Source organism: Callithrix jacchus, chromosome 11 (genome assembly GCF_049354715.1).
Source record: "Callithrix jacchus isolate 240 chromosome 11, calJac240_pri, whole genome shotgun sequence".
Taxonomy (NCBI): domain Eukaryota; kingdom Metazoa; phylum Chordata; class Mammalia; order Primates; family Cebidae; genus Callithrix; species Callithrix jacchus.
The window spans coordinates 39,242,106-39,314,194 of NC_133512.1; the positions used below are offsets into that span (position 1 = coordinate 39,242,106).

The 72,089-nt window shown below is 37.7% G+C and overlaps 2 protein-coding genes and 1 long non-coding RNA gene across 5 annotated transcripts; 2 read left to right on the top strand and 1 right to left on the bottom strand.

The window, feature by feature from the left end:
* Nucleotides 1–27,523: 27,523 nt before the first annotated feature.
* Nucleotides 27,524–35,457, bottom strand: LOC118143669 (uncharacterized). Its single transcript, XR_004727957.3, has 2 exons — nucleotides 35,298–35,457; nucleotides 27,524–33,698 (listed from the first exon to the last, which is right to left on the bottom strand). It is a non-coding gene; the product is annotated as an uncharacterized LOC118143669 (long non-coding RNA).
* Nucleotides 33,888–37,481, top strand: FERD3L (Fer3 like bHLH transcription factor). Its single transcript, XM_017975269.4, has one exon. The coding sequence runs from the start codon at nucleotides 34,402–34,404 to the stop codon at nucleotides 34,888–34,890; it is 489 nt and encodes a 162-aa protein (XP_017830758.1). The 5' UTR covers nucleotides 33,888–34,401; the 3' UTR covers nucleotides 34,891–37,481.
* Nucleotides 37,482–65,130: 27,649 nt separating this feature from the next.
* On the top strand, nucleotides 65,131–67,096 carry TWIST1 (twist family bHLH transcription factor 1). Of its 3 annotated transcripts, XR_004727959.3 has the most exons (3): nucleotides 65,131–65,897; nucleotides 66,007–66,178; nucleotides 66,434–67,096. XR_004727959.3 is itself a non-coding variant. In XM_009002309.5 (2 exons), exon 1 carries the CDS (start codon nucleotides 65,244–65,246, stop codon nucleotides 65,853–65,855), a length of 612 nt encoding a protein of 203 aa, XP_009000557.2. In that variant the 5' UTR covers nucleotides 65,131–65,243; the 3' UTR covers nucleotides 65,856–65,897; nucleotides 66,434–67,096. The 3 variants fall into 3 exon arrangements, 1 of the variants encoding a protein (XP_009000557.2); XR_013523716.1 differs by having other exon boundaries at nucleotides 65,131–66,178; XM_009002309.5 differs by lacking the exon at nucleotides 66,007–66,178.
* Nucleotides 67,097–72,089: the final 4,993 nt, after the last annotated feature.

Consider the following 72,089-nt stretch of genomic DNA (forward strand, 5'->3'; position numbering starts at 1 on the left):
TTTTACATTGTTGTCTCAATATTCACTAACATCAAAATGTTTTGCAAGATCTGTATGACAAATAGCAATGGGGAAGGAGTAGGGTTCTGCTGGAACTTTTGCAATGCTGAAGTTTGCTTAAAAATGGACAAAGTGTGAACTTAACCATTTTCTAAATAATCTCTCTTGCTGCTACTTTTCTTTGCCTATTATCATTTAAATGGGCATAATAGTAATATTAGTAATAGTAATAACTTTGAGAACTGAGTGTCTGCTAGACATTCTTCTGAGTTTTTCATGCCATCTCTCAAGTGTTCTTCACAATAAAGACTTATGAATTGGTTGCAGTCATTATCTTCATTGATAGATTAAAATACTGAAGGTCAGTGATCTAGGTTGTTTGCTGGATATCACAGGTATAGTTAAGTACAGATCCAAGACTCAAAGATAGGACATGGAAATTATACAAATATGCAGAGATAATTTTTCACATACTCTGATAATATACACACAGTTCCAGATAGATAGAAGCGTAGATTCAACTACAAAAATTTCCCAAGTCTGTATGGTCCTTCAGAGAAATGCTAAATGTTCTCTGGGGGTGATGAAAGAGTTCTGGGAAAAAAATACCTTTAGCATTATAACAGTCTCTCATTACTCTTAATCACTTTTGGACTAATTAGCATTATCCTCAGTTGTAAACATATGTGTCTCTTTTTCCTTCTGGTCTTCTTTGGCCAATAGATCACTGCAGTAACAAGTTTCAAACTCGGTTTAATCTTTAAACATTCGGAAATCACGCACTATTTCCTGTTTCCTGCTTTTCACATCAGTATCACAGATAGAAATAAATTGTTAGTAAAAAAGGTCACATGGCCCCATTAATACATTTTATTTTTGCATAATTACCATAACATCTTATAATCCTTGGCAACAATGTGGAGATGAAGTGTCCCTGTCATAAAATGCTTCATATCAATCACCCCAAAACTTAATGGCATAAAACAACAGTTCATTATCTCACATCATTCTGTGGGTCAACTGAGCTCAGCTGAGTGGTTCTTGTTTGGGGTCTCTCATTTGATTATAGTGAGATAGTGGCTGGATCTAGAGTCATGTGAAGTCTTTTTTACCCACACATCAGATGCCTGTACTGAAATGGTTGGAAGAGCAAGGGGTTTACTAGACTTCTCTTTCTCCAAGTGGCTATCCATGTGACTGGCTTGGGCTTTTCCATAACATGGCCCTCCCAGAATACGCAGATTTCTTACATAAAAGCTGGCTGCCCTCAAAATGAGCATTTCAATAGATTAGAATTGGAAACCAACTGCCGCTAATTATTAAAACATGGGCTTGGAAACACACACAATGTCATACTATCATATTCTATTGACCAAAGAAATCATAAACTCACTCAGATTTAAGAGGTAAGGCATAGACCCTACCTCTCCATGGGAAGAATGTTAAGTAATTTGTGGCCACCTCTAACTGACTATATATAGCTCTCAGCTGGAAAAAAAGCAATCTTAAATTTTATTTTGAAAAACAATTTTTTTAACATTCAAAATGTCTAAAAGCAATAAAGCAAAAAAGTGGTGCCATTCAATATGCTTAATCATTGTTCATAAGGGAAAAGTAATTTATATTCTGCTAGAAATTTAAATTTTAGCTAGGTTACAACTAGTACATAATGTTGACCAGTATCCAAGTATACTAGTTATTCATGTTAGCCATGAGACTGAAAATTTGATAGATGGTATTATTTATGATCCATAACTTCAACTCAGCTGAGATGAATTGTCAAAGGTGCCAAGATTCATGATTATAGGGCAGAAAATGGTAAAATTCTTTCATAGTATTTACCAGTATTTTTTTAAGTAAGAAGTTATGACAGATTACATAGCAAATAATATGCTACTTCCAAACGAGTTTGTAACGATAGCTACAATTTTCACATACTTGCCTGGGAGAATATTTCTTTCCATAAGTACTTTTTAATGACTATTTAAACAGTACTCAATATTCACAGAGAATTTAAAACATGCCATAATGGCTTGTTACACTTCATTAGTAAATCTGTGGGAAAATCAGTGGCCCTTTAATTTGGGATTAAAAGGTTTCTTCCTATGGCTTTTAATTTAAATTACAAGGAGAGACAAAGAACACAAGTCTTAAAAGTTACATATATGAATGTAGGCTATCTCAAAACAGCATTTATTCCTGTTTCATGTGGAATAAAATCCATGACCCTATCTACAAGGGAAGTGGTAAAAGGATAGTTTGTGATGGTGAGAAGCTGGCAGTCTGTGAGTTCACCACTGGGGAAGGAAATGGATAAAATGTGTATTTGCGCACTATAAACTACTTGCAGAAACAGGGAAAATATTGTATGCCTATAAAAATAGTAACATACATATATCTTAAAAACATAATGCTAAGTAGAGAAACACAACAAACAACTAGATCTGTACAAAATAGATGTTTTATAAAATTAATCAAAGACCAGGAAAAAGTACAAATGATAATGGAACCAAAATCCATGGACCTGTCAAATATTAAATTTTTCATATTTGTTTCAGATTTGTAAATTAAAACCTAAAGCTAAGGTGAAGTTCTATGTACTTCTCTTCTACTCCTTTCTTCCTCTTTATTTCCTCAAAGAAAAGCTATGGTAAAATCATAAATTTGGTGTGCATCTAATCAACGTTTTAAGTAAATTGAGTAGATAAAGATATACAGATATTGTTGAAGGTTCGGTCCTATGAAGGCAGATGTTGAGAAAGAATATGGGATGTAAAACATTTTTTTAAGGACCAACATCTATTAAGGGAGGGGATAGAAAATAGGGTTGGGCAGAGGAAGAAGTCACTGAGGTGCAGGATCAACAAAGACTAGGTCAACCTGGCAGGGAGTTCTGGACAGAATATTGGCCAAAAGAATATCCTCCACTGGGCTAAAATAACCTGGCCCTCCCTGTTCAGTCACCAGGTGTGGGCTGCTCCAGAAAGAGCATGACCTCAGGCAAAATGGGACAGGTGGAAAATTCTAAAGCAGGGGTCCCTAAGCCCCGGGCCATGGGCTAGTACTGACCATGACCTGTTAGGAACCAGGTCGCCAAGCAGGTGAGCACTCAGTGAGCGAGTAAAGCTTCATCTGTATTGATAGCCATTTGTCATCACCTGCATTACCTGAACTCTGCCTCCTGTCAGACTGGGGGCAGCGTTAGATTTTTATAAAAGCACAAACCCTATTGTGAACTGTGCATGCAAAGGATTGCGTAGTCCTTATGAGAATCTAATCCCTGATGATTTGTCATTGTCTCCCATTGCCCCCAGATTAGACCATCTGGTTGCAGAAAAACAAGATCAGGGCTCTCAGTGATTCTGCATTATGGTGAGTTGTATAATTATTTCATTATATATGATGATATAATAATCATAGAAGCAGAATAGAATAGAATCTAATACAGAAATTTTATATTATAATATATGTTAGAAATAATGTGCACAATAAATGTGATGTGCTTGAATCATCCCAAAACCATCCCTCCTATCCCTGGTCCATTGAAAAACTGTGTTCCATGAAACTGGTCCCTGGTACCAAAAAGGTTGGAGACCACTGCTCTAAAGAATCTAACAACTGGAGGGTCTCTGCTGATATTCCTTGCAGTTGGGCAGCAAAATATCCTTAAAGTAGAATCTGGGTGGTGCCCCTTTGTGTCTATTGCATATAGAGAGATATAGATATAAATATAAATATAGACATTGACATGGACATGGATATACATATACATATAGATATATATAGATATATACAGTTGCCCATATAATTACTACATGAGGGTATATGTCACAAAATGATATATAGCATTCTGTTTTGGTTATTTACTATTGCTTAAAAATTTCATTAAAGTTTGGTGGATTAAAAAAAACTCAATTGTTTGCTCATGAGTTTGTAATTTGGGCAGATCTCAGAGAAGACAACTTGCCTCCACTCCATGGGGCATCAGCTGGGGTGTCTTCACTAAGGTTGGAGTATTTACTTTAACATAACAAACAAATTGGTGCCAACCATCTCCTGGGACACTAGCTGGACTCGATTACACTCTAATTATGTATTTTGGTGTAACTGCATGGGCTTGCGCACAGCATTGAATCTGAATTCTAAGAAGGAAAAATAAGCTCTCAGAGCTTTTATATTCCTGGGCTTTGCAATCTAGACCATCACTTCCTCCACATTACAATGGAATTATATCCCAACCCAATTTCAATGTGAAGAGAACTTAAGTGCCACCTCTTAATGGGAAGAGAGGCATGCACATCCAGGGAGAAAAATAATTATTTGTGATCGTCTCTGAAGACTAACTACCACAGCCCAGCCACTGGCCACAGAAACTCACATCCTTCCATGTACAAAACAATTTCATCCATTTCAAGGCCCCTAACAGCCTCATTTCATTATTGCATCAATTAAAAGTTGAGAATTTTATCTACATCAAGTCCAAGCCGAGATGAGTCCAGGCACAGTTCCTCAGAAGTAGTTCCTTGAGAATTATTCTCCTCAGTTTGAGGAAGAAAATCATCTGTTCACATACAATGGTGAAAAGAGACAGGAAAACTTCAATGGATGCTCCAATTCAAAAAGGGAGGAAGAGGAAAGGAAGGTTCATAGTAGCCACAAACACTACAAAGCTAAACACATGTCTGCAGTTACTTGATTAAAGCCAAATGAGTTGCCTGTGAGTGGCTTACCATGACACATGGCTCTGTCTTTATCTGTGTACAGAGGTAAATAACTTGGTCTGCTTCATATCTATAGAAGGTGAAGCAGACAAATACATCTTGTCATTATAAAATTTCTTTGTTCCTTAAATTCAAGCTAATATAATTTATTTAAAATTCTGATGGGTTTCTTGTTTATCAAATTGTAAGCCATATTAAATGGCATACAAATAAGCTAAATTTGAACCTCCAAAAAAAAGGAAAAACTTATTTGTGACTTAGCTAAACAGATATGAGACTTCATGTTAAAATTCAAATTATAATCAATTATAATACTTGTATTCATTTTTCTAAAATGGATCTAAACACAAAACTTTAATTGCATTTGACAGCATTATGTAAACTGACTGAAAAACTCCAAGAAATTTTGGAGAACACTTTATTGATATTGATAAATTCATAGTTAATTTTGAATTTATCAATTTCAATTTGCCAAACCCTTTTAATTTTAATGTTAATAATATGAATTTATTGAAGATTTAGTGAATTTATTTAACTTGGACAGATAGCATCTTGCAATTAATACGATTTTGTTTTAAAGTTCTATCAATTCCTCTAATAAGTGAATCTGTTTTATTAATATGTATTTGAATGTTAATAAAAATGATTTAGGGGTTCTCAATTAGGTTATTGGAAAACTTGTAAATAAATTTGATATAATTTGAGTATAGGAATCTACTTTTTCAACTATAAATTTTAATGAAAATTAAATACACATCAAATATATGCAATGAAAATTTGTGTCCATATTATATTGTAAGTATAAAACATACATTGAATTTTGAATACTTAGTATTAAAAAAGTAAAATATCTCATTAACAATTTTATATTGGTTAAATTCTGAAATAATGTGTTGTTAAATTGCATTCAATATTTTATTTATTTCATCAGAGTTTCTCTAATATGTCTGTGTGTTCATTATCAATTTATTGCCTCTGAGTCCCAAGATCATCCTTAAGTACTTGCTCTGTGATAATGAAGTGGATTCTTAAAGCATTTCTTCTTTATAAGCAGTATGATTTCAAGCATTGTCAGTTGCAGGTGCTAGAGGGACATTGCAGGATGAAAAAGACTTCTCTTCCTGGTTCTAACTGCTGAGCTTTGGGGTTCTATCTTGTTCCTAATGAACAATTACTCAGTATGTGGGTATTTGAGAACATTTATTTGTTGGTGCTCAGCCCTAACGATATACCCAGGGTGGACAGTTCCTCATTGCCCTCCCACAACCCTTCTGATACAGACACCACACCCACAAGAGTGCCCAACTCTCTCTGAATACCTGCCTACTAACCTCAGCTTGCCACAATCACACCCTCCTTGCTGCTCAGCAACTGTAGACCATCACTATTGCTCAGGCAATCTAGCAAATTGTCTGCTGTCCAGTGAGCTGAAATCACACTTTTTTTCCAGGGACCACGGACCTCAGCCTCAAAGAAGGACCCCACTTTCAACCACTTTTCTACCATGATTCAAATATTTTTTTTTGGAAAACATCTGAAAGTCTACCTGAGAAGTTAGCTCTCTTGTTCCACTGAAAGATAGCTTAAGTGCCAAACCACAGCAATAGAAAAGAATGGAGAGGAAGAGATAGATGACAAAAACAAAAGCAAACAAAAGTTGGGAGTAAAATTGGCAAGCTAGTCCTTAGACAAAATGGATATGTTTGGCAAAGGCCAATGTGATGTTATAGATAACACCAACGTGCACAATGTAGTCATTATCAAAATATTAATATCTAAACCAAAAGTTTGTTCTTAACAAACTGCTAATCTAGATCTTCAGTAGCATGAACAAGTACAAGCTAACCTAAAAAATGGAAGCATATTTTAACCTTATCATTTAAATTTAGGTAAGCAATGTTATTCAATTAAAAAATCACCTGCTCAGAAATCTGTAAAAAAGATTTTAAAAGGGCCTTAAAAGGGGTCTTTTTAACAAGGGCTAATAATTATAGACTCTTAAGAATTGCTCCACCAAACTATTAAAAGTTAGCTAGAATCTCATTATTGATTGTTAAGAAGGTAAGGCCTAATACTGTCTATGTGAGCAAGGTTATAATAATATTGATTTAATGTTTGACGTGAAATAAATATATTGTTACTTTTTAATTTAAAAATTCTAATTAATTTTGTTCTATTTGGCTTAAATACAACTATTTATATATTCTATGTAACAACTGAATAATCTTTATAACATTGGGAAAACTAAAGCCATCAACTTACTACAAGCCATATCCACTGAACCGCAAAGGAAGAGAATTTTACGCAGTGTAAATTCCAGTACTTCAGCAATAATTTTAGTCATGCAATGACCAGAATATGAAGCCATCAGAAAAAACAATTCATGGGAAAACTGCTGATTCCGTCTTTTGGAGTGAATATAGCCCTAAAAAGTTTCAAAAAGTTTTAGTATTATATAACTCCTTGGGTTATGTGGTTTTCATATTTTTTAGTCTATTTACTAAAACCATTGGCCTTACATTTAATTGTTCACCACAGATACTTTCCATGGTTCCAAAATAATAGAATTAGATTAAGTACCATCAACATTTAGGATGAGAATTTAGGTTTCATATTGATAATAAGTGTAATCAAGATGTAACATGTTCAGTATGTGTAATTCAGTATAAAACTTTATTTAACATTATTATATGAAAGCGTTTTTCAGAGTTACTAAAATCAATTAAGGCAAGTACAAACTGGATTCCACCAAGTTCTATCTGCATTAGATGTTATAAACATAATCTAAACAACAGTGTCCAAAGCAATCTTACTGAATTGCAGGTGACATAAAACTAGACAATTTAAGAAATGCATAATTAGATCATGGGTCAGATTACTAAACTGATAACAGCTTATCAGGTTTTGAGAATTTCCAGGTTTATACTTCAAGAACCCAGATCCATTCTCATCAACAAAAGTCACATTCTCCAAATCTTTCAGTTAGCAACTATTAATCTTAGCAGTGCCCCACACATTCTGCTAAGTAATTGCATGTCTTATCAACTCAGGAGAGCTACAGAAGTAGCTTAAGGGAAGCTTTGCCTATTAGACACATTCTTTTCCTTTCAAAGATAAAACAGCTTTATTGAGGTATAACTGGCATATAAAAAACTACACATATTTAAATACAATTTGTTAAGTTTTGATATATGTATACACCGATGAAACCATCACACAATCACAATAATAAGAACATCCTTTGCCATCAAAAGTTTCCTCATCTCCCTTAGGAATTCCTCTCAGTAAAGCACATACCCCTAGTTCGCTGGCCACTAACGTGCTTTCAGTTACTACAGATTACTTTGCCCTTACCAGAACTTTACACAAACGGAATCATAGAAGATGCACTTTTATCTATCTTCTTTCAGCATATTTAAGATGAATTTGTTTTTAAAACATATACTAATAATTCATTCCTCTTTACTGCTGAGTAGTACTCCATTTTTTCAAAAGTACCATAGTTTGTCCATTCATTTGCTGATGAACATTTGCATGGTGTACAACATAATTATAAGAAATGTTGGGCTATTACAGGCAAATCTGCTATAAACATTTGTGTGCTACATGTACACTTTTATTTCTCTTGGAAAAATAACTAAGAGTAAACAGCTAGATCATAGGGCAGATATATTTTTAACTTATTTTAAAACTGATAAATTGTTTGCTATGCAGTCATACCAGTCATACCATTTTACATTCCAACTAGCAATGTGTAAGAAGTTCAATTTCTCCACATATTTGCCAATACTTAGTATAATTAGTCTCTTTAATTTACCCATTTTTGATAGGTGCATAATGATATCTCCTTGTGGTTTTATAGTTCCCTGTTGACTATAGTTCCCTATAGACTAACAATGTTGAGCCTCTTTTCATGTGCTTTTTACTATAAATATCTTTTCATGGCTGAATTTGTGCAATATTTGTTCAAAATTTTGCACAACTTTTACTGGATAGTTTACTTTCTAATAATTATGTTTTCAAAGTATTTTTAAATATAATTTAAATATATTTCCTGAGTATTTGAATATGCAATTTGAAAACTGTTTCTCCTAGACCGTGGCTTTTCTTAACTGTGCATTGGAAAGCAAAAGTTTTAATTTTGTTGAAGTCCAATTTATGAATTTCGTATTTTTATGGATCATGCATTTGAAGTCATAGCTAAAAACATCTTTGAACAAGTCAAGATCACAAAGGTTTTCTCTTGTATTTTTTTCTAGAAGTTTTGTAGATTTATGTTTATATTTATGGCTTTGATTCATTTTGAGGAGAATTTGATTTGATGTTAATATACATAAAATTAAATGTACTGATATGGCATTACAGAAGAAATGCATAGTGGCTAGTTAAGTGACCAAAAGTTACAACCACAGGTTAGGCAATGGGAAGATTTTTGCAGATTGTTTGAAAACCCTACCACTTGAGAAGTTTTTTATGTATTTTTTTTTCTTCTACTGTCTTTTTTTTTTCAGGTAACAGGGTAAATTCAGTGCCTTTTGCTCCACCTTGCCTAAAAATGGAAGTCTCTTGTTCTTTATTTTATTAAAAGCATACCAACTCTACAATCTCTGTATTTCCCACCTGAAGAACTGAAAATCAGAAGGATGTGGTGGCAGAGGGCAAGGAAAATGTTTCATATGTTAGGTGTCCTTTTAGGTATGGTGGCCTATCCCTGGAATTCAAAAAGGCTAAGCATGTCTAAAGCAAAGAGAAAAACTGAGAGATGAGTATGCAGAAGGTGGCAGTGACCAGATTACCAAAGACTTTGTTAGTTATATGAGGGATTTCTTAATATATCCTAAGAATGATTAAAATCATTTAAAGGTTGTAAGCAGGATGGTGGTGATCAGACTCCACATGTTAAAATAATCATATTTAGCTGTCGAAGGAAATAGTGATACAGCAGGGCAAGATATTCAGAGACCAATTAGGAAATGGGCATTTCGGGCAGAGGAGTGACATAATGCAAGTCAGAGGTGTAGAATGAGAAGAGTAGGGAGTACCAAAGACAAATAATCAGGAATGAGAAAGTGTATTCTTGGGATGGCTAAGACAGATGAAAGAGGGCAGGTGAGGGTAAATGATAAGTAAAAATACAGTGTGAGTCTGACACATTGTGTATATGTGTGTGTATCTATATAACAAAATCAACTATTAAGCAATTGAAGGTTTTGTGTGAAAGCATATCATAGAAGTTCTATATTAATAATATGATGTCACATGAATTAAGAGATAAACTTCAAGAACATTTGAAAATAATTGCAGATAGAAAATCAAAATAATATGGGATTCAAGTAGATTTGAAACAATGGAAATATTAGGGCAGAAATGTATTTACATAGTTCTTAAAGTTTCTATAATTTATTCATACACCACCATTAAACAAAGCTCATTTCTCAAGTCTGCATTAGATGTAGATGATTGTCTCTTATAAACCTAAAATATTATTTAGCTATTAAAATGATTTATGAGTTTTAAGATACCCTAAACATAATATTTTATAATTTGTTTTATAGTATGCAAACTTTTTACTATATTTAGCATTATTTCAACCTACAGAATTTTGATAAGAATTACCATCTTAACCATAAAAACCCTATCTTTCTATAGATTTCTATCCTAATCTACTTAAGTATTTAGTAGAATAATGGCAATAAAATGATTTTAAACTGAAATAAAACAAATTAACATCTTCACAATTATCATTATCAATGAAGGCAATATGATAAAAGATCAATGCATATAGATTTTTCCTTTCCTTTATAATAAATATTCTTAGCAAATTCAACTCTCTGATGAACAAAATATATCCAGTGTGGCATAATTTGAGATTTGGGTTTTAACTATTTGATTCAAACATTGCACTACAGAAACCACTGCTGATTTTTCTGTTCGTTTAAATTACCATTACTGTATTCAAAACAAGAAAGCTAAGTCACATCAATGAAAAGAATGCTCAGATTCACTAAAATCATTATCACCAAAGAATTAAAATTTGTAAATGGCAACTTCAGTAACTATATAGACAAATATACATATTTCAGAACTGTGTGTGTGTGTGTGTGTGTGTGTGTCACATTTGAATCTAGAATCCTTTAGGAAAATATGTCCCATACCTAGGAACCCTGGAAAACCATATAGGAGATCAACTGACACACATAGAACATTAATCTGAGTATTGACTTACGTCTTAGCAATATGATGGTGATTTAAAAACCCAGCAGCAGTTGCAGTATTTGGGACTTCATGTATCAGATTACTATCTAAAGACAGAGGAGGTTTTTATTTTCTTTTTAAATGATACCCTGATTATTAACTTCCAAACCTCAGAGGAGAATTATTGGTATAGTATGCTTAAAAATCTGGGGTTTTTTGTAAACAATTTAAACTTGAATCTACCCGATGATTGTATTTTTAGGCTAATAACTTATTATAATAAAGTCTTCCACACTAATAGCTCAAGACAAATAGTCTACTTCATGTTTGTTATTACTAGTTCCAAATATGTCTCATCTTTCTTCTTGTTGGAATTGTTGACCGTACTGGTTCTATAAGAATCCAGCTTTGATTGGACCATACACTATAGGGCCAGAGAGAAAGCAAAGCAAGTCAAAGATCAGATTACACTATTCAGGTAACACTATTTTCCTAACTCTTGGCTTTCAAATCTCACTGCATATTAGAATTCTTTGGGGAATTCAGCTTAACACTGATTTAATGTCTTAGGAATGTGACTCCACTAGGATATTGACAAAATTGATAGTTTGTCAATTCACAGGAAATTCTAATATGCAGCCAGGATGAAGAATCACTGCTAAACTAAACCTCACTTCTTAGCATACATTACAGTCTCCTAAATAGGCCAATCTCTGTATACCATTAGATATTCTGACTCTTTGTCTTTGAGTTGGGTCCGGGAATCTACCCTTTAGCTAACTGGTCATTCTGAGACAGGTGGTCTGCAGCTCAAATGAGAGTCATCACCTTATGTTCAAAGCTGTGCTTTACATTTTTCTCATCTGTGTTCATTAAGGCTTTTCTAAAGAATACTCCCACTTCCATAGAATAAAAAGACCCAGAGACTCAGAAAGGAGGAAAATAAAATCAGATGACAGGTTGACATGTGAGGACACCAGAAATCTCATTACTTTCATGCAATGGAATAAAGAGCAAGACGAAGAAAGGAAAACCAGTAGGTAGGCAGAAGCTTCACCTTTGCAAGTTCCACCCACTAGGATGATGATCCAATAAAGTGTCCTACAATCTGCATCAGAAATTACTTAACCTCCTTGGAAACGAAGTAAGAGGACTACAGAGAGGACTTGTGCTCTTCCTAAAAGCCAGTGTCCTCTCCATTACTGTTATTTAGAAATATACCTTGTTTGATTTCTTCAGGACTATCACTGTCACATTATGAGCCTTAATTCTCCATAACTTTAAATAAATTAAGATCGTAAAGATATCATTGTTTAAATTATTATATATGTGATAATGTAAAACTTCATCCTACAATCAGACCAATATGCATCAAAGTTACTCTTCTTTTCTTAGAAAACCATGCAATGGAATATTTCTGGCCAATATTTAGCCTAGGTAATGAAACTAATCCACCAAAGCTTTAATCAAGTTACTAACCATAGCCATGCTGGAAAAAGACTAATTCCCTTTGGAGATACACAATAAAGAATTAAACTGATTATTCAAATGCAAGAAAATGTCTTAGTCCTGATGGGATGCATATCATGGTTGAAGACAAGGCAGAATCAGAGGTCAGACTGCACATGCACTGTGCCAAATATATAGTAAGTGCTCAGGAGATTTTTAACATTCTTTTAGTATTATAGTATCAGTCATGGTGGAACCCATAGCCTAGTGGAAAAGGAGAGTATTATGAGATTTGAGGGTCACTGAATGAAAACATGAGGAGAGAAAAATGGGAATAAAGGTGTAATATGAAACCCTAAAAATCCTAAGGCCCCAGGGTTTCTCTCTACTATAATAGTATGTGTGTTTAGGGTGTTTCTTCTCAGATGAGAAAAAGTAAATTGACAATGGCTAACAGCATTATAGTATTTTTTTATGTTGTTAGTTTATTAATTCCAAGGATATTACTGAACCAGCTCACACTCAACTTACACAGTTTTTGCTTTCCATAGAACATCAAGTTCAAACTTGATATTCAAACAAGGTCAAGGTCACCAGATTGTTAGCTAGAGTTAGGACAAAACAAACCTTGCAAGTCTTTACCTATAAAGTAGATGAATTGTCAGAAAAATTTTAAACCATTTAATCATTTTTTTCTCTAATATCTTAAAAACATTTTTAATATCTAATAATCTCTACCATATTTACTTACATCTAACATCTTATAACTTTACTCTGTAATGAACGTAAAAAAATGATCATAGAATCCCTAATGCATGAGAGAGAGAGAGAGAGACACCAAGAGACCAGTTAGTCTATAACAACCATAAGAGTAGAATTATGTAAAGAAGAACCTCAAGAAGAAATTCCTACTGATGACAGCTAATGGTTCCAAGAGCCACTTCAAAGTCATCTAGCCATGGAGGAGGAGAACAGATCAAATCTAGAGTATAATAATCCAAGTGGGAGTATCATCCTAAGTTCTGAAGACTGGGGAGATAGGGAGAAAGGCTGAGGCTGTATACAGAGGTGGGATAAAAAGGGAGTAAAAGACTCCAGAACAGTTCTGTTGATCCAGCAGCCACTGTTGGGTGTGGGCGTGTTGATTCTAAGGGGTCTTTAAGTTAATGCTGTGTAGGGGAGCCAGTGTGGCTCTCAAATAAAGAAAACAGGATAAGCTCAAAATTCAATCTGAATACTGCATGAAATCCCAAGAAAATGTATTGAAAGAGATCTTTTTGAGTCTGTCCTCTAGGAAGAAGATAACAAGAGTATATCAAGTCACTTTGCTAAACAAGATGATTGTTATAACTTTAAGGCTACTCAGATAGAGTGAGGGGAAATTTATTTCAAAATTTTGAATTTTCTCTTGGCACAGAGCAACACTTGTGAGCATGGTCCTGAAGGTCATCATCTTTCAGGACCCACAGGGATCACAAAGTAATAGCTTCCACCAAGTTAATGGTTTTCTCCATCCATGATACTAACCAAAGGGGAGTCTGTAATCCTCAAATGATAGCTATCAGAAGCCACAAAGAAGTTAAAGACAGTGGCAGGATAACCAGAAAACCCTGCCCAAAGTTTGGTGAGTCAAGAAGCAGGAAAATGGTTAGGAAGTCTTCCATTCTGAAGTTGTTAGTTCTGATACAGCCAGCATTTTTAAGCTTAAGTAAATCCTTTACATTTAGAAGAGATGATATAGGACAGAAATAAGTATAAATAATACCCTTGGTATCATTGCTTAAAGTTATTTAATGAAAATATCTAGTGAAATGATTGCAGTATTTATCATTGAAAAAGTGATACTTGGGCACTTACACATTGTAAACTCAATCATTTGGAGAATTGCTTTAAAAATGAGGAAAGGAGAGACCCTTCTACACAGGGTTATGATATGAAATGAGGTAATATAAGCACAGCACTTAACATATAGTAAGTGCTCAGTAACTATATCTCATGACTGGTATGATAACAATTATTATTATCATACCAGTCTTGAGAGAGCTTACAACCTAATGAGAAGGGAGATAATTATCATGTGTAACTCAGATTACAATTTTCAAAATTTACTTATTTAATGCCTATAACTTGGAAAACACTGTTTAAGCACTGGGAATTTAGCTGAGAATTAAAAAGATAATTCTTTCCCTCATACTGAGAGCAGTTAGGAATGCAAGAGGTAAATACGTGTGGTGGGATAAGCGTAAGTGTAATGTCTATGAACTATGAATAGGAAAGATGTGGAATTGGGCAAGAAAGGCTTCAGACTGTCATAATGATATAACATCTGTGAAAAGAAAGAGGGGCGGAAGTAAAACCGGGTAGAAAGAGCACTAGACTGTGCTGCAGATGCAACACTGTCTCAGCCAATACAAGAGACAGCTACAGCACAGAGCTTTTCTATGATAAGAGTCTCATACTGGGCAAAAATGGCCAGGCTTTACTACTATCGCCATGCTCAGTCATTGGCTGGAAAGTCAGTGAGAAAAGAATGTCCTCAGCTTGAAAGCTGCAGCAGATTCTGTAGAAGCTTCAGTTGAAGGCAGTCAACTAAGTGCACTCCTTAGAGCTGAACAATTTCTTCCTAGAATAGATATCTGAGCATCGCACCTCTCCCAATGCCACAGTTCACTCTTTGTGCTATATGATTCACCTCTCTATACATGTGTTGAGTGTTGATCCCTTGAAAGTTCAGTTAGTCTCTCTTCCTGAGCAAAAAATTAGAAGAGAGAGGTTAGTGGAACCATCTATAACACCGGTACTGCAGTTCTAGCAGTTACAATGGATACTCTTTGTCTTCCTTTTCCACTCCATATTCTAAGCTTTCCACACCTCAGGCATCTCTTCTGGTCTTGGGAGCTTATCTTGTGATGTAGCTCAAACTAGCTTTCCTGAGAAGTATGAGTCTGGTGTAACCGTATCCTCCTCATGCATGACTGAGCATGGGTGACAAGAGGCACCAAAGTGGATCATCAGTTTGCTGCATTTTCTTCCTACCTCCTGCCTGCTCATCCCTGGACACCCATATGCCCACCTGACACCCATAGCTTATAATTCAACAGGACCTTTGCTGTCTTAGTGGATCATTCAATCATTTTTGACACTCAACAACTCAAGTCCTAAATTGGGTTTTCAGCTTTTTCTGTTCTCCCACTGCAGGAGATAAGAAACTTGGCCTTCACACCTTTAAAAAATTATTTGTTAACTGATTTCCACTTTTCACTATTTTTTCTTAAGACATCATTGTAATTTATTAACAATTATTCAATCCCATTATCCTTTGTATCCTCCACACTTTAATTACATCTCCCACTATAATCCCCTCCACTGGAACATCCTTTTCAGTCACCCCAATGAAGTTTTTAGCAAATGTACCACTTCTTTGTGCCAGGGACTACCTTTGTTTTACCCACCATCTAGGATGAGGTTCTCAGTGTCAGCCATGTGGGAAGTAACTCAATACCTAAAACCCAAGTTACTACTTACTTAGAGCACTCCCGGTAACAGCTATTTCTATTTGGAGCCTTCATGAGTAAGATATTAAGACCTAAGACCAAGTCAGAAATGCAAGAGATTTGGGGAGGGTGAGAAATAGGATGGTAAATCTTGTGAAATATAAAGGGAAAAGAAACAGAATTGACATGGGTGAAGCTTGAGGCCAGAATATGAATCTATTTATAAAAGGAAAAAGGGAAGGAATCAGGACTAAGCAAGAAGAGTCAGACTATGTTGCAGAACTGAAAAAAGTCTCAGCAAAGACAATGGGGAGATCTGGAGCAAATATTATCTTTGGAGAAGTCCCACATTGGGCAGAAATGATCAAGCCCTAATATTCTTTTTCTGTTGGGCTGTCCAAAAAGAGCATGGTCTAGGCTTGAGTACTGTATTGCCTCTCTAAGACACTGCAATAGAAACATGTTAATTAATTGCAATCCTTGAAGCTGAAAGAAAAATCTGAGCAGCGCAGTTCCATGGTTAACATTTGGCACTCATATTCTAGTGAAGAAAATTAAAACTAACCAAGTAAAGACAAAAATATATATTGTGACCGGTGGTTTGTATGCTACGGAGAAAAATGCAAGGTATGAGAGTTAGGGAGTGCAAGAAAAAGGAGGAAAGTACTAATTTATATAGGGCAGTAAGGGATCAGCCTTTATAATGTAGAGTGCTTCTCTGATAAACTGGTATTATCAAGGGACCTGTTTATTAGAGTGATGGAAGTGATAGAGTGAGATATGTGAATATCTGAGAAAGAGTATTACAGTCAGAGGCAACAGAAATGCAAAGGCACCGAGTCAGATAATATTTGAGAAACGATTGGCTGGGTGCAGTGGCTCGCACCTGTAATACCAACACTTTGGGAAGCTAAGGCAGGAGAACTGCTTGAGTCCAGGAGTTACAGCATTGCTTCAGTCCGGGAGTTTGAGATCAGCCTAGGCAACATGGCAAGACCTTGTCTCTATAAAAAATAAAGCATTAGCTAGACATGGTAGCACGTGCCTATGGTCCCAGCTACTGGAGAGGCTGAATGGGAGGATCACTTGAACACAGGAGGTTGAGGCTGCAGCGAGCCTTGTTCATACCACTTCAGCTTGTTTGATGAGTGAGACACTGCCTAGAAAGAGGAAGAGAGAGAAACAGAAAGGAAACATACATAGCTAAAAAATGAGTGAGGGAGAAGGGAAAAAAATGTGATGTTTTCTCACAGGTATTAGGGTGGAAAAATAGCGTAATATGTAGCGTCCTGTAAGACATGATGATTACTTTTATCCTGAGAGAGACAGAAAGTTACTCAGAGTTTCCACTTGTATGTCAAATAAATATATTAAACTTAAAGTGTTCAAAATCAATCTCCTGCTCTTTGCCATGCCCCAGATCTCCTCTTCCTGGGGTTTTTCTTATGTCAGTTGATCACAACTCTTTCCAGTTACACAAGCCAAAACTTTGAGATCATTCTTGTCTTTTCTTCACACTCTACATACAATTTATCAACACATCTTGCTAAAACTTGTTCAAATTATATCTGGAACACAATCCCTTTATATCACTGCACTCACTACCAATATGGGTTACTGCACAGCCCCTCAACAGGTTTCCCTCTCCCTCCTTGTCTCCCAGAGATTCTAGTCTCAACACGTTTGCCAGGGGGAATCCTTTTAAACTGCAAGTAAATCATCAAAAGTTTTCAATGGATTACATCTTACTCAAAGTAAAAGCCAAGATCATTAAATGGCTAAAGAGGACCTTCATTGTATAATCCTGACTCCTGTTACCAAACTGACCTCATCACCTACTCATAGTGGCCTTTGCGATGTTCCTCCAAAATCCCCAGCATTCTTCTTCCTTATCTTCTTTGAAATGTCAGTTCTTTCTGATTGGAAACTTCTCACCTGATATGCACTTAAATAACTCCTTACAGCCTTTGAGTTTTATTCAAATATCATACTTCTTCTTAATAACCCTATATAAAGTAGCAACTTGCCCCTAACTTCCAGCACTCCTGATCACTTTTATACTGAAAAATTTCTTCATAGTATTTACCACCTTCAACAAAATAAAGAATTTTTTATTCAGATACCTATCTTGTTCACTAATCTATACCAAACTCTTAGATCAATGCTTCGACCAAGCACATCATAAGCATTCGGTAAAATTGCTTTATAAAAAATTGTATATTTGTTAAATTTACTTTGTAATTAATTTACTGTGCAATAGAATAACATTATTCTAATCTATGTTAATGCAAGTAGTATATTAATGTATAATGAAAATTATATTTTTTAAATTTACATTCTCATTAAGTGGGAGTATCTTTTTTTATTATTGCATTTTAGGTTTTGGGGTACATGTGAAGAACTTGCAAGATTGTTGCACAGGTACACAAATGGGAGTGTGATTTGCTGCCTTCCTCCCCATCACCTATATCTAGCATTTCTCCCTATGCTATCTCTCCCCAATTCCCCATCCCCCACTGTCCCTCCCCTATTTCTTCCCACAGACCCCAGTGTGTGATGCTCCCCTCCCTGTATACATGTGTTCTCATTGTTCAACACCCACCTATGAGTGAGAACATGTGGCGTTTGATTTTATGTTCTTGTGTCAGTTTGCTGAGAATGATGGTTTCCAGGTTCGTCCATGTCCCTACAAAGGACACGAACTCATTGTTTTTGATGGCTGCAAAATATTCCATGGTGTATATGTGCCACATTTCCCTGCCCTATCATTGATGGGCATTTGGGTTGGTTTCAGGTCTTTGCTATTGTAAACAGTGCTGCAATGAACATTGGTGTGCATGTGTCCTTACAGTAGAACGATTTATAATCCTCTGGATATATACCCAGTAATGGGATTGCTGGGTCAAATGGAATTTCTATTTCTAGGTCCTTGAGGAATTGCCACACTGTCTTCCACAATGGTTGAACTAATTTACACTCCCACCAACAGTGTAAAAGTGTTCCTATTTCTCCACATCCTCTCCAGCATCTGTTGTCTCCAGATTTTTTAATGATTGCCATTCTAACTGGTGTGAGACAGTATCTCAATGTAGTTTTGATTTGCATTTCTCTAATGACCAGTGATGATGAGCATTTTTTCATATGTGTGTTGGTCTCATGTATGTCTTCTTTTGTAAAGTGTCTGTTCATATCCTTTGCCCATTTTTGAATGGGCTTGTTTGTTTTTTTCCTGTAAATCTGTTTGAGTTCTTTGTAAATTCTGGATATCAGTGCTTTGTCAGATGAGTAAACTACAAAAATTTTTTCCCATTCTGTTGGTTGCTGATTCACTCTAATGACTGTTTCTTTTGCTGTGCAGAAGCTGTGGAGTTTGATTAGATCTTGTTTGTCTATTTTGGCTTTTGTTGCCAATGCTTTTGGTGTTTTGGTCATGTACCTCTTAATATATTGGCTCAATCAAATGAAACTGCCCATTTTTTAGGTTAAAAATGAATCGATTTTTATCAGTTTAATGTGTTTCAACTTACACTTTCATGTGTTAATACTTTCTTCACATCACAAATGAATAGCAGAATAGCAACAACTTTTGAAACAATATTAAAATACAAAATCACACATATAGCATTTAGTCTTCAAATATACAAAGAACTTATAGATTTAAGGATTAATGTAAAACTTATAACATTTGTTAGAAAGAAAAGTCACTATTAAAAATAATATATCAAGATATAGTATAGGAAATGAGAAAAAAATTATTTGAGGATAGCCGTTTATAGCATCCTGGGGGATATTTTTTTCTTTATACATGTCTAATTTTCCAACTTCACAAAAAGAAATAAATAATTTGGAGAGGGTTCAAACAACTCATGTAAGAACTAATATAATTGAAAACTTGAAAGACAGGATTATCCCAAAGGCTAACTGAAATGGAATTATTTCGTAGGAAGAGAAAAAACCTGAGATGAAAAAAGTAATGACTGATTTTAAACAGTTTTTATGAATGATACTTTAAAAATACATGCAAAGAAGCATGTCTATCTGTTTAATCTTTAAGTCATCTTCCAGATTTTTAGGTGCTAGCAGGAAGCATACCACCCACTTTAATAAACGGATATGAGATACACTACAAGTATACTGTTTCCCATCTTTACTCTGTATTTGAAAGCTACAGCTCTGCTCCATAGGTCATATTAACTTCCAGTTTTCTGTTGTTCTGCCATTCCCTAAGGCAGGTGTAAGCAACCTATGACCTTAGAACCAAATTCTGCCTTCCTTCCACTTTTGTAAAGAAAGTTCTTAATAGCTACACCCATTCAGTTATGTATTGTCTAGGGTATTTTCACACTACAATGGCAGACTTAAGTAGCTGTAGCAGAGACCAGATGTGGGTGGCGCATGGCAACATGTTCAAGCTTATGTACAAGGCATTTGAGGCCAGGGCATGGAAAAATACTGAGGCACTGTGTATGTTATTTGTTCATGGAATGAAAACTCCTTGACCCTGAAAACAGGACAGGGAGTGGAGTGTGTGGTGTCATAAGGAATGCTAAAAACAGCCTCCTTAGAATGCAGTTTGAGTGTGTACAAGGTCACAGGTGTGTCAGCAACCCACCTCAAATGACCATCTAGTGGATGTTTGTAGTTAATACAAGCCCTTTCAATAAATAACTTGGTGGAGGGATGCTGGGGCTGACTCTCTTGAAAGAGCTCCCCCTAGCCCAGCTCAGCTGGAACTGAGTACTTCGTTCTTGGCGTTCATTGAGAACTATAAGCTCTGTAACTGGTGACCTCGAAATGACCACCTTAAATTTACACATGAAGGAAAAGAGCTCATCAATTTTCAGGGAATCACGGTAAGGGACAGTCCTGACTCCCATTAGGAGGACAGGATGCACACGTAAGATATCAGGGGCTAAGTTATCATGGGTCAAGAAATGACCAAAGAGCAGAAAATATTTTTTAAGACAGTGCAATAGCCACTTAAGGCTATCCAGTGTACTGTAGAGCCTGGAGCTCAACACCAGCTTATACTCTTAATTTGGCAGGCATGCCCTTGGTTTACTGATCAAGGAACCTTAGATTTAGAGTTACGGGAGCAGGCAGGCCACTGCCTGAAAAGAGGATAGGAGCAAGGTCATTTTCCTAATGTTACTATTTTGACCACCTGGGCGCTGGCATGCTCTGCATTGTATCCTCTTTATCTACCAGACTGCCGTGAGTCAAATCACCCATCTTCTCCACCTAAAGGGAATCAGGAGATTTATAGGAGAAGGAAAGAAAGAAACCAGAACAACAGGGAGAGACTTCTCTCCCCCACTTTATTCCCTTCTGTGGGGAATAAGAAATATATTTTTTCTAGTGAGTATCCTCAGGATACCTTATCAAGACAGACCAGAGGCTTTTCCTCCTTCTATAAAGAACTGTTGCTTTCTTTTCTTCCATCCTTAAAGGGACCTGCCTCTGTTGGCCCCATTCAGGCAAAAGCGCCTCCCATCCCCCTTGAGGAGATTGGAGGCCACCCAAGGGATGGTTCTTGGATAAGACCTCTGGTCAGCAAACATCTATATAATCAAATGAACATGTCTTCAATGACAGCCCCTTGACAAACTTCCCTGCTGGAGGGGTGCCTCCATGAAGGAAGGAAAGTGGCTGATTAGGATTGCCTTCTTAATACGCAAGTTCTCACTCCCTACTTCCAGCATCAGCCTTTCTGGCCTTGTCTGTTTTCTGTTTCCCTGGAGTATAAGGGAAAGTTGCATGCTGCCTCCTGGGTTTTATCCCAGATAGCTCTGGCTTTCTTGCTGCCCACAGAGGCCTAGGGTGGGAGAGTTGCTAAGATGCCATGGAGTGCCCATTTAGTCACTGGCAGTCTAGGCAAGTTGCCCCTTTCTGGGTTTGTGGTGATGGAGGACTGACCAATTCACTGGGTAGCTGCAGGCAGCTCCAGCCCAGTCCTGAATCCTCCTCACGATGGTCATGTGCTTTAGTAACTGGCCCAGAAAGTGGTCTGCGGCTTGCTGCACTGCTGCTTTTCCTACTTCTGCCACCCTCGCATGTCTCAGCTGAAAAACAATTCTTTGTGTTCCCTGGATCCCGGAGGGCTAAGAAACAGTCCATGTGCACCCTGACCTTACTAGCCTAAGGTGGGCAGAGGATTGTGGAGCAGCCTAGGGTACAGAGCTCTGGGGGAGAAGCCCACTAATAAGGGGCATTCTCCCGTAGCCATATGTTAAATGCTAACTAGGCTGAGGTGGACGAGCTCTGCCAGCTGCTGTCATCTTCAGAAGATAGATGCAGCAGTAAGGAATGTTTGTTTTGCTTTTTTATAAAATGTTTAAAAACGCTGTGGCTGGGAAACTTCACAGCAGACCCTATGCTGCACGTCTGCTCCTTCCCTGAGCCTCTCTGCTTGAGGGTGGAAAAAATAATAATAAGCCAGTTATATTTTCAGTACCTTACCTGACAGTGTTGTCTCCAAGCATAGGTGGTATGGAAGATAAGGAGAGTGGTCTTCCTCCAGCCTGTTACCCTCTTGCCTCCTGCCTCCGTGCTTACACACACTTCACCACTGGCTTATTCTCTGGCCTCTTGCTGCCACTTATAGTCTTCCTTCCTTCCTCTCAAGGCTAGAGTAGCAACAGGTTGTAGTAGTAAGGCTGTTAAAAAGAGAGGCTGCCTAATGAGCATGGCGCAGATGGAAAGAAACCAGCCACAGCCCTGCTTTCCCAAGCTCACTTCTAAGGCATTCCAGTTAAAGGCTAATGCCAGCACCTAAAGACATTTAAAAGGTAAATGACATTTAAAAGGTAAAAGACGTTTAAAAGGTAAAGATAAAAGCTAATGCCAGCACCTAAAGACATTTAAAAGCTAAAGACTAATGCCCTCACCTAAATTGCCAGCACCTAAAGACATGTAAAAAGATTTTGGTTTTGTTTGTTTGTTTGTTTTTACATACTTGAGCTAACTCAATGCAGGTTTATTATCCTGGCACCTTGCAGTCACATTCTAATGACTTTCAAAGGCCAAAATATGGTAAAAATCACTTAAAATATCCATCCCTTTAATGCCTTAGTTTAACAGGTAGGCTTTATATTTTGCCATTTCTGTTTTTTATATGTTATATAACTGTCTCATAGCTCCTGTAAGCATATACTAAAGACTATAGACTTAATAGCTTCTCTTCTCATAAAGGGGCGCTGACGTTGCGTCCACTTATCAGGATATGACCCTGCTACTCTTTTCTTACCGTTAAGCAAGGAATAATTTCATACTCTCCTAGATTGTGATCTTAATTGGCAAGTAGCAATGGCTGACTTTATTGGTAATGTCAGCTTCCATTTACCAGCCTCTAAGCTCCTGAATTTTTACAAACTGTGCCTGTTAAATTTGTATCTATTTTTGTCTCTGAGCCTTTACTTCATGTGACCACTGTTTCTACAAATGGTTCAGGAAAAAATTTTAAAAATACAGCTACAGTGTGGCAAAATGCCATGCAAAATTAGTAGCACAAAATCCAGGAACATTTTAAAACTACGCAACAGGTGGAGTTAGGTCGTACAAACTTTGCCTCACTAAAACATAAATATAGTGATTCTGCTGATGCAGTGTACAGTATTATTCTTTTAGATCTTGCACATGTGAAGGGCATTACTAATGTATCTTTACTAGCTTTGTTTCTTGAAGTGCAGGAGCTCCTCTGTGCCCATTGTCACCAACTTTATATCACACATATTCGCTCTCATTCTAGGTTATCTGGTCCCTTATAAGAAGGGAACACTCAAGCTGATACTCTAGTATGACCACAAGTGTGGTTTGCAGACTTTACTGCATTTTTTCGAGCTCAAGCTGATCATGCTTTTATTATGAGAATGCTCACTGTCTTAAACAATAGTTTCATTTGACACTCAAGCTCACATGATTATTAAAACTAGACCTGATTACCAACGGCATTCTCTCTCTCCTTTATCCTTAGGGCTTGGTGCCAACCTATGAGGTTTGGTGCCTAATTCAATCTGGCAAACTGATGTTACTCAGTATCCAAACTTTGGATGTTTTAAATTTCTCCACATTACTGTGGACACTTATACAGGCTTGATACATGCTACCCCCTGGACCAAAGAAAAGACTATAGATGTAATTGCTCATTTCTTTAAATCTATTATAACTTTAGGCCTTCCACAAACTATAAAAACTAACAATAAGCCTTACTTAGTGCTCAATTTACATATGCATTGCAACTTTGGCACATATGACATAAAACTGGCATTTCCTATAACTCAACTGGTTAGGCTATTATTGAATAAACTCATGAAACTCTTAAAGTATATCTTAAACAGAAAAGGGGAAACATGGGGCTCTCACTTTAAGAACAGGACATGTCGTTGGAGAGTCGATCAGCAATGATGGTAATAATTCGGAAGGCACCTGATATTACCTGAGGACAGTGAGAGAAACTGGATCAACAAGCAACTATCTGGCTTGCCACCAGGGAAGCCCCTGCAACTACAGGGAACCAGTTTCTCATGTAATTGGGAAACTTCTGAGAAAGTAAGACAGGCATGGATATTAGGGTGGCTGGCAATTCTTGTTCTTTGTCAAGTGGGATCAGTTCAAGAACACGTTTACTGGAGTCATGTTCTAAATCCCCTTGTTTTTAATGTTACTACATGGTGGGATGCTGACCCACCTTTTTCATTTAATGATATTTCTTGGACAAGAGGTCAGTAGATGCCCCATCTTACCCCTTAACTGAAAATTTGAGAAGGATTAAACTTAATGACTCCTTGACTTTATTGTCTAGTAATCCCCCTCTTTGTTTTTCCACAATAGCACATGGCAGGTGTGTTACTCTTATTCCTCAGGAATACCTTTACTACCAGCTCAAATAGGATGTTAAGCTTGTAAATTCGACCTTTATTTCTGCTGTTACTACCAATCTTACTGGGGTCTTCAATGAAGCTACACAAGTGCCTGATCTTCCTATATGCCATCTGAGTAGGGACTGGCGATGTAAGTTTGAGGCCATCCATTGGTCTCTGTGCAGACAACCCATGCTGCATCAAGGGCCTCGGTTTGATAATGACACCTTACTTGATTGGGGTCCTCATGGTTATCTTATGTCTGCAAATCAGACTATTGGATTTGGGAGTGCCTCCAATAGTTCTATCACCTGGGCAGAGTACGAGCTTTCAGGACCAATATTACAACAAAAAGAAAAACAAGCTTTAAGCCCTGCTTATACCCAGATTTGAAAACTAGGTCTTTCCTTTTTAAACAAGTTCTTTCACATGGTAAGTATATTACTAGAGGTGGCAACTATACCCTCTCTTTGCACAATAATGTTACATTGCAGTCCTGATTTGTACAACACACCCTTATATACTTCTGTTTGGACAAAGATTTCCTAATATAGAGCAGAATCAATCCTTTTATAGTTTTATAGTCTCTTTCAGTAGCTGGTATACTACATGCTTGTCTCATCAAAATGTTAAACAGTTAAGTATAACCTATGTCATGATTTAAAAATGGCATGCAGAATTATGGCTACCTGTAAATTTAACCCAGAGCTGGGAAGGAGATTCTACCTTGCAGTTATTTAGAAAAGCACATCTGGAAGGGACTTATGACCATTTGTCTTCTCAAATTTCTACTTTGGAGTATGAATTAAAGAAACAACTTGAATAATGGTCACAGCAATTACAAACAAGTACCCTTCAGCAATTACAAGAAGGCTTTCAATAGTTAACCCCAAACACTTGGTTGTTTGGGTTAAACATGCATTTTGGTGATGGCTGCTATACTTACTCTTTTTTGTATCTGTCTGCTAGACATTTGCAGATGGCTCTGTGCTGCCACCGATGCATCTTACAACCAGGGAAGAACAATAGCTTACCTTGCATTGGATGACCAGCATGCTCTAAGAATTAAACCAGGGGGAGATGTCAGGGGTGCATGGCAACATAGTCAAGCTTATGTACAAGGCATTTGAGGCCAGGGCATGGAAAAATACCGAGGCACTGTGTATGATATTTGTTCATGGAATGAAAACTCCTTGATCCTGAAAACAGGACAGGGAATGGAGTGTGTGGTGTGATAAGGAACGCTGAAAACAGCCTCCTGAGAATGCAGTTTGAGTGTGTACAAGGTCACAGGTGCGTCAGCAACCCACCTCAAATGACCATCTAGTGGATGTTTTGTAGTAATACAAGCCCTTTCAATAAATGCTTGGTGGAGGGATGCTGGGGTGGACTCTCTCAGAAGAGCTAACCCCGATCCCCACTCAGCTGGAACTGTCTGAGAACTTTGTTCTTGGTGTTCACTGCAAGCTATCAGCTCTGAACCATACAGCCTATGAAACCTAAAATATTTTACAGAAAAAAAACTTTCCAAATCTTGCCATACAGTGTTATCCTTTGCTACGTGCCTAATTCTAGCTTACTATCAACGTTTCCACATTTTAGGCAATGGGAAAAAGGCAACAAAACCTAGCAGTGGGCAGACCATTTCCTATCCAAAAGGCCAAGTTTCAGTTGCACATATCAATTCCACTCATATCCCATGGGCCTCAAGGTAGTGGGGTAAAAATATGCTACCCATATGTATGGTGGTTCTATTACCAAAAGGCAGAAAGGGTAAGTAGACACTGAGGAACAACGTGCAGTCTCTGCCAGATGATCTATGGCACAAAGAAGAGGGTGTCGGTAGACAGGATAAGCAATTGCCTACATCATTTAATTTGGCAACATTAGACAATGAGATTACTTCATCTTAGCAATGAGAAGCACTTCACACAGTAAAAGCCTACTCTGTCCAATAATTTTACCTCTTCCTTTCTTATTCCTAGTTAAATGTAATCCACCTACAGCCTGCTAATACTAACATTTTAAAGTGCAGATCATCAGATTTGGTGTTTCTTGGTATTGATGAAAATAAGCATTCAGTCTCTGCACTTGTAACTTTAAACTGGTATGCACACCTCCTGTGCAGAACTGCTTCTTGTTACTCTCTCTAACACCTCAGTGTAACTTCAAAGACAGAAGCTACAGATTTAGTTGTTTCAGAAACATGTTTATACTCTTTTCACCTCCCCCAACCCATGTGAGATACATATATACACATAATTGTAATATACACTTGACAAATTCATATTCACTTATATTTTTGATGGACTTATCTTGGCGAGAATCCATAGTAGGTATACCAGGGTACCAGGGAATATGGAGATAGGCTCAATAAATGGAACAGGAGTGAGAAAGCTGCAGCCCAAGGGCCAAGTCCAGCTTACTGCCTAATTTTGTAAGTGAAGTTTTAGAGAACACAGTGATGCTTATTCATCTGCATATCGTCTATGGCTCCTTTTGTATTAAGAATCCGGAGTTAGGTAGTTGCAACAGAGATTCACGACCTGTATGACCTAAATTATTTACTTTTTCATCCATTAAAGAAAAAGGCAGACCTTGAACTACAGCATTCTAAAAGCCCTTATTTTTATTTGAACTTACATTATAATGAAAATGGCAAGAAATAAGTTTGACTACAAGCAAGAATCTTTGAACTATAAATATAGTTCAAAGTATAGACAAGCCCTAGAATTAATTTCCTTTTATATTTGATTTTTTTCTTAGCACTATTAAGGACAGAAAAAGTTCTCATTCAGTTTAGAAATATTTTCATAAAAGTTTAATAAGAAAATGATAGTCTTTTCAATAAATGTTTCCATTTCAGTTGAAAACCAAATAAATCTTGACTACTGCCTTTATTAGTCATACCATACAAAAATCATTTCTAGGTTGGTTACAGTTCTAAATGTTAAAGAAAAAACAGGCTTATAGAAAAAAGCATAAAATAATATTTTCATAATGTTAAAATATGTTAAGATTTTTTAAACATGAGATAAACAACACTAAGGAGTAAAAAAATAATAATTTTGACTACATTGAAAATAAGAACTTCTTTTAATGTAATTTAATAAAGATTTAAATGACTCATATTTCCTGATTTCAGAATGTACTACAAAGCTACAGTAAACAAAACAATGTGGTACTTGCATAAAGACAGACAAATAAACCAATGAAATAGAAGAGAATGACCAGAAATAAGCCCTCACATATATGGTCAAGTGATTTTTCACAAGGATACCAAGATCATTCAATAGAGAAAAGATAGTTTGTTGTTGTTGTTGTTGTTTTTAACAAATGGCATCAGGAAAACTGAATATCCCCATGTAAAAGAATGAAGTTGGACTCTTACCTCACACCATATACAAAAACTAAGTCGAAATGGACCACGGACAGACCTAGTCATAAGGCCTAAAACTCTAACCTCTTAGAAAAAAAAAAGAAAGAAAGAGCAAAGGATCTACAACATAGAATTTGGCAGTAATTTTTTTTGGATACCACACCAAAGGCACATGCAATGAAAGAAAATATAGACAAATTGGACTTCATGAAAATGTAAAAGTTTTGCCCATCAAAAGACACCATTATTAGAGAAAAAAGGCAACTTATAGAATGAGAAAAGTATTGCAAATCATACATCTGATAAGGGATTGATATCCAAGGTATATAGAGAACTATTTTTACTTAAGTATACATAAAGAAACAATCACTATTTTTTGCAGAATACTTTTCAGACATGTACCAGGTTTCAAAATGTATAATACATGGAATAAATTATAGAAACATTTTGTCCAGTAATGGTCTTGGAAAAAAAGAAACAAAAGCAACCAATTCAAAAAATGAGCAAACGACCTGAATAGACATTTCTCAAAAAAAAAAAAAAAAAAGATATGCAAAAGCCATTAGGCATACGAAAAGATGTTCAACATCACTAATCATCAGGGAAATGCAAATCAAAACTATAATAGGATACAACCTCATTTCCATTAAGGTGGCTACTATCTAAACAAACAAACAGAAAATAAGTGTTGGTGAGGATGCAAGTAACTGGAATCTTTGCACAGTTTTGGTAAGAATATAAAATGGTAGAGCCACTGTGAAAAACAGTCTAGTGCTTCCTCAAAAAACTACAACTTGACAGCAGTACAAATGAACCTAGAGGACATTATGTTTAACGATATAAATCAGGCACAGAATAATTCCACATGGTCTTATTTATGTATGGGTGCAAAAATGTTGAGCTCATGAAGTAGAGAACAGAATTGTGATTTTTGGAGTCTCAGAAGGGAGTGGGAGGGGAGGATAGGAAGAGGTTGGTTAAAGAATACAAAATTATTTTTAAAACTAAAAATAAAATTACCATATTATTAGCAATTCCATTTCTGCGGACACATCCAAAAAATTGAAAGCAAGGTCTCAAAATGATGTTTGGATATCCATGTTTATAGCAGCATTATTCACAATAACTAAAATCGGCAAGCAACCCAAGTGTCCCTCAACAGATGGATGGTTAAACAAAATGTGGTATATACATACAATGGAATATCATTCAACCTTAAAAAGAAAGGAAATTCTAATGTGTGCTGAAATACAAATGACTCTTTAGGATATTATGCTAAGTGGAATAAGCCAATCACAAAAAGAAAAATACTGTAGAATTCTACTTATATGAGCTACACAGAAAAGTCAAATTTATAGAGGCAGAAGGTAGAATGGTGGTTGCTAGGGGCTGAGGAAAGGAGAGAATGAGGAGTTACTTTTTCAATGAATATGGAGTCTCCATTTTATAAAATTGAAATAGTTTTTGAGATTGATGATGGTGATGGTTGCACAATATTATGAATGTATTTAATACCACTGAACTGTACACTTAAAAATAGGTAAAGTGGTAAATATTATATGTATTTTACCACCATAAAAACTTTGGAAAAATATAAATGAAAATTTTAAATGTGCCATAAAGAGAATGAAATGAAAAGCCAAATAGCTGGAAGAAGATATGTGTAGTACATATATATGACATGGAACTTATACCCAGAATATTTATATAAATCAACTTTTTTAATTAGAAAAATCCACAAAAAACAGTTGAGCAGTACTGTATTAAAGAGCCAGTGCCTAATCAGCCAACATGAAATGGTGCTCAATTTTACTTATCATCAGGGAAATGCAAATAAAACCGCAATGTGATACCCATACACGTCTTTAAGACAGCTTAAACTAAAAAGATAGAAACTGGAAAGTATCGATGAGGATGAGAAGAAATTGGAACTCCAATACATCATTTGTGACAGTGTAAACTGTTACAACCATTTTGGAAAACAATTTGCTAGTAACCACCAGAACTGAACATATGCATAAACTATTCCAATTCTAGGTGTATCCCAAACAGGAAAGGATAATTGTGCTTACAAACAAGTATGTACAATAATCTCATGATACTGCTAATTGTAGTAACTAAAAATTGGAAACTACCCAAATGTTCGTCAACAAGAAAAGGAAAGAACAAATAAGTAGTGGTAAATTTACACAGTGAAATTATTCACTTATGAGAAAAACATGCACAAATTTCATAAACAAAATGTTGAACCAAAGACACAAGCATATCCAGAATATAATTTATTTGTATAAAATGCTTGAAAATTGGCAAAAACTTCAGAAATCAAATAGCAATACCTTGAGGTGTGGTTAATGATTGAATATGGGCACAAGATTGTAGAGGAGGTCATCTGGGATACTTGTAATGTTTTGTTTTCTGTCTTGTGTGCTAGTTACATGAGTGTGCTCACTTTGTGAAATAGTCTCAAGCTATAAACCTAAGGCTTATCTGTTTTTACATTACCTCAAACTTCAAGAAAGCATTCCATTTCTTGATTTGGGCACTGGCTTCATCGATACATTCACTCTGAAAATTCATGAAGCTGCATATATATGATTTGTGAATTTTAAAGTATATACACTGAACTTCAAAAATAAGTTTAACTAAAATATGAAAGGAAAGAAACAAAACAGGTGATTATATATTCTTCTATCTCTAAATCAGCCATGACATACATAATTTGAAATGGAATAGAAAGAAGCCGCTGGTCCCCTCTCCATGTCAGCAGGAGTACTTCTTATGCCTTTCTCCTACAATCATGACAAACATCTACCTTTGTCATATCTTTATCATTTGCCCTACAAGTTCATGTTTCTGGAATAATGAAGGGACAAGAAAAAGAAAAGGAAAGGTAGGGTTTTAAAAATTGGGGGGACTTATTTGTTTTACTCCCTGAATGCTTTATATTTCCACCTTTTTCCCCTTAGCACCCTTAAACCCAGGCTTCAGCTTATTTGAGAATTATGGTGCAAGTTATTCTTGGTCATTGTTTTTTACTTTGATTCTTAACATAATAGTATAAACAAAATGTTTAATGTCTAATGGGAATGGTCAATAGAAATAAACCAGATAATCAAATAAGCAAAATTGATTGTCATTTCATAATCATTTCTTGAAATATTTTGAGCAAAATTTGTGAAGGAGTTATCAAACTTTTTATAAACGCCTCCCTATGGATTACTGAATATCTATAAACTATAGAGCTAGAACCCAGAGGAATCAGGGTTAAACTTAGCTGCGTTTAATCCTCAGTTGAGTCTTTAAAAAAACCTCTCTCTCTTAACTTTCAAATCTAGAAATGAAAATAATGGTTCCTTCCAATGAGATGAACTGTAACATCACTTGGTACTTTATAAATTTACTGCTCTTGCTATAATTAAATTATAAATAAAATAATTATAATTATAGATTATACAACTATAATTATAAATGAAAAGCACTTATTATCATAACTTAGGTTTTAACATTTTTTGCTTTAATTATACTAGCATGATTATAGCCTTGTAAGATAAAACGACTGTGGTATAAACAGAAGTGTTTATCCTGGGATTTTTATGATGAAATAAAAACAAAAACATTTAAAAATATTTGCTGTAGATGTACCTATTAGGACACTTTAAAAATTCTTAATACTTTCATACCAGTATTTCATCCAAGTTCTGGGCACTGCTTCCATTACTTTTGCTACAATTCCTTTTATGATATGATTACTGAAATCTCTATTCACTGCCAGGTGCAGGGCTCAGGCCAGTAATCTCAGCACTTTGAAAGGCCAAGGTGAAAGGATTGGTTGAGGCCAGAGCAAAATAGTTAGACCTTCTCTCTAAAACACAAACCAATTTAGCCTCATGTGGTGGCCAGTGACTGCAGTCCTAGATACTCAGGAGGCTGAGATGGGAGAGTTGCTTGAGCCCAGGAGTTTGAATCACTGCACTCCAGCCTGCATGACTGAGTGAGACTCTGTTGAAAGAAAGAAAGAAGAAAGAAAAAAGAGAGGGGGGAGGAAGGAAGGGAGAGAAAGAGAGAGAAAAGAAAAGAGGGAGAGACATTCCCTTGGCTAAAATCATAAAGGAGTTCAGTCCAAAGAAACTGTCCCTTTAGAGTCTCGTGAAAGCTTCTGACCCCCATTTCATGACATTTTAAATTTAAGTATCAACCATGTTTTCCTTCATTAAGTGCCCCAATGTATTATATTGTGCAACTAAATTCTCACTTGACTGCAGTATTTAATCCACTTGCAAATAGGGTTGTAAAGGAATAAAAAATAAGTCACTGAGAAGCATTTAACATAATTTAAAAATCAACAATAAATTTGCCCAAATATTTAATAACATATTAATTTAAACAAGGGTTAGAAAGCATGTTAGTACTTTTTTGAAACAAAAATCAATTCTCCCATTTACTAGCTTCATAGCCACTGTTGACGAACCTATTAGTTTTTGTTTTTCAGCCTTCCCTTTGAAAGAAGCTTAGTAAAAATCAATGAAGTAATATCCAGGATCTCAGTCTCATTAACATCTTCCGGATCACAAATTTCAATTATTCTCTGCCTGAGTTATCACAATGCAAACTGGAGAATGAAGGGTAAACACAAGCAAATGAGATAAAATCTATTAAAAGATCGAGAGACACCAGACACAAATGGGCTAAAAGAAGAAAAAGAAGAATTCAAAGTTATACGTTTTGGTTACACACCGAGAGGTTAGGAAGAACAAAACGAATTGAGATTACCTGTTATAGAAATAGGCGGTTTCTGGGAGCTGTCCAATGTCCTGAGTGAACCATCACAGCCACAACTTACCCCTTCATAGGGACTGATGTCCTCAGCGGTTCTCTTTTGAACCGGAATGTTTCTACATTCATCTTTTTAGGCTGCTTCTTCTACTCTACCTTAAAAATTATCTTCTAATCTGTCACTTTTACCCAATGGGTCTTTTAAGTAAATCTTTACACAGTACTGTGTAATTAAGTAAATATAATTATTGGCAAACAAGGAAAAAAAAGAACCCGTTTGTTAAAATATTAGGGATACTAGAGATAATATAAAATCAGGAAAATCTTATTTTTCTTATGCCAAATTTAAAATTTATCTCAAAAAATAATGACCTAATGATAGCCAAAAGTCTTCCTTATATATAATGCAATAAATAATTGTTTCTGCTCTTAAATCTTAATGTAGGACAACACAAATCAATGAGGAAAATACGCCAGATGGAAGTGTTAGGTTTTTTCTTTGTTCAGAAACAAATACTCGCTCCGCAACTTAAAAGTCGGAGGACTTCTCAGCAGAGGACTCCTTGGCTTATCAAGGGCAAACCGCATTTCTGAAAGGAGCTTGAAGTGGTTTTGTTTGTGGGGAGAGTTTGCAAAATGTCCTGAGCTTAAATTTCTCATTTTATTGCCATTATAACTTTTCCTCTTGGAATAAAATCCTCTATTTTACATGACTAGGAGGTAAAGTAAGGAAAGGAAAGTCAAGTATCTCAATTGTTAAGCTGATTGCCTCCAAACAGACTTTCGAAGTCAGGGTTTGTAACGTGGCAGGAGAGCTGTTTGCGATGCCCTGGAAAGAAAAAGAAAGCCGGTTCCAACAGCGACTCTAGGGAATGCACTCTCGGCCCCCCTGCCATGCTTACTTAAGCTAATGGAAGGTCTTGCCTTTCAGCAGCCGCTGCACTGGGATACCAGACAAACAGCTACCCTCGATCCCAGGCAGGCAGGGCCCCTCTTCAGGACATCATTAAAAGCGCATGCACTTGCTCCACATCCATTGGCAGATGGTGGCAAGATTCAAGACTCCTACCCTGAAGTCAAGGAGAAGCCATCGCGCTGGAAAACATCCTCGCTTTGAAAATCCAAAACGAAATTAAAGAACTACACGAGATAAGGAGCCTAGAGAACATTAGTTGGCTGCAGGGGTGAGGAGAGACACAAAAAGCACAGCAGGTAAGAGCTGGGGGTTTTTGCCAAGAAGGAACTGTCCCGGGTGGCGCAGAGAAAAGGATCTCAGAACTGGAGTCCTGTCCCTTTGAGTCTTCCATGCGTGCTCAAGCTTGTCATCTTCCATAAGCTTCGAGAGGAGGGATGTTGTCAGAGCATTCCTTATCGCTGCGACTAATCCTGTTATCAGCTTGGTGATAAATATTTAATGTTCCCTGGCCCTTCGGTGATGATGCCCCATCAGATTCAAGGCTGTTAAGAATCCCCACCAGCAGCCTCGCTCCTCCCTGCGGAAAACCGATGAGAGGCAGGGCCAAGCCGAAGCGATGGCGGCCTATCCGGAGAGCTGCGTGGACGCCACGGTGCTGGGCTTCGTTGCAGACCTGTCCCTGGCCTCCCCGAGACGCCCTCTCCTCTGCGACTTCGCACCTGGGGCCTCCTTCAGGGACCCAGCCCTTGCGCTCCGAGAGGGAAGACCCAGGAGGATGGAGCGGTTTGAGGAGGGGGGCCCAGAAGAAGAGGACCAGGGGGACGGGGAAGAGGAGGAGGAAGAGGAGCGCGGGAGAGGCACCTCCCTATTAGGCCGCCCCAAGAGGAAAAGAGTGATCACCTACGCCCAGCGCCAGGCCGCCAACATCCGCGAGAGGAAGCGGATGTTCAACCTCAACGAGGCCTTTGACCAGCTGCGGAGGAAGGTGCCCACGTTTGCTTACGAGAAAAGGCTGTCCCGGATCGAGACCCTCCGCCTGGCCATTGTCTACATCTCCTTCATGACCGAGCTCTTGGAGAGCTGCGAGAAGAAGGAAAGCGGCTGAGCCGGGTGGGGAGAGTGCCCCCTCCTCGTCTGGGCGCGCTCGGGCTGGGGTGTGTCGGGACCGGGCGCGGGGTGCGGCCGGAGGGCAAGGAGGGACGCCCCAAGACAGAACGTCTGGCCTTCTGGAGCTCGGGTTAGGGATTGTAAGATCCCCAAGACCCCCGAGCAGAGTGGCTGCTGTAGAGTTCTTACCTACGCGACTACCCGTCCTAAGTGGAGTCGGTGTCAGGGGAGAGCCGGGAAGTCAGAGCGCTTGAGGATAAGGGGCCGTCCAGGCTGCTTCTGTGGGTTGGGTGGGTGGGAAGCAAACCCTCCTCGGAAATGGCAGACTTTGGAGCGTCTATAGAATCTAATCTCTCCTCTTTACCCTTTTTTTTTTCATAGAAATAATAATGTAGAAATTCTTACTTTTTAAAAAGCTTCAAGAGTCGGTGCCACGCCATCCCCGGCAGGCGCTCCAGCGGGCGCCTGCGTGGAGGATCTGGAGCAGACGCCCCGAGGGGCTCAGGATCATCTCTCTGGTCCTCCGAGGCGTGTCCAGGAACTGAGAGAAGGGAAAATGGAAGGCAGAGCAGTCGAGGGGAACTGCTGACAAAGTGCGACCTCTGCGAAGGGACATCCTTCCTGTCTTCCTTTGCCTCTTCCTCCCCTACCTTTCTCTCTCCCCTGCGCCAGCCCTCTCTTTCTTTCTCTCTCTCTCTTTCCACCTAGTTGATCCCAGAGGGACCATAGCTCCCTGTCCCAGGGCCACAGTGGTGTGGAGTCAGTGTCTTAGCCAGAGTGCCATTCTACGCTTTGCATCTTAAGTGCAGCGTCAGCTTCCGGTTCCAGTGCCTTCAGGCCCCAGCCAGAGTAAGGGACGAGTGCACTTGGGTCACTTCTGGGCCTGCAGCGGGCCTTGGGCGCCCTATGGCTTAGCCGACAGCCGGCGCTACCAACTCTGTGAAGGGGCTTGGATCTTTCTAGGAGCAGTGCCGCCTGAGCGCGCACTTTGACATTTTTAGCACTAGGGAGGAAAGATGTCTTTCACTCTTATGGCTTCTAGAGACTACCAGGAGAGACAAAAAGTCTAAAGAGGAGACGCGTTCAGACGCCTTGCAAAACGGCTGCCACGCAGAAGTTGAAGCGGGTCCATGCTGAGAGGCTGCCTCCAGTTTGGACCCCACTCTATTCCAGGAATCTCCCTTCTAGGTGATGTGCCAGAACTGGGGTCTTTTAGAAAGGAGGGAGTACCTGAGGAGAGGAACCTGATTGAATAATTCCCCCCAAACGTAAATTTAGTAATCCTAAAGGATAATCCCCAGTGATTATTCCAACACTTTATTTTGCCCCTCTTTATGCACAGGAATAGGCAGGCGCCTGTGAGAACACCTAATTCACTTAATCATGCTTTCAGAAATAGAATTCATTTCATTAATAGGTAATATATACTTCTAGAAAGTCTGGAAAACAAAAGTTCAAAAAAGAAAAAAACCGAATCACCCCACATTACCATATTGTTAGCATTTTCATCTATTTCTTTCCAGTCTTTTTCCCCCCTATGCAGTTATAAATTCAATATATTTAACTAATTCAACATACTTTGGGATACTGATATTTTTTCACTTGACATTCTAGAAGGTGCAATTGTTTTCCCTTAACTTGAAATATTATTCAAATGTGGTTTTGATTACCATATCTTATTGTCATATCCATGTATCACAACATCAGCCCTTTACAGATAGCTATTTCCTTTTTTAAAAAAATAAATGATGCTGCTAAGAGCATTCTTGTAAATGTCTTCTCTGTCTATTACTATTTCCTAATATTTGATGCCTAGAAGTGAATTTTCTGGATTTAAGTTTGTGGATACAAATGGCCAGATTCCCTTTTTGGTGGGTTCTGCCAGTTCACTCTCCCATCCTCTAGCATTGCAGGAATTTGCCTGTTTCCAAGCCCCATCATTAGTACTTTGAACATTTAAAACTTTTGTTAGTTTTCCTTTCCATAGGACCTGGGTTGGTTCTGAAATGAGCCACTGCTCCCAAAATGTTTTTTTTTACTTTTGCTGTGTCTTTCCACGAATAATTTTTCCAATTCTACCATAAGAAAGAACATTAGGATAAACAGGTAAAATAAAAAAATATAAGCAGCTAACACCAAACAACAACAAAACCCACAGAGTGTTGTTTTTCCTTTTCTTTTTTTTTTTTTTTGGAAAGAAAGAAAAAAAAAGGAGGGAGAGGAAGAAAGAGGAAGAAAAAGAGGGAGGGGGAACGGGAATGTAGCTTTATTCTAAAAATGGGTATTAATAATGGCCAATCAATATTTTGTGTATTTAAGGTGGAGAATGTATATTTTGTGTTTAAATACACTCCATTTTAAATAATGGAGAGCTCTATAAATATTTATTGAGTTTACTTGTTCTGGATCTGAGTTCAAGTCCTGGATATCCTTATTAATTTTCTGTCTCGTTGAGTCTAGATCTCTTTATGGATCTTATGTATCTAGGTGTTAGGATCGTTAGCTCTTATTGTTGCATTGATCCTTTTACCACTATATCTTTGTTGCTTTGAAATCTATTTTATCAGATGCGAGAATTGCACCTCCTGCTTTTTATTTATTTATTTATTTTTGCTCTCCATTTGGTTGGTAAATCTTTCTCCATCCCTTTGTTTTGAGTCTTCATGTATCTTTGGATGTGAAATGGGTTTGGATGTAGCATACCATTAGGTTTTGGCTGTATCTTTTGATTGGGGGATTTAGTCGATTTAAATTTAGTGTTACTGCTACTTGATGTTAACTGGCTATTTTATCCATTCGTTGATGTAAATTCTTCTTTATGTTGATGCTCTTTACTTTTTGGTATATTTTTGGAAAGGCTAATACTGGTTGTTTCTTTCTATGTGTAATGCTTCTTTAAGAAGCTCTTGTAAAGCAGGCCTGGTGGTAATAAAATTTCTGAGTACTTGCTTGTTCATAAAAGATTTTATTTTTCCTTCAATTGTGAAGCTTAGTTTGGTGGGATATGAAATTCTGGGCTGAAAGTTCTGTTCTTTAAGGATGTTGAATATCGGCCTCTACTCTCTTCTGGCTTGTAGGGTTTCTGCTGAGAAATCTGCTGTAAGTCTAATAGGCTTCCCTTTGTGGGTAACCTGACCTTTCTCTCTGGCTGCCCTTAGTATTTTCTCCTTTGTTTCAGCCCTGGTATATCTAATGATTATGTGCCTGGGGGTTGCTCTTCTTGAGGAATATCTTTGTGGTGTTCTCTGTATTACCTGGGTTGAATATTGTCCTGCTTTGCTAGATTGGGAAAGTTTTCCTGAATAATATCCTGAAGAGTATTTTCCAGCTTGGATTCATTCTCTTTGTTGTATTCAGGTACACCTATCAAATGTAAATTATCCTTTTTTCTCTATTCTTGTCTTCTCATTTTATTTCATTAAGTAGGTCTTCAACCTCTGATATCCTTTCTTCTGCTTGATCAATTTGTCTATTCAAACTTGTGCATATTTTGCTAAGTTTTTGTGTTGTGTTTTTCAACTCCATTAGTTCATTTATATTCCTCTCTATATTGTCTATTCTTGTTAGCATTTCGTCAAGCCTTTTTTCAAAGTTCTTAGTTTCTTTACATTGGGTTAGAACAAGTTCTTTTAACTCCCAGAAGTTTCTTATCATCCACCTTCTGAAGCCTACTTCTGTTAATGTTTTTTCTTATTCTTCTAACAGTGCAAGTTCTCCTAGAAATTAAACATCATTCTTAAAAAAAAATCATCTGAAAGTGTTAAATAAGTAAAAGGAAAGAAAAGTAGTTCCAATCTAGGAATTCTTAATATGTTTTTTAAAGAACAAGTTTTGAAAACCAGAAATAAAGCAAAACTGTGTAGCCAGGGACCATCAACATTGCTGGATCCTGAGGAGTAAATACAGCCACACATTGTCCTTAGTCTTCCCCCTCATATTCTAATATATTTTATTCCTAGTAGGCAAATAATATTCCTCTAGTGAATACCTCTTCAACATAGTAAATAATATCTTAAAAACTTCTAAATGAAAGTTATTTTCTTGTTATCACTAGAGGAATTATATCCATCCTTCTATAAAAAAATTTTTAACAGTTTATAAATGCTTTGTATTTGTAAGTTTTACATGTTTAGGAACTGTCTCAAATGCAGTCTTTTAAGATATTTTCATAATAATTTTAGTCAGAGTAATTTGAAGCCAGGTAAGGATCAGAGACACATATAAAGGGATTGACTTATTCCCTTCATCAAATATCAATAGAGATAAGACAAAATGATCCACATCCTGAACTTAAATAGAGAATACCTCCATATTCTGACCCTTGACTTTTCTACACATTATTTTAACTTTAGTTTTCCTCATGTTAGATCCATAAAATCAGTGTACCTGTAATACAAGAGTTGTGTGTGTGTGTGTGTGTGTGTGTGTGTGTGTGTGTGTGTGTTTTAGATGGCGTCTCACTCTGTTGCCAGGCTGGGGTACAGTGGTGCGATCTTGGCTCACTGCCACCTCCAACTCCCTGATTCAAGTGATTCTCCTGCCTCAGCCTCCCAAGTAGCTGGGATTACAGGCACATGTCACCATGCCCAGCTAATTTTTAATACAAGGGTTTTTGTATGTAACACCCATTATATTAAAATAGTTTTACTGTTTATTATCTCCTAAACCAACATGGATAGAAATATGAGTAGATATTGGCTTTTTAATAACTTCAATCAGTTTTTTTAAAGACCTAATGGTGTCCATTACTTCTAGAAAATTAAAGTAATTTGTTTTTGAAATCTGAAAGTCATTTGAACATGTAGAACATTTAGAATCTGAACACCATCTGAGATGTTGCTTGGAGGCGATCTATTTATATACTCTCTACTGCCTTTTGGTTTCAAACCAAGTTCCCCATAGCTATCAGATTACTATTGGTATTCAGACAAGTAAGTCATAAAAAGATCCAAATGAAATCATATTTGAAGGACATAATTACGCTTTCTGAGGAATCTAAAAATAAACAGAAACCCTTACCAACAACAGGGAGTCATTTAAGCTGATCATCTTTTACAGTTAGTTGCCCAATGTGAAAGCAGATTTTGGCAAAATTAAGTGCTGGAAACTGAACCAAATATTCTGTTAGTATACATAGTTCTTACATGCAGACTTATACTACAATTAAGACCCTTGGATTCGTGTTTATTATCAGATTTGTCAGCCTCTCCATTATGAAACAGTCTTTGGAAAGTGATAACATGGCTATAAAAATTGTGAGACGAAACTAGATAAGCATGATTTTAGAGGACCTTTTTTCTTAATTACAGATCTTCAAAGAAAACTTCTAAGGTAATGAAGCCACAAGTACATTTTACATGTGCAGTTTCGAAATATACCTAAGACTTTAAAAAGAGCCTCTATTTAATAGAAAATATAAATTAGACTATTTTATTTTTATCAAAAAGAACTAGCAGATTAGTATTGAATGTTGAGTACTAACTTGACATTTTACAGGATGATATTATTTCATGAAATTATATTTTAAATGTTTTTGGAAAACTGGTGAAGTTTGCTATATATCATTAACTTGGCACAAGTTCACTCAAAGGTTCCAGAACTTTGCCAACATTTTGGGCAAAGTTAGGCCCAATTTCTGGTCAGCACCCTCTCTTCCTGTGAATATTGGACCAAAAAAGGTTACAAAACAAGAGTCAGCAGTTCTGACCATTTTGTTTTGACTTTGGGGTTTCTTTGAATCCAAAGCTTAAAACCAAACCTGGCGGAGGAGGAGAAGGAAAGAAAAGAAGCAATGCAAAGTGACAGGAATAAAATACCAGAAAGGTGGAAAAACTTCTTTAAGTCTCTATAAACCAAAGCCTATAAATTTTCACATTATCTGTGACAACAAATTTTTAGTTCTGTGTCTATAGCACATTTCTTAAAGCTGTATAAGGAAATGCAAAGAAAAATATGAATGTATTTTAAAACACATTTTATGGCAAATATTTGGTAGAATCCCCCCCCTTAATTTGGCAGAAGGCACGGAACATTCACTATGCTGTGAAATCAAGAATTTAACAAATATGGCAAGATGGAAATGATTATAATAAACTGCCTTAGGTTTGCTTAGTGCTTTACCGTTTTCAAGGCACCACTCACATACTTTCTCTCATTTGATCTTCACAATTGGATTTCCACAAGTTCTAGACTCTCTCTATTAAACCGAGTCATCAGTGTACCATCTTAAAAATTCCTTCACTTCACTACTGAAATCAGCAAGATACTGGGATTCCCAAAAAGGACCAATGGTCACATATAAGCACCATATCACTTTGAAAGATATTGCCTTCAAAGATCAAAAGCACCTTAACACGTTCTGTGGATGATAAATTATACAAAAGGCTGGTTTGGTCTGGCTCCCTCAAAGGCCAAATTTTACAACCTTCTATTTCAGGCTCTGTGAAGGAGATTTCCACCTGCAGCCAACAAATGTAGATGACCTCAAAGCAGCTGTTATAGGTTTTTTATGATTTCCAGTTTTCAAAAGAAAAGAAAAACATCTATGAGAATTTGGAAATAGATCAAACAGTTGGTGAACAATAGAAGAAAAAACATCATCTAAACGTATTTGAATGAGTGAACGAATGAATGGCAGCACTATTATTTTACTGCAGATAATTTTGTAACTTCTTCAGAAGATAGTAAAATACAAATCTATATTTGATACTGGCTAGATCTTAAGGTGATTGGCTATATTGAATCCCAGAGTTTAGTGAAATATTAGAGAAACTAGAAAGGGTCTCAAGGAGAACAACAAAATCATTGGATTATTGGTTCTGAATGAAATATTATCCATAAAAATAAGTAGTAATATCTGTAATAATATAACAATTTTATTGAAAGCTTATGACAGCACATGTTCTAAACACTGTGCTGAGTCCTTTATATGTAAACACTGTGTTAAACTTGTAAAGTTCTCATAGAAATTTTAGGATATACACTCTATTGTTATTTCCATAGTGATGAGGACACCAAGGAATATGGAAGTTAAATAATTTTCCCAAGCTCAATCAGATAACAAACAGTGAAGCCAAGTAAATTTTACACCCAGACAAGGATTTCAGAGACCAAACTCTGAGAGATTAAGATTATTTGGTGATGATTATATGATCATTATATTTAAGTAGAAATATTGTGGTAAAAAAATGAATAATTGTCCTTATTCTTTGCCGAGTCCTGTGAATCTATAATTATTTTAAAATAAAATTTAAAAATGAAAATAAATCAAATAATTACTATGACAATCAGGTAATTACTATGTCAATCCTTTGAACCTATAAAACACCATGGAAATATAAATTATCATTAGCTTTAATGATCCATTCACAGATACTTAACTCATATCCTGTCCTATTGTAATTCTTCTTTAAGTGTTTCATGAAAGTGAAACCAACATTTTGTGCATAGTATTACATGGTTTCTGGAATAAAAAGTGAGACTTACTTTTCCATTATGATCCTAAAGAATATAGCCAAGAACTGAGTGCTTGACTCTGGGTTCCTTGGGCTGCGCTGACCTTCTTGGTCAGCTACATTCTCAAATACGGATTTGTAGTATTTGCATATCCTAATACTGCTGCTTGCTAAATTAGATTACTATCTTAAAACTTAAAACTACTTATACTAATTTGTAAAGTAGAAATCATAAACACAGAACTATTTAAAGACTCAGAAGAGATCATATAAGTACTTAGTACAGCACCTCACACAATATAAATATTTAGCTGATGCTGCTATTGTTTATGCTATTTCAAGGTTGAATGTGTGTGCAGGACAAAATGATAATTCAGCCTCTGTTAAGGGCTCGTGAGAACACATAGAATAGGAATATGAAATACCTGTCCTGCTTCTCTTAAATAGAGTAAAAATCTTTTAAGTAGCATGACATTTTGTGCCCAATCTAAGTTGCTGTCTTAATAACTCATTTTTTTGAACACATAAATTTAAAGGTAAAGCTTCTGGTCCTTGGTATATGGAATCACAATCTTTGGTAGCCAGGAAAATCACTGTAAATGCTAAACCCCTGAAATATTGGCCGGGTCTGGTGGCTCACACCTGTAATCCCAACACTTTGAGAGTCAGAGGCAGGGAGATCACTTGAGGTTGGGGGTTCAAGACCAGCCTGACCAACATGGCAAACCTTGTCTCTACTAAAAATACAAACATTAGCCAGGCCCAGTGGAGTATACCTGGAGTCCCAGCTACTTGGGAGGCTGAGGCAGGAGAATCCTTTGAATCTGCAAGGCAGAGGTTGCAGTGAGCAAAGATGGTACCATTCCACTCCAGCATGGGTGACAGACCAAGACTCCATCTTAAAACAAACAAACAAAACTCTTAAATTTGCATATAAAGCTTTTTATATGAAAAGGTGACCATGCATTTGGTAAATCCTCTGGGAATTTATTTTTGAATAAATAAACTACCTTATCTAGGATGATACGAAATCTGAAAACCTAGAACTCACTCAGCCTGTTCAACTGGAAATGAGGGGATATGCCATGCTTTGTTGTAGGTTCCTTGAGATATACATCTCTGCCTACTCAAAAAAGTTAAGAAGTTTCTACCTGACTCCCACAGAATCAGAGAGGAAAACAGAAAGGCCTCTTCTTGGTGCATCAGAGAGGCAATATGAGTCCCTAAGTGTGTCTTTGGACATCCTATGTTATATGTGCCATTTACAAAGTCTTTAAAAATTTGACACCTAACCTATCCTCTTTATACAAACAGATTTTTTTTGTTTTCTGTTTTTTTGCAATTTAACATTAGTGGCTTTATACAATATCATGGCGAAAGCTTTGTATTCTTTAGTCTAGGTTTACCTGCAATCTAAAAAAGAGTTTGTGCAAAGATAAAATTGGCCTTAACTTGCAAATAATCTCTCAACATTTAAAAATGCATACTCTTGTTACATATGTAGCATTTTATATAATACATTTTTTGTATTTTAACTTTCTTTGCCTAGAAAGTTAAAAGAAGAATTATTAAATATCCCATTTCTTTTCAAATCTTTGATTCAACTTCAAGTGGCTCATTTGAGGGTTGATGGTAAAGAGCCTTCTGAAATTTACTAAAATGTTTCCAATTTGGGAAACATACCCAATTTCAAATATTCTGACCATCGGTTCATATTTTCGGCCAAAAAAATGTGGTGAGTATAGTTAACAAGCATTTGACAAGTAGTGGTTTTGTTAATTGTAGATCTTATTGAACAAGCCATGCTATTTCTTTCATCACTATTTATTTGCCTAATCTCACCGAAGCCCATTAAAATTAAAGCAGATGAGTTCAGTTAGAAAATATATATTGGATGCCATTTTGTTTTAGATGACAGAACCACAAATTAAATTTCATACCCTTTATTAGTATACTACATTTCATCAAATTCAGTCAACTGCTTCTAAAGTTAACATAAAACAGGCTGAAAAAGGCTCCAAACTCAGAGCATTACATAACACAACACAACAACTTCTTCCCAAATTACATGCACATGAATACATGCATCATACTTCAATCCAAATCTCAGGGTCCTTACACTGAACACCCTCAGAACTTCTGCTTCTCAATTCAACAATCCCCCTGCTCCATGCTATTTGTATGATTCACATACATGGAAACATGCAAAACAAAAGTATTTCCATCAGAGTGCCTTCACGTGTATTTCAGAATGAATTGTGGATATTTAAAGTGGTTTCTTTCTGTTTGATTTCGTTTTTGTTTTGAGACAGTCTCACTCTGGTGCTCAGGCTGGAGTGCAGTGGCATGATTTCAACTCACTGCAGCTTCTGCCTCCCAGATTCAAGCAATTCTCCCACCTCAGCCTCCCAAGTAGCTGGGATTACAGGCACCTGCCACGATGCCCATCTAATTTTGTATTTTTATTAGAGAGGCAGTTTCACCATGTTGGCCGGGTTGGTCTCGAACTCCTGACCTCAAGTGATCCACCTGCCTCAGACTCCCAAAGTGCTGAGATTAAAGGCATGAGCCACCACACCTGGCCTGTAAATTGTTTTTATTCCTAGCTCAAACCTTAGAAAGGGTTGACTTTTCTTCCTTTTCCTCCATAATTTGCTAGATAGTTTTACTCTTTTTTAGTAATAGATGTCTTTTACTTGAAGAATTTATGTCTTAATAATAAGAATTATTGAATGTTCCATCTATTGTAACCAAAACAGGTATTTAAGTGAGCATCAGTATTTTTCTACACACTGAAAACAAGCCCAGGAATTTTGCTAGGTCTTCACCAAACATTGGCACTACATATGTATATCAGGTCTAAATATAACTACTAAGACCAACAGCCAGACAGTGGTAGAAATGAAAGTGTCTGGAATTGCTATTCTGAAAACTTACAGAACACTCATTGATTAGATGAGGGTCATTGACTCAATGAGAAAAACAGAATTTTTCTTGGGAGTAAGACTGTTTTCTCTTAGGGATATTCAAGAGTATCTGAGGTTCAAATAATTTACCATATCAAGAAGGGCTTCAAGAATGCTCTCTGAACCTTGGCTCTGATTAGGAAGATCGAAGTCATATTTATAATATTATGACATTTTGTGTATTCTTACAACTTCCCTACAAAGATTTCACTTATAGGAATTTAGCCTAAAGAAATAATCAAGATCATGCACAAAGATGGCACTACAAAACATGCACCTCAGTATTGTTTATAATATAAAATATTATAAATATGGAAAACAGCATAGATGTCTAAAAAAGTATGTCCTTAATTAAAATTGTTGCATCAATTAAAAGGATGATTTCTCAAAATATTTTGTACTACAAAAAGGTAAATCCAAAAATTGATGAGAAAAAAGTATTTTATAAAGCAATATGTAAGGCATAATTTTATTTTTGCTTCATATTGGAACATGTGTAAGTGTATGTATATGCATGTTTTTATATCTATAAATGTAAATGTTTATTTTATATATGCTAGAAGGGGATTGATCATTTTTTGTGCTCATTTGTGTTTTCCTGGTTTGTAATCAGGGCCATCCTTTTGTAATCAGAAAAATAATAAAGCTATTTTAAATTTAAAAAGAGCAACACAACAGTACAATTTATGTCTACTCTTAGTTGAAGAGCAGGATCTAGTTACCTAGGTGAGAACTCTTGCCTTTTTAACTCTAAAATATTTAAAGGAGTTATTTAAGATGCTTAGAAGTTATATTCTGTAACTTTTTTTTTGTTTTGGATGCTAGAAAGTAAAACGTTACCAGCACACTACAGGCCCTCTTCCAATCATTGCCCCTCTCTTCTTGCAAGGATATTCAGTATCCTGACTTCTAACAGCCTAGAGTAGTTTCCCAGTTTTGGTATTGTTTTATATAAAAGAGATCATTTGTTTTGGGAAAAGATCAATTTTCATTTATAAATCTGTCTTCAACAAAGCATGTATTCTGACAGTTTTCCCAAAAGAGGAAGTTAAAATTAATTAGAAAGATAAGGATTAAATTTACTATTAAATACTCAGACTTTAAAATTCTAAAGGAAAACCATTTAACAAATATGCGCTTTCATTCTGACACCGAAATGGAAATTTTGACTAAATGTTATGATGTTTCATCTAAAAAACAATTCAGTTAATCTATACTTTACACACAAACACACACACACACACACACACACACACACACACAGCCCCCTTCCCCCAGATAACAGTAATCTTTGCTAACACTAAGTAATTTATTGACTAGTCATTAATACTCGTCACATTTCTAATGAAATTCCAGATTTTTAAACAATTAGTAAACAGTTTTGCTTCCTACTTAGCCCCAGTGCGTGTGTGTGTGCGTGTGCATGTGAAGATGCATAGAAATTGTGCAACATTTAATATTTACTTTCTAAAAGAATATATTAGAACTTGATAAATTTGATCTCCAAAAGCTTTTACAAATTCATATTCACATGTTCATGTGCATATTCATTTGACATATTTTGCATATTCTTGTTTGAAAACTCAGCCACAGAAGAAAAAAAATCAACTTTTCTAGCATAAATAATTTCAAAGTATTTAAAATTTGAACTGCTTTTAATGACTCATATTGTTTTAAACGTGACATTTTATCCCCATTAGCAATAACAGATGTCTAATGCATTAAAAAGGAAAATCCTGCACATGTGTTGAATTAGAGGACTTTACTGAAAGGAAAGCATGTGCTTTGATTTATATTAGTCAAAATTTAGATACTGTACTTGGTGCTATTACAGGAAATGAAAAGGTGAGGAAACAGTCATATACCAGTAAACCAGAACAAAAAATCTCCACAGAAACCAAAACAGTTTGCCATTTATGCTAAATTAATAGCCAGAATATGGTCATATTAGCCCCAAGAGAGAGCTAATTCTAACAAAACAAAACCCTATCCATTGATTCATGTGCATTATATCGTATTTACAATTATTCTTTGTTCACATTTAATTGTCCACAATTAATCAGTTAATTCTGTAGGCAGAGATTATGAAAATTTGGGTAAATTCTAAGAAGAAAAAAAGTCACAAAAAACAAATGTTTACTTAGTGTTCTCTGATTCTATTATCTTCACTACTGGTGAAAAGGAACACAACGGTTAAATTCAAAAATAATGAGCCATAAATCCAGTATTATTTGTTTGGCTGTTTTTGTTTCTGCTTTTATAGGCACCTTCTCTCTGGCAGACTGTTCCACTGAGCTGTTGCCACCCCCATTGCAGTCAGTGCAGACAGAGGCACCTCAAAGCCAGGGAACAGAGCAATTAATCCACGGGAAAACTACTGGTCACTAGCTGTTTACATAAGTTACATCATTCAAACCTCACAAAGACTTACTAAAAAGTATATGAATTTATCCACCTTACACATAGAAAAACAAATTCAAATTAGTTAAAATAGCTTGTTCACACTGAGACAAAGGTGGAGCCAGATTTTGACGCAATTGTCACCTTCTCTAGAGGTAACCTTGACAAATGTCAATATAATGACAGCTCCACACCCATAATAATTAGGCGTAGGTTTGTGTAAAGCCTACAATCCTTGCAAATACAGTCCAGAATTGCTGGGGTGATCAGCAATTTACAAGCACAAACAGAAGGACTCCTTTACAAAGTTGCTGTTAGTGCCTCTGTTTTTCCACTTACACTATTTTTCAAAGTGTATCTGTTGCTACTGAAATGATTTCTACTTTATAAAATTTGTATAATGTTTCCTACTGTCATTTTATATATTAGTACTGCTTCATTTTTGCAGAAAGAAATAGTTCCTTTAGTCTGAATTGGACTATATCTTAAATGCTTGAGAAATACATCTATGTTTTTGTGTATCTGTATGTGTATGTTTTATATATATATATATATATATATAGCATCCTCCTGCCTGTGCTATAATAAAAAGATTGTTACTGTAACACCACATTAACACTTGTTCTTTTCTTTAGGTGATACATTTTATTAGAGTATCTACTTCATTATTAATTATAAATACTTTAGCTCACAACATAACATTATCATATTCATGCCTGGAACATGAATATGAGAGAGAGGAAAAAATATGACTATTAGATAAATCCATTCTGTGTTTTAACTTGTCTTCTCCACTACAGTCAAATTTGATATGAATACATTTGCGCAATTTAATTGAGATGAATTTCTAAAGGTTACATTTGAGAATTATAATGAACATTTATTTGAAAAGATGTTTGTTTCATTATCTCAACAAAAGAGAAATACAACTTCTGAATGAAAAAGTAAGACTGTTTCGTGTCATATGCAGTGCCATTATTTTAAAAGAACTTCAAAGTTATACTGTCATAGCCAAAGAGCCCAAATCAACTACAAGAGCAGCACTGAGGTCAGAGATGCTAAGAGTCCTGGCCGAGAAGACAGTGTGAACACAACCTAAGTAAACTTTTTTTTTTTTAAGAGGAAAGGACATTACTCAGACAAACAGTAATTATCAGTCTAAGGTCAGGGGGAAACCTTTTATGGAGGCTCACACAAAATGTATGACCAAATGGATCAAGTGACAAAAGTGAACACAATTCTCAAATTTATGGCATTTAGTTCAGAACTAGAGGTTCTCTTGAAATAAAATTCCAAGTATTGGGAGAACTTCCAAGTCAGATGATGTGATTTATAACATTTTCTTCATCAGCTTTAATGCCATTATTACATCCTTGATTTTGCAGATGTTCTTTAAGAGTACTTCACTCTTTCATAAATCTAATATTTTTAATACTCTGACTGATTTGCTACAATTCAGCTGTAGTTGCTTTTTAATGCTCCTACATCATTAGTAATTGGCTTTCAATGTATTTACTGTATTACCATTCTACTAGTTGTTCATTTATCATCCATGACACAAGATAAGTAGCTATGCATAACAAAAACTTTTTAAAAATCATTGCTCTCTTTCTCTCTGTTCCCTCCTCCTTGTCTCCATTCTTTTTTCCTTTTATTAACTACATTTCCTATGCTAGCACATAAAATTAAAAGTTTCTTTAAGATTCTTTTCTTCCAAAAAATGAATGCAAATTATATTTTCTACAGAAATTATAGAGAAAGAAAACATGAAGATGTATTTTATTTCAGCTCAGTGAAGTTATTGGGCTACATAAACGTCTCCTTTGGGAAAGAGGGGTTGACAAAATGATCAAGAAGGTGAACAATTTCCTGATTCCCCTTTCCCAAGTCAAATGTTCATGGTCATTCTTATGTGTAGCCCTAAACTAAACAAGCACATAAATGTCATAGTGAAGAGAGAGTGAAAAGTAGAAATAATGTAGGCTCAGTTTACATTTAAATTGGACTGGATCAGATTGAGTTTTCTTGCTCTATTCAGCATCCAATTCTTGTGCTAACTTTCATTACCAATTTAATAAAAATCTATCAAATATTTATGGGATGCTTACCATGGACTTGGCTCTGCTCAGAGCACAGTTTTCTAGTTTGGTTAGGAATCTCTGCCTAAAATGAGTTCATAGCAGAATGAGGGACAAGTATTTGGCTAACTTGAGTAGATATTGGACGAGATATGTGGGGAATTAGTAACATGAGCCACTAGGATTGAATAGAAGAAATACAGTTAATACATTGTAAGTTCTATACTATTTTATACTTAAATGCCCATAACTTGAGATTGCAGGAGAGAGCAACATTGGCAGGCAAAATAAAATGGTGTATAACTAGCATAAAGAATCTGAATAGAATTAAAAGAGTAAATTCTAACTTTCAAACCAAATTTAAGACAAGGATCATGCCTAATTTCTTCACCACATGAGAAAGAGTCTGTTAGTTATCTGACCATATTTATTCTCCCATTCTTTTATCAGCAATAGAACCTGCAGAGGTTATGCTAAATATGGCCATCCAGCCATAGCAATTTCACAGCCTCACTTGCACTTAGCTGTGGCAATGTAACTAAGATCTAGCAATAGGAAATGAGCGCAAGTCACATATGTAATTTTTTAGGTAGTTTTCCCTAAGAAAAGCAAGGGGGCATGTCTTCCCCTTGCTTTTCTCCTTTCCCATTGGCTAGAATGCAAAATTAACATGAGACCTGGAGTGGTCTCTTGGTCCATAAAATTGAAGCCACATTCTGAGAATGGAAGAGCAAGAAGTTAAATTTCCAACCTGGCTGAGCCACTGCTACACCAAGCCTGTACCACTTATCCACTTTTTAAAATAAATAATCACCTTGTTTAAGCCACTATCTTTTGGGATCTTTTTGTTATAGTGTCATAACCTACCTAACATATTTCTTCATCCCTGGTGCCTTGAGGTAGTGACTGACACATAGTAAGGTCTCATTTAACATCATAAGCCACCAAGGAATAGAATGTTTCCAAACTACACAGAAGATTTTTAAGCCAATGGCCAGGATACAAACAGGCAAAGACCAAGCTGAAATTCTTATGAGCTTGTTAGGCTGACATGAGGGAGGGGTGCTATACACAATGCCTTTTTTCCACTCCAGCTTATAATACACTTCAATTCCTGACACCCTCATTTCATCTCACAAGGTACTATTCTGATGTTTTAGACCAGAAAAGTAATCTAACTATATAAAATGAAAGAGAACATGACATGTGATGGAATAGAATGCAGTTGTATATATTATGAAATACAACTCAAAGTTATGTTTATTCCATAAAAGTATGAACAGTGTAAATTTAAATGCAATAACGTTTTCCAAAAACATAGTAAATGATATCTTATCTAAATTCAAATTTTAAAATTATAAGAAATTTTGCCTGCTTTTAGATTATGTCTGCTGAGACTTTCTCTGACCGTTCAAGTCAATACTATCAGATTTAAACTAATAGCATTAAATTACAGATGATGATGGTGATGCTTGAATGGTTAATTATCATATCTTTAACTCCAATGAAGGGCAAGAAAGCATTCCAGCTAACCATGTCTTCCATTTAAGATTTTGTTGAGCTCAATGACTCTCTCAAAAGAATGTCATCTCCCTGGTAACCTAAATTATAGCATTTTATTATCAAATTTCAGGGATCATCATCTCAAATCACTTCTCAATAATTTTCAATGTATCAACTAAGAAAGATAACATTTACTAATGATGACTGGAAGAATATATATCACTCTAGACACTCAAAAACCTACAGCGAGATTAAACCACACAATCAGAAAGGATTAGCTTTTGGTAAAAATTACTTAGAGTAATTCATTTTTGCCACCATATTGTAAACCTATATTAAGTGACGTTATTTAAAAAAAAAAAAAAACAGCTCTGGCCAGGCATGGTGGTTCTCACTCATAATCCCAGCATTTTGGGAGGCTGAGGCAAGTGAATTCCTTGAGTCCAGGAGTCTGAGACCAGCCTGGGCAACATGGCAAGACCCTGTCTCTACAAACAAACAAAAAACAGTTCTATGAAACGTAGTGGGTATTTATTTAACATGCACATCGTCAAGAAGTCAAGGATATTGTTCTTGATTACATTTAGTGCTTATTTCTCCATGACATTAAGTGGAAAAAATTTTTTCAGGTCACAATTCCAGGAATAGTTGGGATTCTTCTGGACAGTGCATATGTGTGTACACGTATTTCCTTAGAGGCCCTATGAATCTTCACAATTGTTTGTAAAACTGTTCATATCATTTACTAGACTTTCATAGAACTAGTTGCCTGACCCACCACTGTAAAATACATGACATTTAATATATATTCTGAGGCTAGTTCAGCTAAGTTTTATATTCTTCATATTCTTCTGATTAATTTATCTCACTTGTCTTTATGCTCTTCTTGCTGATTTTTTAAAATTTATGTTATCTATCTCAAATCCATTTCTGGAATTAAGTTTATATTTACAAATACATGAATACTTTCATAAAATATGCTTCTTGTTTAACAATGTGTAGTTTACTTTTGAACTTACTCTTGCTGTCTTTTTTTGTAACAACTGATTAAATTGAAATGTCTATGTTTACTTGTATCATTGCTCACCACAGTTCTTGGAAGTAAGATTCTCAATAAGTAAAAGATATACTTGACTTTGTTTTTATAAGGGGTCAAAATGGTATTTTCATAGTCATTTCACACTTCATGTAGTAACACACAATCTTAGCTGGATATATGAACTGCCTGAACAACATTCTTTTGACATTTGTTCTTTATGGAGAAAGACTAAAAATCCTGTTTTTATTCCTTTATAGACAAATTATTTTCTCTGCCTGGATGCTATAGGATGGCATCTTCAATGGTCAAAATTTTTCTGGGAATATTTATGGATCTGAGTCTACTTTCATTAACTTTGCTTTCATTAACATTAACAGAGTACAATGTGCTATTGTAAACGCTGGGTTTTTTTCCCCCTACTCTGCAGAATTTTTTCTATTATATTGTGCATGGTTGCTTCTTCTCAATTTGTCCTAGTCTTTTCTTGGGGAAAGAAATGATCTCCAATTTCACAAATATTTCCCTTCTTAAAATTTTACTCTCTCCATTAATCCTTATGCCCCTTCCTTGTTTTATTATTTTTCTTCCTAGAGGTGGTCACCATCATTTTTAGTTTCTCTTCCTCCCTATGGGAGTGAGTCTCAGAGACTCACTCCCATAATGATCTCCTCCAATGACATAGCTTCAAATGCTACCCATGCTGGTTAATTACAAATTCTATCCTAGAGCTCTCAACCCAGAGCTCTCTCACAAACTTGACACTCACATATTCAACTGCCTGCCCAACAACTCCACTTGAATTTTTAGCTGACAACTCAAAGTTTATATATCTAAAACTGAACTCTTTTTCTCCCTTGAAATGTGTTGCATTTACAAACCTTCTTCATCTCAGTAGTTGCCAACATACTCTTTATTTTGCATAGATCAAAAGACAGCATCATCCTTCATTCCTCTCACACACACCTCATGTCTTACCTTTAACAAATCCTGTTGGCTACTTTCAAAACATATCTGCAATCTTATCATTTCTTTACAACTCCAGTTCTACCACTACCACTCAAGTTCAGGTTACAATCAGCTCTTATCTAGATTACTGCAATGGCCTCCTAACTTGTTTCTCTGTTCCCCCAAAGAAAAGCCACTACATGCTATAGACACTGACCAATTTCCAGGTCAGAACTATTACTGCTGCACAAGAATGCTGTGGTCAACTGAATACTCCTAAGTTCTAAGACTCCTGATGGAGTGACATTGACATATTATGACTAGAATGCACCACTCCTTAAATGTTTGTATAATCCTGAGAAATCAGAAGACAGAATTGATGTTTTCAGCAGTCAAAGAACAAACTCCTTTCCTATTCTAATTACTACAGCCACTGATTGGGCACTCCCTTGGTATTTTCTCCCAACTGTTTTATTACACAAACCTCTGTGTTTTGAAACTACACAGGTAAAACATTCTTCTTGTCCAGTTCAGGCTCAACTAATTTAATTTATTCTTTGCAAAGAACATAAACCAAATAATTTACAGATGGTGTCTGCTTTATTGTAGTTCTTTTTTCATCTCATCAATACTTATACTGTGTCACATCCTTCTGGTTCTATGATACAAAATACAATATTGTCCCAATTATTCATTATTGTACTTGGGCAAGCAAGGGCCAGATATGTTCATTGGGTAATTCCAGGATCCAGAAAGAAATATTCTCTAAATTAATATTTTTAAAGAAGTGTTTTTAATCTCTTATTTTGAGTAACATATATTACTTAGTTTTATTATTTGTGTATATTAGCTAAATGCAGGTTTAAATTAACACAGAGGTAAATTGATAAATATTTGACCTATGGAAGACCTGAACTTCTTGTAATTCTCTAAAGAGAGTAATAATCAATATACAAGAATTAATGAAATATCTATTTTGCACACTATGGAGTCCATAAGTAATATGAGAAGAATCTGTGTTCTCGTGGCACATAGGCTACTTAGGAAGAAAACATTAACACTGAAAGGGACTCCAGTACGAGCCACTGAATGCCAAATTGTGCTACTGCAAATCTTAGTGCTACAAACTCTGGCAATGTCATCTCTGTTAGAGCTTTACGAACTGTCCTGCATGCAAATCAACTTCCTACTATTGTTGAATATCCAGTCTGTCAGTCTTGGTGGGAGACTGCTCTCCTCTCATGATCACTTGGATGAAGGAGAGAGTGAGTTAAGAAAAACAGAGGTATTGATGATGGCTCTTAGGCTCCTAAGCTAAACAATTAGAGAAACAATTTACTAAAATTTACGGATTTGCAGGGGTGAAAGGAATCGGTTATGTGAGAGTGGCAGTGAGTTTGAGATGCCTGTGAGGATCCCACATTGTGGTATCAAGTAGATAGTTAAATATGATAGTCTTTACCTTGGCAAAGATGTGGCCCAGTATAGAAGTTGAAGAAATCGTATGTGTCGTGTTGCCATTCGTTTACAGGCAGGACATAGATAAATTATAAAACTTCTTCCAACTAATGTCCCCAGTGTGCACTTCATGTCTTTGGGTGGTAATGTATGGATTTAGAAATAGCTGCTTTTCAAACAGAAATGGCTCATCAATTAATTTCCTCATTTGCCCTTTAAACTCCAACTTTTGCCTTCAGAATTGAGGGCAAAGCTTCACCTCAGTCTACAAGGTCTTGCATAACTTAGTTCTCAATAATATCAAGCACACATCAAGTACCAGGCACCATCTTAAGGGGTTAGCACTTAGAAATTTAATCATCATAACAACTTAATGATGTACATTATTTTTTCCCTCTCACAGGAAGCATGAAGGGCTAAGTAACTTATCCAAGGTTAAAAAGGTAGTGAGAAGTTGAGCCATATTTGAACCCAGGCTGATTACCTCTAGAATCCAGGCTCTAATCCACTACTGTACTCTCTATAGCCACTCTGCCTTGCCAGAAAAGGAAGAGTTGCTCTGGATTTCTGAAACCTCTTCTAGCTCCAGTATTCTATGATTTTATTTAAGTGCATTTTTGTAAGCAGTTTCTCCAGTCCTCAGTTGTGATGCGTTAAGAACTTTACTGGTGGCTCACATCTGTAATCCCAGCACTTTTGGAGGCCGAGGCAGGTGGATCACGAGGTCAGGAGTTTGAGACCAGCCTGGCCAATATGGTGAAACCCTGTCTCTACTAAAAAAAATACAAAAATTAGCCGGGCATGGTGGTGCGTGTCTGTAATCCCAGGTACTTAGGAGACTGAGGCAGGAGAATCGCTTGAACCTTGGAGGTGGAGGTTGCAGTGAGCTGAGATCATGCCACTGCACTTCAGCCCAGTGACAAAACAAGACTCCATCTCAAAGAAAAAAAAAGAATTTGACAATAAATTAAAGTAGAATTATAATCTAATTTAATCTGAGGAGATTACCTAGATTCCTTTTTGCTCTATTTTTATTCTGCTTTCATTCTATCAAATTATTCCAACAATAAGAACCTCTACTATACCTAGTAATCCCTGGAATGATACAAGATAAAGCAGTTGTGATTGCTACTGTACTCACAGGTAAAACTGGATAATCTTTCTGTCATACCAAATTTTCTCTTAAAATTCTTTCTCTCCCATTTAAAATATATGTTACATTTTCCATAAAATTACCATAGAATATTTTAATGAATCTCTATTTAAAATCTGGGTGCCCAACTTTCATATAAGAATCAACATAAAGAAAATAACAGTGAATTGATGTTAGTTATATGAATCTAGAAGTAGAGTTTATCTTTGTTCATAATTAAATCAGATTGTAGTATATTTTGGAAGATGTCCCAATTAAAACAAAATAAATTAAGTATGATTCATTTCCAGTATCTACTTGCTCCTCAGATTGTCCAAGTCTTCTCATGTTGTTGAGAATTGATATCTTTGTTTTAATTGATACATAACTATTACTTTTCTCTGGCCCAAAACTTGACTGTAAAGTTAAAATTAAGGTTGCGTATGACCATTAGTGGATATTTTTGTTTTCCCAGTCTTCATTTTATATACTTCTTATTTCCTGGAAATGTTCCTACTTTTGAAGACAACTATATCTATACTGCCCATTACAGTTAAAACAAAGAGACTGTGCAATACCCTTTGTTCCTACCTCACATCTGATAGTGAAATAGAAGAGTATGTCTTATTGATAGACATAATTCAAGGGTCCAAGACCTTTCAATTGACAGAAATTAAGACAGTGAGACAAGACCAAGCGGTTTGTTATTTTTTCATTTTCTCAATGTGCTCTATCTATCTAGAACTGATCTCAAAAGACAGAACTAACAGTTTCAGCCACACTGTTAAGTCCCAGCTGTGGACAAAAGCATCTGCTCTGTATCTCTCCACTCATCCTCCATTCATGCTTATCCTTATCTTTGGACCTCAAGCACAGCATCAGCAGGAAAGATTGACATAGGGAAATAGGGAGAAAAAAACCATAGGACATGTTAGCAAATAAAAGGCATGGAAATCCTGAAAAGGCCCATGGTGTCAGGCCAATCCCTACATTAGGAAAATAGCAAAGCCCTTAGAATCACAATCTTCATTTTCTTCACAATTTTTCCTGCCTTTCAGCTTCCTTTAGGCCTGGCCTCCCCAACACGTTCCAGTATCCTCTTGCTGCCTGAGTCCCCCTTTCTTGAGAAAAACAACATACAATCAAATTTGTTCAAAGATATTAGTGATCCCATGTGCTGCCTCACATTGGGGACTTTGTGATACAAAAGAGGAACTAGAAAGGACAATGCCAGTCCCAAATTAATAAGTTACCAGTGACAGATTTAAAGCATGACTTTGGGAAACATAGGCAGCATTTGGAGGGAGTCCCTTTTATTCCATTCAAAACACTTCATTGCCTATTTTAATCACTTTTGGCACGGAAGTTTAGTCCCACGGTTGGCCACAAGCAGTGTCTAGAACAAAAAGAAAACTTATTCTTATCAGCTGAGAAAATGCTTTTGGGTTACAAAAAAAAAGCACAGAATTTGCCTATGGCTGAATTATAGAGTTATAAATGAAGCAGCCAGAAAGAAAAATATTTTATCTATAAAGCTGGCTATTTAGACTAGATGATTTCTAAAGATCCCTTCAAATTTAAATGTTTTTAAACTTTTTCAAATTACTAATTTAATTACTTCATTTTACATCTTGGGAAACTAATATTTGGCATCAGTTCTGGCAGCTACCCTCTCCCATTTCACCCCCACCCATACAAAAAGTCTTTCCGTGCTCCTGAAAAAGCCACGCTTGCACATGGCTCTGTGTCTCACCCACACTGCACCCAGAACTCGTAAACTTTTTTTCCCCCTTCTGTTTCTACTTCTTACCTGGTTCACTACCACTCATCCTTCAAGACTAAAGCTGAACTACAGTGTCCTTCAGAAAACTGCAATATACGCTTACTATAATTTTTATGAAGAACTATTTCTACTAAAAAAATCAGGGAAACAAGAAGAGATGAATTTAAGTACAGAAACAAGTAGCATGAGAGACATCTTAAATATCAGTGGTGTAAGCAGACCAAACAGGAAGAGACAGAAAGACCAAGTAAGCATGAAACTGTCATAAAGCTTGTAAGGAAGCTGCTATTCATGAAGCACTCATACTTATGAGGTCTTAAATAGGCTATTTGTTATGGACATTCAATATGGGCCACTAGCCCTCTGGCTGACAGAAAGATAAAATCTATAGCTGCTCACCAGGCTATGTCAAGTCCCAACTATGGACAAGAGCATCTGCCTGTGTCTCATCCTCTATTCATGTTTATCTTTAACTTTGAACCTCTTCAAAGTTGATATCAATCTTCAAAGAAAGGGAAGATTGATATAGGAAAATAGAGAGAAAAAAAACCTAGGACATGTTAACATCATATACAACAGGATCTGGGTAGCGTGATCCTTCCTGCCTATTTGCAACCTATCCTAGTATATTAAACTCGGCTATAGATTTTCCTTTTTTTGCTGTATGCTTCAGATTGACTCAATAAACCATGTGACATGTCATGTGTATCTTAATTTGGTCTGTGAGGCTTTCTGTGCCTTTCTGTCTGGGACAGTTTTCCTAAAAGTGTATTTGGCCACCACCATGGCACTAAGGTAATTCTCCAATGCACAAAGGCACTCATCACCTCAGTCCAGGTTTGATGTCCTTCCTTGGCTTTCTGTGCAAACACATATCATAATACTTAGCTTCCTATGTTACAAAATTGTTTTCATAATTTATTTCCTATAATACTGTTATGTATTTGTCAGGGACTAAACTTTCCTACTCAGATAACCTAAGAGACATTGATACATTTTTGTTAAATTACAAAAGAATCAATAAATCCATTGCAGTTAACTAGTGCCAGTTGAAACCAGATTTCAGATCTCCCAAATGCACCATTAGGCAGAACCAGAACCTTACAATGTCTCAAGGTCTTGAGTAGAGTGAGAACAAGACTCATCACTTGCCGTGCTTTTTCTAAGGTATCTGTGGTGAGGAGGGCAAAGATATTGACCCTAGCAAACAAACCACCAGGAAAAACACAGTTTGACTTCTAATGTGCAGATCAAATGGAAAAGAACATCATGTCCATAGAAAAATGATGACATCAGTATTCCCCCAGATGAGATCCGCCCTGAGATCCAGTAATGACAACATATTGGCATCTTTCAGAGCTCACCCAATAGATGAACACCAACCTTAATTATAAATTTAATGGTTCTCTACCTGTTTTAACTTTGGTATGACTTAGGCAACAATTACAGGAATTTTTGAATCTAAATGTCTGTATCAAGGGACAGGTAGTATCTTTGATCAGAAACAGAGGAAAATAAACCTGGTGCTTTTACATTTCTCTCAAATGCATCAATTTCTTTCTTTCTTTTATCATGTAGGCCTTTTATTCCTTCTATATACAAAGTCTCCTTCTCTATCACTCTTGCTCTCTTGTTTGAGTTCTCTCACCATCTCTCTCCAGATTCTGCTTCATTTCTCTTGATCTCCTTATTTTTCTTATTTCTTACTCTTTCCTTTTTCTTTCTTTCCTTTTTTTTTTCAGAGTCCTTGCTCACTCACTCTAGCAGGGTCTCAGAGAAAATAATCAGGGATGTATCTGCAGGAAGATACAAATGCAAAGCAAAAGCATTTAGTTCCAAGGAAAGCAGGATTTCAAAGCCTGCTCGTCCAGCAATTCACCAGAACCATGAACATCTTCAGAAAAGTATCAAGCCATAATCCAATTTAATTTACAAAGAAATCAAATATTCTAAAATGTTTCTGAGAGAAGGCAGTAGAAAAGAGGAAGGATCTCTTAGAGATTGTGTATAATAATTCTGAGAAAGTGTTGAGAGTCAGTACCTTAACATACCACATTTTCCATGTATCTGCAAAATAATTTTAATTATTAGCCTAACATGTGCATTAAAATATAAGTGGAAAAGTATAAAACATAATTTTCATGGTTTTCAATGTAAAGACAACCCAAATGTCTGAAGTAAAAATTCAGAGTGTTAATGGCATTTTGAAAAATCGTTTTTTAAACTGTTTTTCATTGCCAAACATGGCTCAAAAATTAAGTAAAATTCCAAGTCACCAAGAGTTTCATACACAATTTTGTCAATATAAAAGAAACATTTTCCTTAACTACATTAGTGTATTTTCTTCATGTTCTAAAAAAATTAAAATTATAAAATCTTCAAAAGTTTGAATGCCAACTCATTTTTTAAATAAAAGTGGCATAAATTAAATAGACATCTCCAAATGATATTGTGTGTTATTTTTGCTATTTTGTTAGCTTTCCTCTTCTATGGAACAGTTATCTGGGAAATTGTGTCCTCTTGTGGTCACTGGCAAAAACAACATGTTTTCTGCAAAGAACCAAACCAAACAGCCGCAGGACATAAGGCTTCAGGAAAAGCCATTTGTGAAAAAAGGAAATCCCTTCAAGCGAAAAAAAATGTGAAAGTTATGAGTCATCAGAAAGAGAAATTGAATTGAAAAAACATGAAATGTAAATCATTCCATTTATATTTAAATTACTGGTCATAGGATGATTAAAAAGAAGACATATAATGCTATGAAGGAAGACTGACACCATGATAACAATTCTTATGAATAACTATTTATTTCTTGCATTCTTTCTTCAGTTATTCCAGCAACTCTTTGATATAAGTGAAGTGAGTGTGTTTTCCAAGGTTAATGGGCAGCTGAGACACCAACTCTCCAGCCAACACACCCCCTGAAAAAAAAAAAAAAAAGGAAAAACATGCTCTTCAAGACTCCATACTTTTCCATATTCTGATCCTGCTCTTTCTACAGGTTAGACCTATATCTCCTCCTCTCATCCTTAGGCTGAATTCAGAATGTCAGAGATTTTAAAGATTAACATTTATTTGAAAGTTTCATTTGCGGTATTGTTGGCGCCTCAATTTATTGTGCTTTTTACTTTTTATTCTGGATTGAAAACTTCAAATTTTATAATTTATATATATATATTTACTTTCAAAGATATTCAGACAGAAAAATGTAGAATCAGTTCAATTTATGAATTAAATCATCATTTAACGAGAAAGAGAATGAGTTTTTATTTAGGGAAAGGTGTTTAAACATTATTACGGATACCAGAGTCATGAAAGAAGAATAAGCTTTTACACAGTTATTGTGCTGACATGACTTTATATTCCACTTCAATAAAATTATCTCATTTAAACAGCAGTCCCTCTGGAGTGGTCAAAACAAGATGAAATCTAAGATATGCTACCTCATCTGATAGCCACTCAATTGCAGCCTTTCTAATTTTCTCCTCCTTCTGTGAATGTTCCTGTACATTATCTATGCATTTCAGATAAATTATTTCTCAGAACTCGGAGCCAGCAAACTGGTCATGTAAAGTCTGAGGAGAAAGAAGAGAAGGAACAGATAGAAGTACTCACCTTTTTTTTTTTTTTTTTTAGACGGAGTTTCGCTCTTGTTACCCAGCCTGGAGTGCAATGGCACGATCTCGGCTCACCGCAACCTCTGCCTCCTGGGTTCAGGCAATTCTCCTGCCTCAGCCTCCTGAGTAGCTGGGATTACAGGCACGTGCCAACATTCCCAGCTAATTTTTTGTATTTTTAGTAGAGACGGGGTTTCACCATGTTGACCAGGATGGTCTCGAACTCTTGTTCTCGTGATCCACCCGCCTCGGCCTCCCAAAGTGCTGGGATTACAGGTGTGAGCCACCGAGTACTCACCTTTTATGCAAGCCCAAACTCCAGAATTTACCAGCTTGCTAACCATTCTCTAGTGTGTGTTTGTTTTCCTTATCTAAAAGTATTTATAATGGATTGTTGCTAAGAAAGTGTCACAGCATATTCAAACTGTCAGGAGACTTAATATTTATTGTATATATTCAGTGTGAGATTTCTAACTCTGTTACTTTTAACAGTATTTTTTGTTTCAATTTTTAACACAGCACACATTCCTCAGGCAGGATTGCATATATGCCAAGTTTGCAGTTTGAAAACAAAGATCATTTTGCATTATTCAAGTACAAAATAAATTTTTTTTCAGTTAAATTTTTTTGGGGGGGATTTTATTTTAGAAGTAGACAAAATGACTGAATTCTAGCATTCCCAAAAAAGGTAGTCCCCATTGACGTCCTTCCAGTTAGGAAGGATGTCAGACTTAAAGGAAAATTCAGCCTTAAAAGAAAATTTCTAAGATTGTTTTTACGGTCCCAAGATTGAGATTTTAGAAAGAAGTACGCTTTCGAATTTAAACTGAATATTGCAGAAGTTGCGATTATTATTGCATATATAAGATAATCAATAATTCAGAGTTATATCTGACTTGTCAACAAGTAAAAAGGGAGCCATCTTTGCCCCAGCAAATGTGGAAAAGAAAATTGTTAGGTAAAATGTTAGATAAGAAAGAGCTGTACATGAGCAGACTGGATGATCAGCCAGGGCCTGCTGCAGTTTGTAAAGCAGAGAGTTTCTAGTGCCAGCCATTTTCAGAGGTAACTCCTGGCAAGCTAATACCTTTTGCTCCAAAAGTAACATTCAAGCCCTGCTTAAGAACTCAAAGGTCCTCTCATCCTCCACTCTTTAGAACAGTTCAAGAGAAATTTCTTCTTAGAAGTAGTCATCAATTGTGACTCTGGCTGAATGATTCCATGGTCAGGATGGTTCTGGTTAGGTGTTCATTTTGAATTCCCCTCTAAGTATCCTGGCATCAGAGCGTTGCCTGAGCCTTGGTCGGGGGTTCCTGTACCCAATGGCCAGGAGCTCTTTATAAGCTAGAAGTTTAGTGCCGGGAAAGGGTTGGGCACACTTATTTAAGAACCAGGCTTGGAGATTGATGGCTGCAAGATGGGCTGGCTAATGACCCCTGGCTGTTGCGCAGTTGTGGACTCAGTTTCTCCTCCAGTTCCTTGTCCACTCCCCTCCCCTTCCCCAATTCCCCTTGGTCAGGTAAGGTTTCCTTTACACTTTGGCCACACTTTCCTGTCTTGCTTACCCGTGGCCACAAAGAAAAGAGTCCAATCATTCAATCTCTTTATTTTTGATAACTCAGCTACAGAGAAAAAAAGAACAAAACAAAATAAGATTTGATATTGTTCTTTAAAAAAAATAGCTGAAGTGGAAAAAGTTTCAAGATTTCTGCAGCCATGTTCTACATAAGAATTGCAGAATGCTGCGCAATTCAGATTTACAAAAAGGAACACTTGATGAAGAGTGGGGCAGAATTTCTGCCGCATTCTCTAAGCGCTCCCAAGAGATAAAATCTGTAAGTGGAAGACACGTAGGCAAGGGTGCAGGGGTGACTGTTTCGAGAACTGCCACAGTGCTACTGAAATTAAGTGGAAGTCAAGTCGAATCTGATTTTCAGACAGACTATTTTACAATAAGGCAGCGGCTCGCCAAACAGGCCAGTTGACAAGCTGTAGTCATTGTTTCTGAATATTTTTGTAAAACGGTAAGGGACCAACTCTGCAATTTGTCCCTCCCATGAAAGCACAGTCTTGTTTACCCCTCGCTGGAGAAATAACACTCGTCCTCTCTTCTCCCAACAAGCTGAACCCTTTAGTTGGCCCAAGGAGCTCCACACCCTAAGGTTTCCAGGACCAAAGCTGCAGGCGCCACAGGGAACAGCCACGTGGCCTGCCTGCCCGTCGCCTGGGCTTCTGCCTCCAGCTTCAGATATCTGCGCCGCGACCCTTGTTCCAGCCCAGAAAGGGGCACTTCAGTGGTCGTCTCCAAACTCTGCCCCCACCCCAACACTGTCTACTACCTTTTACTTTGCCATGTAAGGGACGGACCACCTCAACTCTTTTCAAAAAGGAAACAAGTATAGCATTGCAAAAGATGGGCTTCTTATTCAAGGCGGCTTTCTTTCTCGTTCACCAACTTTGTTGCTTCCAGTTTGCCAGGATGTACATTAACACCCTCTTTCGGGCTCTTACGTTTTAACTTATAGACAGAAATCCTTAAAATGTTAGCGTATCCAAGTAACTGGAATGCGTTTGGGGCTCAGGAAGCACTGGACCCCCTAGAAAGTGGGGGCTGGGAGAAGGGGGTCTCAGAGCAGGCAGCCCCTTATGTCCTGGCGCTATCAAATTCCCACTTCACTCTCTTACACGCCGGCCTTTCAAGACCACAAAGCGGGGCCTAATTTGGGGGTAGAGATGAAATGGCCGCAGGGTCCTCTCCCTTGGGCTGGCATTGCCAGCTGTCAGGGCTGCCACAAGGCGCAGCGCTGCCCCCCTCTGGCTCTGCTCCCTTCCCCGTGGACTGGGTTTCCTTCCGCGAGAGAGTGAACTTCTGCCTCTTTCTAGCACCTTCCCAGGCGCAGTCCTTTGGATGTTGGGGAGTGTTAGACTGGGTCGTGGTAGAGGGAAAAGGAGGGCCCTGAAGGATGAGAGCAGGCCGGGACGCAAATCCTCAGTTGCCGCGGCGCGGCCACGTCTTCAGAAACGCCCAGGACCTCGGGGCTGGGCCGCCGCGGTTTGGCCCTTGGAACACCAAGGGGTTCGTCTACCTGACCATTGGGTGCCCTCCGCGGTTGACAGTTTTCTTGGCAATCCCCCTCCCGCGCCCCGCCACACACACCCCGAGCCCCAGCAATCCCAAATCGGCCCCACGGACCTAGAGGGATCTTGGGCGAGATGAGACATCACCCACTGTGTAGAAGCTGTTGCCACTGCTGCTGTCACAGCCACTCCGGATGGGGCTGTCACCGCGGCCGGGACTGTCTCCTCTGGCCGCTTTTCGGGCTGCGTTAGGGTTCGGGGGCGCTGCCCGCACGCTCCGGAGGGGAAGGAAAGCGCCCCGCGCCCGCGGGAGGAAGGCAACCGAGAGGGAAGGGGGAGGGCGGCAAGGAGGCGGGTGGAGGGGCCGGCCGCCCGGGCCAGGTCGTTTTTGAATGGTTTGGGAGGACGAATTGTTAGACCCCGAGGAAGGGAGGTGGGACAGGGGAGGGGGACTGGAAAGCGGAAACTTTCCTATAAAACTTCGAAAAGTCCCTCCTCCCCACGTCAGGCCAATGACACTGCTGCCCCCAAACTTTCCGCCTGCACGGAGGTATAAGAGCCTTCAAGTCTCCAGCTCTCGCCCAACTCCCAGATACCTCGCGGGCTCTGCAGCACCGGCACCGTTTCCAGGAGGCCTGGCGGGGTGTGCGTGCAGCCGTTGGGCGCTTTCTTTTTGGACCTCGGGGCCATCCACACCGTCCCCTCCCCCTCCCGCCTCCCTCCCCTCCTCCCCCGCGCTCCCTCCCCGCGGAGGTCCTCCCCGTCCGACCTCCTGCTCCCTCCTCAGCTGGCCTCTCCGCCCCGGCCGGCGCCGCGCGCGGGGGAAGCTGGCTGGCTGAGGCACCCCGCTCTCCTCCTCTTCCCCGGGCCCGCGAGGCCACGCGTCGCCGCCCGAGAGATGATGCAGGACGTGTCCAGCTCACCAGTCTCGCCGGCCGACGACAGCCTGAGCAACAGCGAGGAAGAGCCAGACCGGCAGCAGCCGCAGAGCGGCAAGCGCGGGGGACGCAAGCGGCGCAGCAGCCGGCGCAGCGCGGGCGGCGGCGCGGGGCCCGGCGGGGCCGCGGGCGGGGGCGTCGGAGGCGGTGACGAACCGGGCAGCCCGGCCCAGGGCAAGCGCGGCAAGAAGTCTGCGGGCTGCGGCGGCGGCGGCGGCAGCGCGGGCGGCGGCGGCGGCAGCAGCAGCGGCGGCGGGAGTCCCCAGTCGTACGAGGAGTTGCAGACGCAGCGGGTCATGGCCAATGTGCGGGAGCGCCAGCGCACTCAGTCGCTGAACGAGGCGTTCGCCGCGCTGCGGAAGATCATCCCCACGCTGCCCTCGGACAAGCTGAGCAAGATTCAGACCCTCAAGCTGGCGGCCAGGTACATCGACTTCCTCTACCAGGTCCTCCAGAGCGACGAGCTGGACTCCAAGATGGCAAGCTGCAGCTATGTGGCTCACGAGCGGCTCAGCTACGCCTTCTCGGTCTGGAGGATGGAGGGGGCCTGGTCCATGTCTGCGTCCCACTAGCAGGCGGAGACCCCCACCCCCTTGGCAGGGCCGGAGACCTAGGTAAGGACCGCACCGTTGCACCCCTTCGCCTCTTAGGCGGTAGACAGCCGGCCGGCCAGGCCGCGATTCCCAGTCCTCGATTTCCTCCCTTCTTGCACTCTGCTCTCAGCCTTCCCACCTCACTTGGCACCGCTGCCTCGCGCCCCGAGCGTCCCGGGACGGCCGGTCCGACCCCGCCAAGGAGAGCGGTCTCCAGGGGGATGCGCCCTGGTGAGGGGTGTGTGTGCGCGTGAGTGTGCGTGACAGACTGGAGGGGAGACAGAGACACCCAGGGGTAACGGGTAAGGACAGTTTTGCCAGCACCTCCCTTTCTTCCGACTTTCAATTTTTGTTCTTCTCCCTAAAACGAATGTTTTAAAACAAATTCCACCTCCTCCTTTCCGCCCACCCACTTCCTCTTGCCCTTGGGCTGAATTCCTTCCAGGTTGTTCAACTTAATTTCTCGGTGGTGGTGATAAGAACAGTGCTCACTAGTCTTAGAAAACAGCCGCAGAGACCTAAACAATAACCAACTCCCCCTCTCTGGGTTTTTGCAGATGTCATTGTTTCCAGAGAAGGAGAAAATGGACAGTCTAGAGACTCTGGAGCTGGATAACTAAATATAAAAATATATGCCAAAGATTTTCTTGGAAATTAGAAGAGCAAAATCCAAATTCAAAGAAACAGGGCGTGGGGCGCACTTTTAAAAGAGAAAGCGAGACAGGCCCGTGGACAGTGATTCCCAGACGGGCAGCGGCACCATCCTCACACCTCTGCATTCTGATAGAAGTCTGAACAGTTGTTTGTGTTCTTTTTTTTTTTTTGACGAAGAATGTTTTTATTTTTATTTTTTTCATGCATGCATTCTCAAGAGGTCGTGCCAATCAGCCACTGAAAGGAAAGGCATCATTATGGACTTTCTCTGTTTTAAAATGGTAACAATCAGAGGAACTATAAGAACACCTTTAGAAATAAAAATACTGGGATCAAACTGGCCTGCAAAACCATAGTCAGTTAATTCTTTTTTTTTTTTCATCCTTCCTCTGAGGGGGAAAAAAAACTTAAAATACAAAAAACAACATTCTATTTATTTATTGAGGACCCATGGTAAAATGCAAATAGATCCGGTGTCTAAATGCATTCATATTTTTATGATTGTTTTGTAAATATCTTTGTATATTTTTCTGCAATAAATAAATATGATCAAAAATTTAAATAAACTTAAAGTTTGGTTTATATTTTTAAAGCTAAAAATTAAGTTGGTGGTAAATACCTACTTGTTTAATTCTAGAGGCACGGGGGTGGGGCTAATATAAATAAAGCAGTGAAAAACTCAAATAAAGCTGCTACTGACAGACATAAGCATGTTATTTTAAAAGACAGCTTTATTATTATTCCAGTTTGGTATTCAGTGGTCTTAGTAGCATCTCTCTTCATCTCTAAACAGCAAAAATTAACAAATTTGCTATTCACCTCCCTAATATTTTGAGGTGGTAGTTGTAAAACAGTTAAATGCAAATAAGCAGCATGAAACCTGCACTACTTTCTTTCATTATGTACTTTTCGTCATGCTCTGCACTCTCTGTGAAGATTCTTAAATAACAGGTTCTTTTCAGTCAAAGGATAGTGTTATGAAAATTATCTGTACAATATAGAAATGACCATAAATGCATAGAAAATGGTATAATTCAGCAGAAAAGAGAAAATTTCATTTGTAAAATAATTTGCTCAACTCTTCTCTCATGAATGAATATAACACTTAGTGTCATGTTTGCTAAAAAGAAAAGTTAATATATCCCTATATTGATGTTATTTGGGAAGCATCATTCTTCTTTAGGTATAAAGAATATAAGGCTGTGGAATAAAATACAAATAATAAAGACCCTGAACTTTCAGTATCCTTGATAACTGTTGGAACAATTACAGTTTTAAATACTACAGCTATGCAGTTTGTAGTCAATTCATTAACAAATATATTTCATCCAAAATTACACAGAATTTTTCTGTGGTGAGACCATAACACACACACACACACACACACACACACACACACACAATCTGAAGTTAACTAAAAATAATGGGCAACCTGGGGTGTTTGATTTTTTTTTTCATTCTGGGTATTTCTGGGCCAGGAACATACCGGCTTTTATAATTAATATTATTAGAAATAGTGATTTTGTATCATTTAGTTCTTTTATATCCAATTTACTGCATTTAATTGTAACTAGGGAAGCTTTCAAACTGAAAAATTATTTTGGTGCCTAATTCAAACCATGACTAATAAGTGCATGTATCCAAACAGATCATTTTTGCTTAGCTCAGGTCGAGGTCATTTTATTGCCTGAAGGTTTTTATTTTCTTCCCCACACAGTACCATAGAATGCTGACATAACAATGTTATAAATTTATTGTGAATATTTCAGACAGTATTTTACAATAAGGAGCCTGCAGCATTTAGTTGCATTAAAAGACTACTGAAATCTTGGAGAAGTATTATTATTAATTTTGGATTTTGATAGTCCTTTAGCAAATAACAGAAAGGGAAGGTGATTATGTGTGGGTGTGTTTGTGGGGTGTGTGTGTGTGTCTGTGTGTGTGTGTTGGGTAGGGTAGAAATGTAAAGAGGGTGCCCTAGAAGGATTAGGAAAAGCATTCGGATGGTAATTCTCTTTTGTATGTATCATCCAACAACCTCCATTTTCTAAATTATTCATGAAGAGTCTCCTTGTTCACTGGCTTGGTCTGACTATTTGATATTTCAGATTTCTTGAGGTACACCAGGATGAAGCTGGCCATCACTGCTGAGAAGGTAATTGCTATCTTAACTCTGAATATAAGAACTAGATGTGTCAAAGAAAGGTAGCTCTTCATTTGCCTTTCTTCTCCTTTTTTTTTTTTTTTTTAATGTGTTTTGCATTTTCCACTTTTTTCATAAGAGGAAACACTTTGGAGCAAAGCAAATGCCGTATTTATAGTGAGTAATTTTAAATACTAAACTGAAGGTAATGTTTCCCCCTAGATTTTCAGAGAGATAAATGAATTAAAGAATAGGTGGTAAATACTTTTATTTTGAATGAGGCGACTGCACAATGAAGAATATTAACTATTAGAATGCCATTTCCAGCTTGCAGACTCTGTAATCCCTACCCACCATACACAAGACATAAATCTCAAAATTCTTTTTTAGAATAGAAATGAAGCCACCTGTTTCTTTCTCTCCATCATTATATCTTTTGTATTTTATTTTATTTCATTTTATTTTTGCTACCTACTCTTATTTAAGGAATACATAGAATGAATTACCTCTGTTTCAGAAATGAGAAGCTAACTCCTTCCAATTAATGTGGTGGTCGACTTGGGATCTTTTTCCTTCAGCCAGAATGCATTTGCTGGGGGAAAGTATTGTATTAAATCATTTTGGGTAAATTGTAGAAAATTGAATGTTTCCTTTACTGTGCTATTTATTATTTTTATCTTGTTTATAACTTGGTCAGGTTAATAGCCTTTAGTCATAAGAAAGTAACTTTTTACCCATATACACATTTCCGCTTTTGTCCCCATACATGCTAAGCACATGTACAGATGATTCATGCACAGTTGCAGGTACCCTCCCCAAAGTGAAACATATTATTAATAAAGTAAAGTTAAAAAGCAAAAACTGACACAATGTGTATCAATTTTTTCCCACACTCAACAACGGCACAAGCTTCTTGACCCTTCGGTCTTAAGGTTCATATTCATAATGGAGCTTTTTAAGGGACACTTGGCCTCTTGCAAAAAAGTAGAGCATTTTGCACATTCCATGGTTTGGCAAAGTCAGAACTGGTTATTTTCTCTAGACCGGTATCAAGTTCTTCTCAGGCATATGATTTCACTTGAAGTCCTGCCCAGGAATCCTTCAAAGTGAACGTTTGTCCCGCTCTCATGATGTCAGGCGGTTTTCCCTGCATCTGTAATTTGAAGAAAAACAAACAAACCTGCGGGGAACAAACGCCAAGGAAACCCAAACAGAACTCCGTGGGGAGCGAGGGTCCCACCTGCGGCGGGCGCGGGAAAGGGCACGGGCACGGTCTCCCCTGCGTGGGTGGCGGCCCGGCCCGCGTGGTGGGGAGAATGCCAATGTCCGTGCCTCCGTAGGTTTGCGTGGAAGGCCCCCAGCCCCGCGTCTGGCCGCTGCTCCGAGAAGGCGGCGCCAAGTGTCAGCGGTAGCAAGGGGAGCAGCAGCAACAGATTCAGGCAAAGGCCCAACCTCGAATTTCCAGAGACAGGCCCACATTAGCGACAGACAGGGGTCGGGCGGGGATCCCCGGGGGCCACTTTGGCAGAATTTTCCGCTTATAAGTCGTAAAGTGTGCGCCGCCCCCAGCACCAGTGAAAGTGGAAGGAAAGTGCACCGGCAAAGTGGAAGGAGAAATCGGTCTCTTCATGTTTGCTTAAGCCGGCAATCCCACTATTTCTCAAAAACCTCCCAACTCTTCGAGAGCCCACGACTGTGCAAACAGGAGGATTATTAGCTGTCTTCATTTACTGCACAGCAAAAGATAGACCCAGTTTAAATTTAAAAAAAAAAAAAAAAAAAAAAAAAAAAACCCCGACATGGGATACATTTAACATTCGCTTTTGTCTCAAGGCCTCAGGCCTCAGGACGTGAGCCCACTTAATGTTCTTAGCAAATCAAAGGACGTGTCCTTTGAAGAAGGTGTGTAATTGGAGTTTAAGGCATGTATGGAATTCCCAGATGTCTATAAAGTAAGAAGGAGCATGTGGCAGGTCACTGGAAGGTGGAGCAGGTTAAAATCACTGGCAAAGACGTGCCCCCTTTGGATTCTCCTTTGTAAGGACCAACGAGATAAGCCTTTTGAAAGGTTGGGATGGAATCATGATGAATATTGAGCTTCTGGAATCAGAGTCGTAGTAACCATGGTAAAAAGCACATGGTCAGAAAACCTCAAAGAAAACACTCAATTATAGCCTGGATTTTGTGGGCGCCCTGCAAGGAGATCGTTTGGGGTTTGCTGCAGTGAGGGCCTCCAACTGCCTCCTTTCTTGTTTACGTGGACTATTTTCCTTTTCTTCTATTTTTTTCTCCCCCACCCCCAACCCCAAGTTTGTCAGTGTGTCCTCTTCTTCGTGTGATTTAGGCTAAAGTCAGAGGAACAAAATTCCAGGTTAGGAAAAGAAAAAACAACTCTAAAAGTATTCATTCCAGAAGGCAGCCTTCTTGGGGGAGGGGAGATTTCCAGCAAGTGAAATTAAATTTCTGTAAAACCTGAAGTTTTCGTATCTACTAGAGAAAGCTCAGAAAAAGACTACCACCGAAATCAGCTGCTCTTTTCTTTCACTTTATTGAGGAATGTACAGATGTATAAAGGACTGTTGGACCTAACTGTGAGTCTGTATGGCGTATTAGGCCGTTTTCCTTTTGGTTCGCTCTTTGACTGAAGACGGAATCAGAAATACGACTTTTTTTCTTGGGTTCGAAATACTGCCCTCATTTACCTGCACAGTAAGGCCTGAAGTGGGAGACTAAGAATCCGAAGTCTCCCACTTCAGGGAGACTTCGGGGAGACTTCGTGGCCGAAGAACCTGGCCACGGCAAAGGTTGACAATGGGAGGGGGTGATATTTCGGGAAGATGGAACTGGGGGCCAGCGAGGTGGGGGTGGGGAGTGGGAGGACTGGAACAAAGCGCACCCCCACAGAGGCCACCACTGAGGCAAGTGGGAGAGGGAAAGGGATGCCTTAGGGGGTGATGTGAGTTTGACAAGTGAAAAGTTAAGCAGGTACCTGAAGGAAGTTTATCTTGCCCAGATGTTAGGGCTTTTATGAAATGTCACGTGAATAGAACAGATGTACAACTTGCAAATGGGGACACGCCTGTAAATACAAGGAAGGCAAATGCTTGGAGAAAAATCCAGGCATAAATCAACCTCCTTTTCTAGATATCTATTTTCTTCTTTAAATGTTTGCTTTCAGAAAAGGAAGATACAAGTTGTTAAGTGAATCTTCCAGGAGTCACAATTCCATCTCCTGCCCAGCCTGCCCATCCCCTAGGTTCCTTTGGAGAGTTAGGGTAGGAGATGAATTTCACCACCCCCCTCCTGTTTTCCTTCTTCACATTCCCCATTTCCCACATTGCTCTCTGGACTTCTCAAAGACGTTTGATCCTGAAAAACATATCGGATCTCGGTTTGGAAAAGCTGAAACTAATCAA

Bases quoted from the DNA above. Each gene is read 5' to 3' on its own strand.
- FERD3L (XM_017975269.4), top strand. From the start codon at position 34,402: ATGGCGGCCTATCCGGAGAGCTGCGTGGACGCCACGGTGCTGGGCTTC.
- TWIST1 (XM_009002309.5), top strand. From the start codon at position 65,244: ATGATGCAGGACGTGTCCAGCTCACCAGTCTCGCCGGCCGACGACAGC.